Genomic DNA, 68,875 nt, shown 5'->3' on the forward strand with positions numbered 1-68,875 from the left:
GGATGTCGGCACGAATGACCTAATTGCCCTTCTATACAAAGCACGATAAAATAACAAAGTTGACATCTACCGAAAAAACCGGCAGAGTTTTCCTTGTAACTGGCTCAATACCAAAGCATTTACACCTATCAGCATAAGTATATATACATTCCAATAGTTCAATTCTAAGTCTAGGGCAAAACATCAGAGCGGTTACTAAGAATTTACAAAGGAGTTAATCCTTTTACAAAACAAAGTCCTACATCAGAAAGGAAAGCGTGAAAGGTGGAAAACGGCCCGGTGGTGGATCAATGTGCACGCCTACAGCCTGGGGGCGCAAAACATTAAAAAGGGTGAGTGGACCCAAAAACAAAGTTTAGAAAATAGCATAAGAACATACTAACCCCACTGTAAAAACAGTTATACAAACCAAATTATTCTCTTTATTTCTGAAATCAATGCACTTATATAATTTTACATGTATATAAATATATGTCAAGCATACTCATATCATTTTTAAACTCTTAAAAGCACTGAAATCAATTTAAAACTACCACCTAGGTGTACCCTTTATTTCCATCAATTCCTTATATCCGTCAATTCTTTGCATCACCATGGGTGACACATACTCGCAGGTCTCAGTGACACAAGGACAGTCCGAGCCGCAACTCGCAGGATTCAGGGGACCATAGTCCACCTGATCCGCATTACTCGCTCCACACGAGTTCGAGTACCAAAGAACTCGTGGGGCAACTGTCAAGCATGCTAACTAAACCGAAGGCAACCAATACAATCCGAAGACAACATTTAATCTGAAGGCAACTTATTTACCGAAGGCAACATCTGTATATCTGAGTACCTAAGGTGGCTTAGGAAAATATAAAGTTTCTGAAGAAAATCTGTTGAATAACTGAATTTCTATAAACTCTAAAATTTTGCTGCCATTTATCTGATAATTAACTAGAATTTCTTTTCTTATATCTGTTAAAGGGTATTCCACTCAGCAGCATGCAAACTAAAATATTCAAAAACATAAAACAGCTTATAACATTAATCTTTGAATAAAATTTATTCAAGATCAAATACTGTAACAGAAACTGAACTGCTTAAATTCATTTATAAAAACAAAGAGTCCACTCACTGGTAGTCCGTGCTCGCTGGACCTCTTGAAGGTCCCTCCTGCGGGTCAACTGGTGCCCAGGTGCCTGATTCAATGCCATAATATTCTATTAATACAATATAGTATTAATTTAAAAATCTTGACCCCCGGCTCCTAGAAGTACGTGCGTCAGATTAAAGTTGTTCCTAGGCCGATAAAAGCTTTCCTTCCACTTGGAATAGTTTAGCAGTATCTTGGGACTCAAAAAAGCGCTAAATTGCCAAAAAGTCAACCCAGGTCCATGACCTCGCAATTATGATCCGGTAGCCTCTAGAAGTTCCAAGATACTTAGGACACATGTCCCCAGGGTTTGGTCTTGATCGGACGGTCGGATTGATCACAATCGTACAATCGCACAATTTCTAAACCCTAGCCCTAGGATTGGCGATTTCCAAGTATCCGGGACTCCGATTCACGATCCGTCAAATCTTACACGATTCTGAAATTTTCTAGAGTAACAGATCTGAAAATGATTACGATCCAACGGTTCAACCATATTGAACCCGAAAATCGCACAATATGTAAAATCTGTTCGAGACTCACACGGTATCCAAATTGAGATCCGTGAATTCCTACGCGCTCATGACAACCTAAGGATCTCATCGAGATACAGTGCCACTTCACTACCCTCGCCCACACGCCGCCACACGCGCCGGCAGCGCTGGGTGTCTAAAGCGATTACGCATAGACTCCAAACTCCTACCCTAGGTATAACACCATATTTGGAGCCACTTTTGTTCTTGGACCTACCCCAAAAACTGATCGGAAGTGGCCGGAATCAAGATCCCAAAATTGGCCAAATTTCCAATTCGAAAATCAATTACCTACCCTGAAAATCGATTGAATCCTACCCAACCATCAGCTAGATCATGGGAAATAGGTAGAAATCCATACCTTACTCGTCAAATTTGGAGGAGAGATGAGGGAGAACGAGCGGTTTGAAAATCTGTGAAAACCATCTCTTTTTGGACTTTTTTCGGCGATAACAGCTACGGTCGAGCGGCAGGGAAGGGCGGGCTGAGTGGCAGAGCTGACGTCGGTTCTTCCTGGACTGGTCCGGCAGTATGTGGTGGTCGGTGATGGTGGTCCACAGAGAGGGGGGTTTGGCGTCGGGGCTGGAAAATTGTCGAAATGAGAGAGAGAGAGAGAGAGAGAGAGAGAGAGAGAGAGAGAGAGAGAGAATGAGGTTTTGTAAATAAAAAAAATCTGATTTTTCAAATTACCGTTTTACCCCTCGTAGTATTTTAACCGTATTTTCTTCGTTAAAGCTCCGAGTCGAGTCCATTTCATGTCTACGGACTCATTTCATCGTGCTCTACGCAACGGTGTGTGTGGAATTGTCAAATTTCTTGTCGGTCAAAAAGTCAACCTTTCGTTAATAAATTATTCCATGGGCAAAATTGTCTTTTCCTCTAAATAAATTACTAATTAAATATTAATTTAAGTTTGGGTTATTACAGATGGCATAAGTGTATATTTTTGAAATGTTCTCATGTAAAACCTTTCTACATTCGTAGTTTAGTGATGAAATTTGGCTATGTGGAAGCTGGGATTGAATTTCACTCCCCTCGTCAAAGACGACAGTTGGCTACAAGGATATGTAAATTTAATTGATTATGTAGTTCTTTTAATGTACTTAGTTTTTGAAATTGGCAACAGAAACATGTGCAGCACATTGATTGGGAGTTGTATCTCATCCAGAAGCAACAATAAGAATTTGAGGCTGTAGAAATATTGGAGTGGACAACCACAAATTTATTTTTCATGGTATGTCAAAGGCCTTAACCGAGTGTATTTAATTATGACACATTATATCCATACTTACTTTCTGGAGATGTTTACAACTTTTATTTTCTATTTCAAAAAATCACATCCATACTTGTTTTGTGGATGATAAAAGAAAAAAAGAGCATATCATGTGGAAAATTAGAAACAATTTACTTAAAGTTGTTAATGGCGAGCTTCTGGCGTGTGGGATGAGTTGACACATTGTGTATAAGGCGTATGTCCCTTATATGTTGACAACGCATAAGCATTGGGTGGCCCTAATGATTGATCTAGTTAATTGTGAAATCAAAGTGTACGATTCAATGGTTGTACTTATTCCAGATGAGATCTTAAAGCAAGAATTTGACCCGCTTTCAACTTCGCTTCCAAATATTTTAAACACTATAGAATTTTATGAAGAATGTGTTTACACAAACGATTGTAGCTGAGATTGGTAGTGTCTGTAGCCAATAGAACATGTGAGTATTCCACAACAGTCTAATGAGTGAGCACAACTTGTTAATTTAGTTTTATTACTTTAAACTGTCAATTACGCTCGAATGTATTACTTGAATTGATTGGGTTCTTCATTTGCTTCAGAGGCGATTGTGGCATGTTCGTGTTGAAATACATTGAGTTTTTGAGTGCTGGGATTCCTTTAACTAGTTGCACTTCGCATAACATGCCATTTTTCCAATTGAAATTTGTTGCAGAGATATTACGGGGAGATGCTTACAAATAGTTATTAGTTGAACATTTGTTATGGTTTTTTTTTTTTTTTTTGTGGTCTGAAACATTTTGTGATGGTTGAGATTGTATTGTTTGCTTAAAGGGCTCTCAAAAGGATCTGACAAGTACTTATCCACTTCATTGGATATCTCAACGAATTGTTCATCATTCCTTCTTTGCACAAATTGTGGCATTAGTTGAAATGTGGCATCTACATTTTCACCAATTTGTGAAACCTCATCCTTATCAATTTGGCTCACAACATCATCCCCAACCCCTTTATACTCATTATATAAATCATTCAAACACTTTACAAACTCATCTTGTTTTCTAACATTCGCCCCAAGATTGCCAAAGCTTATTTGGAGCATTTGAAGCTTCATCCCTAGATATAATACATTGCCCAAAAATATAAACTTATTCACAACCTCAAAGCTCCCCCAATATTTGTCAAATTTCAGCTTCATTGAAGATGCTACCTGTTGCATTGTAGGATTTCTAGGATCCTTCATTTTTGTTTCTATTAGAACTTGTAACCCAACCAATTCTAGGAAAATTATTGTGGAGTTTTGATTGCACTAAACTTCAATGTAACATCATAAAACTTTTTGAGAAAATGTGCAAAAGCTAATGCCTTCTCCCAATCATCATAATTTGGAGGTCCCACTCTCTTAACCATCACTTTCTTAACATTCTCTTCCTCTGGAAAGTAAGCTTGAAATACTTCATAACCATAGAACATCCTCTTAAAGACTTGCCTATACTTGAATGCACCTTCAAGCATTTTGTAGGTTGCATTCCACCTTGTAGGCACATCTATTGGCACATTTGTCATCTTATCCATCTTACATGCAATGTCAAACTCTATAAACTTGTCCAACCTCGCCGGAGAAGAGTGAATAAACTTCACAGAATTTCTTATACCCTCAATTGAGGCACTAAGCTCCTTCAACCCATCCTTAATAATTAAGTTAAGAATGTGACAAGCACACCTCAAGTGCAAGTACTTCTCATCCAACATTAAGGTATTCATTGCCTTTAGGGTTTGTGCCATATATTCAACTGCCCCATCATTGACGGAAGCATTATCAACGGTAATTGTGAACACCTTGTGTACACCCCAATCCGTCAAACATGCATCTAGGGTTTTCCCTATGTCAATGCTCTTGTGACTAGTAATCATTGTGAAGCTAATTATTCTTTTTCGCAAGTTCCAATCACTATCCATAAAGTGAACTGTCATAACCTTGTAATTTGTGTTTTAGATCGATGTCCAAGTATCGATTGTAATACTAACTCTTTGCTCACTAATCACACATTATTTTTGCATTTTCAATCATGTATAACTCCCACATCCCCTCGGCAACCTTTTTCTTACTTGGTACCTTCAATCGAGATTGCACCTCATACATCATTTCCTTAAAACCCAAACCCTCAACGACTCTAAAAGGATGCTCATCCTTAATGATGAACCTCACAATCTTTAACTCATGCTTTTTTTTATTTATTAAATGTGTGAGGGACCAATCCACTACCTATTGTACCCGAAGTCAAGGAAAGTTGATTTACATCACCTTGTTAATAGAGAGGAAAGAGCTTGCATCTCCTCTCTATGTGAGTTTAAACCCATTGTCCTATTTTTTTAAGGGTCCGTCAGCGTCTCCAATTTGCAATAATTGCAACCCCCTATAATCTTCTCTACCCGATTACCATCATTCTTTATTTGTTTTGTGCAATGTAATCACACCTTCAATTTTCGGGTTTTCCTCCTATCTCACACAATAATCCCCTCGTGTGTGGGATGTTGTGTTTGAGTTGGAGATTGTGTTTCGGGTGTTTCGATTTGTGTTTAGGGATTAGAGGCATTAGGTATGTTAGAGTGGCTAGACTCCTTCTATTAAACACAACACAACAAGAACAACATAGAAGTACATTAATATATTAAAACATAATCAAATTAAAACACAAAACAACAAATTAAACTAAAAAAACAGAAACCAAATCAATTGAAAATCATAATTCCCAATTCCATTCCCAATTCAAAGCCCTAATTGAAACCCTTAAAATTAGCCTAAATAATGTAAACAAAATAAAATAAAAGGTCCAAAGCAAAATCAATTCAATTGAACTATTTAATTAACCCTAAACAGCCTAAATTCCGGTTGAAGAAAAATGTGAACCTCCCAACATAATTTCACCACCGCTAATTAATTAATGGGGTTATATTATTTTAGGTTCGATCCATTCGAGACGTAGTGTCTCATAATTACAATCTCTTGCTTCAAGGGAACACCCTTTGATTCCATCAAAAAGAAACAAAACGTGTGTATTTGGTTTTGTGGCTACACCTAAGTCAAACCTCAGGGTGCCTATGTATCCCCTGCGAGAATCAAGCCACTCGTAGTTCAAAGAATCGCAATGAATAAATGACTCTTTGCGAGGGAAATTTGATTTGAATTGTATTGAGAAGCATTTGAGTGAATTTAGTTTGAATAAACTAGGGATTCGATATGGAATTGTGTTTTGGACGGTTGCATCTAGATTGAATCTCTAGATAGCCTACGTACCCTTTCAAAGGGATCAAACCAACATAGTTCGGATTTAAGATTTGGAAATTAGCGGGTAAGTGTGGCCCACTAATTAAGAATTTGTGTTTGAGAGATTTGAATTGAAATTTGCATGTGTAGATGACCCATGCAAATTTCAATTCAAATCTTTTGTTTTAAGAAATGGACTTTAGAAACACACCCAAATCCCATTTACAAAACAAAAAGGCTTTTAACTTCTTTTAAATTACAAAATAGCTATTGATTTCTCAAAACAAACCCAACCCCAAAACCTCATATAAAAAAAACCCAAAACACTCAATAGGGCATCAAAGTAATTTAATAATCAAAATTAAATTCAATAGGTTCAGCTGTCATTTTTTAGGTTTTTTGTGGGTAATGTTTATAAAAATTAAATGGTGTAGGGTTTATTTATAGTTCTAGTGCTAAGAATGTGTATATGACTAAATATCTCATATAAAAAAGGAGGTTGTGTCGCACAGCCCCTCTTCCCTATCTTGAATGGTTCTCTTTGACTAAAAATTGAATAAAAGAAAAGGAGATGGGCAATAGTAAAAGTACAGCTATAGTAAACAAAAAGAAGAGGAGTTGGCAAGACAAAAACCGAAAGCTTTCTCTTTGGTTTCTGAAGCAAAAGGACAGATTGTTTTCTCCACCAAATAAAGAAATCTCAAGGCCTTCGATCTGGCAGCGTAGTCTGTACATACAAAAAGAGAAGACAAAAATTCAAAAACATAGAAGCAAAGAAAAGGAAAAAAGAAGAAGAAAATGGAGTTTATGGGCATAGGTTACCACGTGAAAAGTAAGAGGATTTTTCCCCCTTGTGTGTAGCTGGTGATGAGCAAGAAAAGGGGTAGTGGAACTCTACTTCCTGCCAGAAAGTCTCAAAGGTTTTCTTTGGTTATTGACCTTGGGAAAGTTACAGCACATAAAGGACAATAAGAGAATTTGTCTCTTTTGGTTCCAAGTCACTTGCGAAGCTGAATCCCAAAAGCATCCATTTAACTGAAGCGTCTTCTATTGCTATTGATGTTGTTGTCCATGCAAAAAAAAAAAAGCCAAGTTAGTTCAATCAATAAATATATATATAAAAAAAAGAACTAAAGAAAGGCATGGGGATGCTACCACGTGAAGGACAAAACAAGAGAAATAATTAGAGATATTTAGTCATATACCCATTCTTAGCATTAAAACTATAAATAAACCCTATACCATTTAATTTTTATAAATATATCCAAAAAATGACAGCTGGACGTATTGAATTTAATTTTAATTATTAAATTATTTTAATGCCCTATTGAGTGTTTCGGGGTTTTTATGAGGTTTTGGGGTTTGGTTTGTTTTAAGAAATCAATAGCAATTTTGTTTAAAAGAAGTTAAAAGTTTTTTTTGTTATATTGTAAATGGGCTTTGAATGCGTTTCTAAAGTCCATTTCATATATGATTTTTTTTATAATTTAGGCTCTTATATTGGGTATAATAGTGAATCTCCATTTTTTTTCCATTACTCTTTTTTTGTGTTCCCCCTTGTTTACTTTTTTTTTTTTTTTTTTTTTTTTTTTTTTTCTGTGTTGACTTGCTGGCGGCAAGTGCCCATAGGGAGGCAATTCAGTTGCCGTGAGACCCTTTTATTTTTAGATGCTCCCTACAGAGGTTTTTACACGCCCTCCTTCCTTGATTTTGATTCCATGGTGGGTTCACCACCATATCCTCCTCAACTCTCCATGATTTGAGACATCCCCTACATTTGGAAGCATTTAACCAGAGTTGACTGTTGGAAATATGATGATTGAAATCATCATGGAAGACAATCTTCCTTGTTGGTTGTGAAATGAAAACATCTATGGAATTATTTTAACGGAGCCAAGCCTTGGAGAGAGATTCCTAACTTTTTTTATGATGATTGAAATCATCATAGCCAAAATCTTTGTGGGGTGCAGATCGTATCCTCAGGAATACTTGCGCGGAGCCGTCCCTTAGAGAGATTCTTGACCTTTTTTATGATGATAGAAATCATCATCACCAGGAACCCTCAGGTTGATCGAAACCTAAAGTCTTGAGCAAACAAGAAAATTATGCCATGAAACTATGATTTTACCTTGAGATGACTTTTGCTTTCTTTGGCGTGCTTGCTCTCTTTCTTTTCTTCCTGCAGCTATTCACTCCTCTGCTTCTTTTTCTTTCTACGGCTGTTCTCTTATCTGCTCCTCTTCTTTTTCTTTTTTTCTTAAACGCAGGTGTGTCTCTTTTATAGGCCATGAGTCTTGAGGAGTTTGAGATTGAGTAAACTATCACTCCTTGGCCTTAGTTTTTGATAAAAACACTCTAAGTACAACCCTTGCATCAAAAGAACTTTTATTCCTTTACATGCTTGATGAATTATTTTTGTGGTCGCTCACTTTTAATAAATTTCCAAGTAGACAGCCATCCCTTTTATTTAATGAAAAAAAATATCATTTGAACAACTCCGTCAAATTAAAATAAAAAATAGCCCAACATAATTAAATTATACTTTAAAACAGAATCTATTCAATTAACGTTTTAAAACATATCCAATCAATTCACATTTTAAAACATATCCAATTAATTCACATTAACCCTAAACCCTCAGTACTGATCAATTCACAATTTTATTAACCCTAAAACGTATCCTAAACATAATTAACAAATTATTTATAAACATAATGAACAAAACATAATTGCTAGATTAAACCCCAATTCAAAGTTCAAAGTTTCAAAGTTCAATTTCAAAAATTGGGTAAAAAATTTACTTGAAGATGAGGAGATAACGATGCAGAGACGATGATGAGCGACTGAGAGAGGCAACGAGGTTGATGAGTTTCTTTCCAGAAGGAAGAGACGACACACACAGAGACTGAGATGAGAGACTAGAGAGAGACTGAGACGAGGCAGCGAGGTGGACTAAGAGATTGAGAGTGGGGACGATGATGAGTGACTGAGAGAGGCAGTGACATTGTCTTAGAGAGAGGTGGCGACATTGGTTGATTGAGAGAGAGAGAAGCGACGAGGTCTATGGTGTTTTCGCGAAGGGTTTGAAAGAGATGGGTGAGATTGAAAAGTTGAGAGAGAGAGAGAGAGAGAGAGAGAGAGAGAGAGAGAGAGAGAGAGAGATGAGATGTGCGAGTGATTGATCTGACAGCTAGGATTGATCGAAACAAAGAAATCCTAGTTGTTAGAATCATCTAATGGCTGTTAGTGAATATAAAATATTTATAAATAGGCTAAGCTTACCATATTTTTATACCACATTGTGTACCACCTTTTTAATAGAGATGAAGCCCACCAATACAATGGGGCTCACCTCTATTAGAGAGGTGGTACATAATGTGGTATAAAAATTTGGTAAGCCTAGCATTTTCCTTTATAAATATTTAATTAAATTATTTGCAGTATATCACAAAATTGAGATTTTCATAACCGCATCGACAACCGCACAGTGCAGTCAGTTCAAAAAACAGCAAATTGTGGTCGATTTTGCTGTGATGACGGTTTGATTGTGGTGAATAATCGGTCGGTAACTGCGGTTTTGTTGTATATCGGTCTAAAATGTCAGCCCTAGAGAGAAGAGGAGAGGGAGAAGAACAATGGCTTCCTCCCCCTCAAAGTGAAAACGGCGCTAAGAGCGTTTTCGGAAAGAGAGGGGGCTTAAGGTTTTGTTTCCTCGCCATTTGTAACAAGATGAGATGAGATGAGAGTAAATTACTTAAAACAATAAGAAAATTAAAGCAAAAGTAATAATCAATTGAAAGTAATTTTTTTGTAGCGAAAACCAAAATTTACTTATTATTTTTAGCTTTTAAGGTAAATATTAAAAAAATTATATTCATTTTTTCTACTCTTGATGCTGGTTAAATTTGTGCAAAATGTTATGAATGAATTCCTATTTACCAAAGTTACTTTTGTGGATAATGTTTCTCAATTAGTAAATAAGATCCTAAAGAAAATGAAAAAAGATTGATAAAGAAAAAAGGACAAATAGGAAAATAGTATAGGATATAGAGAGATTACGAGACGCGAGATTAAGTAAATTTAGATTTTAGCCAAAAAAAAACTTTCACTTTTGGAAAAGGCAAAAGATTTTTCAAAAAAAACAGAAAAACCTCTTAACTTTCAAATCAAAGATAAGCAAATGTAAATGATTCCTTAGGAAATTCAAAAATAAATAAGGGTAATTTTGTCCATTTTGGCTTCTTTTAAAAAATTTCTCTTCTTTGGCCTTTTTCCAAAGTCTCCCATGTAATGTACTGATCTCTTGGACCACAGGAGTTCAAGAGATTGTAGTCACCCACCGTTGAATATTAATTCAATGGTTCAAAGAAATTTCTTAAAATGAATGCAAAAATAAATGAATCGTTAAATTTATATTCAATGGTAAGTGACTACAAATAACTTGAACCCCTGTAGAAGACTAGTAGATTATATTCGAGAAGGTTACGGAAAGCGGGTAAGTGCTGGAGCGTTCGGTCAGAGCGTGGAACAATTTTAAAGACGTGTCCGATTCGGTAAATTCCCATCCCAAAGCAACGCGGTGGTTGTAACCAAAAAAAGCAACGCGGTGGTGGATTTTGATACCTCTGCAGCGGAGGCAGACGAAGAAGGAGACAGAAACTGAGAAATTGAGAGAGAAGACAGAGATGGCTGTGAACCCTCAACTGTTCCCTAATGGCATGCCTGTTCCTTTTGTGAACGAGATGTTCGTTCTCGCCCGAGACGGCGTCGAGTTCGAGGTCGATAAGATTCCTGGGTTCGTTCTCACTTCTCAATTCCCTTCTCCTCAATCATCTTCATCATCATTCAATTTGCCATATTCTCTTACAAGTTTGATTTAATTGATGCCTCTCTTTCTCTTTGAAACATGGCCTTGCGCTTTAATTTGATTTTGCCAACACTAATTCATTCATTCATTCTGCTCTTTCAGTACCCAATTTGAATAAATAAAAATTATGGGGCATTGATTTGAAATTTGATTGAATGTATACCCAAAATCGTAGCTTGATTGATTTGTGTTGGGAGGGTGCAAGAATAAAAATGAGTAAATTGTTAAATATAATCCCATTTCCTGTTCTATTCGAGTGGGAAGATAGCAGTGTAGCAATTGCATAATTTGGTGTTGAATTGTGCATTGCCTTCGACTTTCAGATCTGATGGTGGTCGTCTTAAAGCAAAGGGGACAATCTACTTGTCAAATATACGCATGGTCTTTGTTTCAAACAAGCCTGTTGGAAACTTTATTGCGTTTGATATGCCCCTGGTATGTGATACTTAGTTTTACGTCAACATTGCTTTCCTTCCATCGTTATTTTGCTTTTTCTTTGAGAGGTTCACTTGTAACTGAGTCAACTCGCAAAGTTTCTTTGCACCTAATGATTCTTCTGTAACCCTTTTTCTGTGATTGTGGGGTTTCCATGACTTGTGGTTTTGATTTCCTGCATAGTGAATGTATCTTGACCAAAGCTTCTGACTTTTATTTTGATGCCAAAATATGTTAACAAAGGAAGTTTTAACATTTATTGTTCTCTGGTGTAAGTCTCTGGACTTTTGTTCTTATTTTAATTGTGATTTTAACTGTGGAAGGTGGTCTCAAGAAGAGATTGGGATATTTTTCCTACAATAGATTTAGCATGTACACAGGGGAAATGTTCAGGGTAAAAAAAAATAGCTTTTAGGTTAAGATTAGAGTATTGTGAGCTACATTCAGACTTTGTATATGTCAAATACTTGTATTTGATGTTCCTTCTGAGTTCTTCTTTCCCTTTTATTATAAGTGTGATGATTTCTCTGCAATATATGTTACTTTGGGCTATTTAATATAGTTTGTAAAATCCTTGATACGATCTTATGGTTGGATCTCAAGTGCTCTCTTGTGGATCTTAGGTAGGATCCTGATTTTGAAAACCCGGCATCTAACTTCCATTATCTAACAAAGAGTAATTCAAAATTATAATATATTTAATCAACCTTTTATGTCACAATTTTGTCACAAACCTACAGCCAGCCATGATCCACCACTACAACAATCCTAATTTTCCCAGTGAATCACTTTTATCCCACAGCAGTAATTTGCCACTATTTCTAATGACCGTTGGATATTATCCTATCCAACAGTTGCTGGGTTTCAGGTGCTCACTGGTTCCTAATTCTAGGGGCTCAGGTGAGTGCTATTATTATTATGTGTAAGGCTAAAAAGTGCTGTTGTCTGTGATGATCGGCTTCCTTGTTTGAAGTTTGTAAGGATTCTTTTGTCTTGGTGCAGTTTTGGCACAAATTTGATGTCTTTTTCTGTCGCTCTTTTATATCCATTTATTTGCATCTCACTGACCTTTGTGTTGATTCATTCTTCAGCTTTATGTCCATGGTGAAAAGTTCAATCAACCAATTTTTTTCTGCAACAACATTTCTGGTCAAGTGGAGCCTGTAAGTATATCGGTTAGAGGATTTCAATTATTGTACATAAACCCTTTTATGATTTTGGAGATCTTATTTGTCTTGATGACTAATTTTAGGTAGTTCCAGAAAATCAGCATGGGGCTCTTTATTCCACTCACTCCTTCAAGATTTTGTTCAAAGAAGGGGGTTGTGGAACGTTTGTTCCGCTTTTTTTCAACTTGATCTCCTCAGTGAGACAATATAATCAACATCAACACCCCAATGCAGGACCACAGCCACATGTTGATCCTTTACAGGCAGCGCAAACTCCTGTTGATGAGATGATGAGACATGCGTAAGTGACATATTTTGCACATAATTGCCATGTGTGCTTGTAGTCAAATGGATTTAGAGAAGGATTGCTGGTTAAACTATGATTTTTTATTTTGCAGGTATGTCGATCCTAATGATCCAACGAGGATCTTCTTGCAGCAGCCTACTCCAGAGTCTCAGCTGAGGCGGCGCACATACCAGTCACAGCCCGCAGGACAGTAAATGTAGTTTTAATTATAAATAAACGTACATGTTATAAGAACCTCCAAAAGCGTGCTGTGTAACTGAATTATAGAAGACTGTTTCTACTTGTATATTCACTGAGATGTCTATTTGCTCTTTTATTGTGAAGAAGAATCCGTTGAATCTTTCACTGTGGATGAATTACATTTTGGCCTTGAATATGTGATTCAGAATATGGTGCAAGCCATACATGGCATGGCAAGATTTTATGCGTCACAAGTGTAAAATATACAATTTTCAAAGCCTCAACCGTTCAATTAGGAAGACAGACGCAGGGAGCTCCTTTTGAGCCACAACTGGTAAGCAGTCATGTAGAAAGAGTCATAGCCCTTGGGAGTCTCATGCCAAACAAAATGCCTACGAACTTCACACAAATTATGGTACATGCTCATGTACTTTCGTCTTGTTATCGACAATAATGTCCTCTTCAACAAGGCAACATCGCCATTGTTGACAATAACTGAAAACTTGCTCCAGTCTAATACATTGGCAAATGGAAGCTCGTAGTGGTTGGAAATTATAACAGGAACGCACCCATAATGTACGGCATCGCTCACCCTGGCAGTGTTGACCTCATAGCCTTTAACATGGAGGCAAAACTTGCTCCTCCTAAACCCCTCCTCATAAGGGTAAGATGGTTGCCCTGGGAATATATCCATGTATGTGTCATTGCCCCATAAATCTACCAGCTGCTGCCGGATATTAGAGTTTTGAATTCGCCCCGCAAAGTACACAAGCTTATCCCTGCATCCGGAAAAATATCATACGCTATGTTATGTTGTTAAACTGTCAATCTAAACAATCCAAAAATCAAATATATCAACAAAAATGTTGGATTACAAATACAAATCTCAATTGAGGAAAGTGAGTGATTTAAGAGTTACCTGGCATGTGGGGGGTTGAGGGCATGCTGAGGAGGGCGAGGCCAAACTTGGGGCAAGGCAACATCTTTGTGGGTAACGTAGAATCTTTGGAAGTAGCTGGAGGAGCAAGTGAGCTGAATGGCATTGTTGCGCAACCCAACATGTTTGGAGGAGGCCTCTCGACAAACAGAGTGACAGCAGGCATAGAAATGGTCAGAGCCTAGAGAGGCATTCCAGAAGGGAAAATCTTGGCTGATGCTGGTGGTGTATCGGGCAACAAAATCTGCAATGGATGGCTCAGAATGGACACGTGGGTCGTTTCTGAGGAGATTGACTGAGAAGGGTAGGAAGAAGAGATTGGCTTTTTCTGGGTTGGTGGTGATGAGGGAGCTGCTAAGAAGAGACAGCTTGAACATGTGCTCGCTGAAGTAGTTTCCGAGTTTTGGGTCGAATGGGTTTGGGTGGGGAAGGAAAATGGAAGCAGAGGAAGCAAAAGAAGAAGAAGCATAATTGGTGGGATAAACATAAATCTTGAAGCTTTGGATCATGTCTTCAAAGTCAGCAGCAAAGAGCTGCCAGTTGTGGTAAGGACCTGAATCTACAGGAAGAGTGATGTGTGGTGTGGGAGGAGAAGCTGAGAGACGACCCAAATTGGAAGGGCTGCCTTGTTCTTCTGACGAATGGAGGAGAAAGATGGCAAACCATGAAGCTGAAGAGACTGCCAGCAGCAGCAGCCCGGTCAGGAGCAGCCGGCGTTTGAGTTTAGGCATTTTGTTCAGAAATAAGCACGCAGGCTTCATCTTTGGTTCTTGTCTGTCGATCCAGACTTGCTAGAGACGCTCGCCGACGGGTCACAAACCGACGATAAATAATGCAAAGGATGATAAAAAAAAATAACATAAAATCCACCTAAAATTACAAAACAGGCCATTTATTTGTTTTTAATTGACACCTTCAAAGATTTGGTTTACACATGAATTTATTAACTTAAATATGAATCTCTAATTAACTGAAATCTACAATATTGAAATCCTAATAAATACATTTCTATATGAAATTATTCAACCATTTTTTGGTATTTCGTTGAGCAACCCGAAGTTGGCATACAATATAGAGGAAAGAAAGCAAATTTTGATACACGAAAGTAAGAATATATTCCAATAAGAATTTTATGGTGAGATGATTAAGGATTTCTAATTTCACTAATTGTGTTGGTGCTCAAAATGGCCCGGCCAATATTGAGTCCAACTTAGTGATTAGATGTGCTGGGTCTTCAGCAGGGAAGAGGGCTGAGGCCCTTGGTGGAATAGGTTGGCGAGAAACCTGCAGAAGATAAAATAGGAGAAGCGATCGTTAAGCTTCGGACACCAGTGTGGTGCCGGCCGAAGGTTCTCCGATGCCTAAGTCAGTTACAGGTAGTAATTCTGGCAGAGTAACAGTAAAAGTGGGAGAGTCGTTACCCTTTTTACCTGGGTACTGTTTCCTATTTATAGGGAAGTGAAAGTGGGGGCTTTGCACAAAGTTCCAATGTGGGACTTTGTGCAAGTCGTTGTGGTGGCGACACGTGTCCTGAAGATTAGGTTTGGCAGCTGGGAGCTTCGGCAGGTGTCTGGCACCTCGAAAGTGTGTCTTCCTTCGGCACGGGAGAAGGCGTGGATGCCTTGGTGCTAGTCGCTTTTATGCTGGGTCTGCTCGGTTCATTATGGTGTAAACAAATTGAATCGCATGTATGAGAAATATGTAACTCACTAACAAATCTAATGAATGGTCATTACTCGAAAAGCTCCGGATAGGAATGAATATTGAATAATTTACCAAGAAAAACAAATCATATAGAAAATAAAAATGTAATAACTCCTTAACGAGGACCAAACATGCTAAGTGAATTGTTAAATTGTAAAATGGAGAAGGCTTATTATCACAAAACGTCCCTAACGTTTGCGAAACTATTACATTGCATCCTTAAAGTTTTTTTGTATCACTCATGGTCCCTAACGTTAATATCGGTGCTCTTAAATAGTCCCTCCGTTAAAAAAACTGTTAAATCCAGGGATATAATAGTCAAATCAATCCAAAATTATATTTAAAAAAATATTTTTTATTTCCTCCCTTCTCTCTTTCTTTTCTTCTTCTTCTGTCTCTCTGCCCGTTCTTTTCTTCTCTTCTTCTCTCTCCCTGTTTCTCTTTTTTTTTTTCTTCTTTTTCTCCTTTTCTCTCTTTCTTCCTCTTTTCTTCTTCTTTTCCTTCACATGGCTGTTTCTTTTTCTTCCTCTTTCCTTCTTTGTTCCTCATTTCATCTTCTCTCCAAAAGCAACTAGATTCATCCTCTCAGAAGGAATGCTGGGTTTGATGAAGTGAAGCTGGGCTGCTGGGTTTGTTTGCTGTCAACTTAGCATAGAAACTACCAACTACCAACTCACTCATCTGAATCTGATCATAGGAGTTTGACGAGCTGCATGCAACTCAATCGAATTTCAGTTTTGACTAGTGGTGCTGGAAATTGGGTCTACTACTATTTTCAACGAGAGGCAGAAGACTGGATTTTTGGGTTGCTTTTCAGTTTCGAGGCTGCTATTGGAAAAGTGGAGGCTCTCTCCCATGATACCCGTTTACAAAATCTCAACAGGAACAAAGCTTGTGCTAAAAACATAGAAATCCAACTCATCTCAAGGGAGAGTAGTCTCACTGTCAAATTCTCTACGAATCAACGCGTTGTTATAAGAAGATGAATCTGGTTGCTTTTGGAGAGAAGAAGAAATGAGGAAAAAAGAAGAATAGAGGAAGAAAAAGAAACAGCCAAGCAAAGGAAAAGAAGAAGAAAAGAGGAGGAAATAGAGAAAAAGAAGAAAAAAAGAGAAACAGAGAGAGAGAGAAGAATAGAAGAAAAGAACGGGAGGAGAGAAAGAAGAAGAAGAAAAGAAAGAGAGAAGGGAAGGAAATAAAAAATATTTTTTTATATAATTTTGGATTGATTTGACGATTATATCCCTGAATTTAACAGTTTTTTTGATGGAGGGACTATTTAAGAGCACCTATATTAACGTTAGGGACCATGAGTGATGCAAAAAAACTTTAAGGATGCAATGTGATAGTTTCGTAAACGTCAGGGACGTTTTGTGATAATAAGCCAAATGGAGAAAGATAACAAGAAGTGAGAAAGGGAGATGGAAGAAGGAAAGAAGACAAATGAGCAAATAAACAAGCAAATTTCACACTCCATGCCAAAAAGAAGAAACATATCAGAAAAAGAAAAAAAAGAAAAAAAGAAAAAAAGATATAAATTGCACCAAAATAATTGAGTTGTAATAGGAAATGCCTAATTTTCTTATTATTTACTAAAACTTGTTTATTTATATTGGCGTTTGACTTCATCACGATGAACCAATGAAGAGGGGCGTTTGGAGGGTGTGGGGCTTCAGGTTGGGCCACATCACCATATTTTCTGATTATTTATGTTGAAAGCTGAAGAAGGAAGATGAAACCAGCTTACCCATTCTGAAGAAGAGTGACAGGAGAGTGGAATTTGCAGAGAATATACAAGCTTTCGTTGTTGGGTTACAACAATTGACGTAAGAAAAAAAGCATGGCCAGTTGGGTAAGGAGCCCGCAGCCTCATCCCCATCTCCATCCTCATCAATCTTTCAACAAGCGGCTTCTAATTCAACCGCAAAGTCGTACTTTCAGGCTTTCAAATTCCCATCGCCATCTTCGGAGGAGAATTTACTGTAACTATGATGACGATGCCACTAAGAAACAATCACAACCGCAAGCTCCACAGCCAAGTGGGATTAAGCTCTACTCTGAGATTGAGAGGTTATGTTTTGTTATGCCCCTTTCTTTCAGCTCTGTTATGATGGCTGATGCAATTGTTTGTTTGCCCTCTTGTTAAATCTACCCTCCAATTCAAAGCTTGTTCTTTTATCTACGTACAGATTACTTACAGAGACTGTAAGGCAATCCCAAGGTCGCTGGGCTGGTTCAAGCGACTGGACTCAAGTGGAGGTGTAATTTCATTTCATTCTCTTATAGCTTTTCAGATGATCACGCGTTTACTTTTTTTTTTTTTTTTAATGCACAAAGCTTTTCTGGATAAGTTGACCAATAACAGGATTTCAAATTTTGTTCTCGTATGTTTATTTGCTGTGATGAATTATGTCTTGGGAATCATTTACGGGTTGTTTATTTAGTTAAAAGTAGATTATGCAGGTGAATTCTAGATGCAAATTGGCTTTAGGTTGAAACTTGATCGAATTTGCATATTCTTTTTGTTAAGTTACAAAATCAAGATTTATAATATTCAAAACAATACAAACAAACAATATATGTCAAACACCCCACACAAATTATGCTGTCATTAGTAAGGACTGCAGCAGCCTGAGAGTTAATCTTAGTGGACATTGAACATGAAAGACGACTAGACCAACCAGGTAGTGGCTGTGAGTGTTAATCCAAGAAACTTTCTCGAGCATTTCATGAAAGTCTGACTTGAAAGCCGGCTAACAATGTTTCAAGGAATAAGGAGTATATATTGGACAGTGTCTAAACAAAAGCAGCCACTCTCTCTCTCTCTCTCTCTCTCTCTCTCTCTCTCTCTCTCTCTCTCTCTCTCTCTGTGAAGGATTCGTAACCGCACTAAACCAATCTATCATTATCTATCTCAGGGGGCATGGGTTCTCAAACCAAAATCCTCAGAACCCAAGGCCGTTGTACATTTTATTGGTGGCATATTTGTTGGAGCTGCCCCTCAACTTACCTACCGCATGTTTCTTGAGCGCCTCTCAGAAAGGTGAGATTCAATTCAAACTTTGGTTGTCTAATAATGAGCTTGTATAGTGGATCATGCTAGTATAGCTATGTATGTATGTATACTTTGGATCCCTATGTTACATGATTCAATCTGATTTCTTTAAAGGTCCAGAGCATTGTGGTTGTTATAGAAAGTTGTGTTTGGTCCTAGTCTATCTACTATTGGTAGATTATGATGGAATTTTCTGCTTTTAAGAAAGAAGAAAAATATGATTCAGCCTTTTCTGTGCTGTAGGGGTATTTTGGTGATTGCAACACCATATGCTAGTGGATTTGATCACTTCTTCATTGCAGATGAAGTCCAATTCAAATTTGATCGGTGTTATCGGTTTCTTAAAGAGACGGTGTGTTTCTATTTATTATTTTCAGAATCTGTTTGTTTGTTATTCTGCTTAATTTTCTTCCCTAGGTAAACAAAACCTAAGATTCTTGATTATACAGGTTCAAGATCTTCCTACTTTCGGCATTGGCCATTCTTTGGGATCTGTCATCCACCTTCTGATCGGTATTGCCTTTTAGTTTTTCCCTAACAAACTGTTCTTACGGGTGCAAATGATTGGGGTTTTAGAAATTCACTACGTTAGTGACTCCGGTCAGGTTCAAGATATGCTGTTCAAAGAAATGGGAATGTGTTGATGGCATTCAATAACAAGGTATTTGACCTCCTGAATTCATTATTATACATGTCAGAACTTGGTGAGAAGAGAAGAAATTGAGATAACTAGAGGTGGAATCCTCTCTTTTAAAATTTAGAGGTGCAGCATTTCAGCTCTTAATTCTATAGAAAGAAATTTAGCAGCACATCCTTTATATTCCCCCGTGTTTTTGCCTAGTTTCCTTGTGTGACCAAGTGGATAGAAATTTTCAAGATTATTTCTTTTTTAACTTTTACATTTTTCTTCCAATTTATTTATTTAGGCAGAAACCAGTTGAATTGTACACATTCTTTTCTTATCTCATGCCCTCAACACATGCATCATATTTACTTCATGGAAAAGGAACAAAAAATAAGAAGTAAAACTTACACACAGACACCCGCAGAATCACTCTACATATGGTTTGTCAAACTATTTCTGTAGAACATTTGAGATTGAAATTTTTTGTTCTTCCTTGATTTAACAGGAGGCAAGCTCAGCTGTTCCTCTGTTCTCACCTGTTCTTGTTCCAGTGGCTCAAGGCCTCGGACCAATTTTATCACAGATTGCATCATCACCAACAGTCCGCTTTGGGGTGGGAGTTCTATTATTAATGTCTTATATATGTGCGCGTCTTATATATCTGTATATTTTAGTTATGATCATCTCACAAGTAAGTACATTTATTCATTTCTAGCGATTAATATGTTTAGTAACAACTGTCTCATCAATTCTTATGAAAATGCTTGCAGGCAGAAATGACTTTGAAGCAATTTGAAAACCTCAGCCCTCCCATCATGAAGCAAGTTCTTCCTTTAGTTGAGCAGCTCCCTCCCTTGTATATGGACTTAGTTAAGGGAAGAGAAGATTTTGTTCCAAAACCTGAAGAAACTCGGCGACTTGTAAGCAAACCTATAACCATTTACAAGTTAATTCTATGCCTCCCTTAATCAAATCATTGTACTTTTTTTATTATAAGAATTCAAATTTGAGTTGAGGTTTACAACTTACATTTTCCATTTATTGACATTTTCTTCAGATAAAATCGTACTATGGTATTTCCAGGAATCTTCTGGTGAAGTTTCAGGATGATACAATTGATGAGACTTCAATATTAGCACAGTTGCTAAGTTCAGATTCAGCCATCAGTTCTATGCTAGACATGTCAATTCGCTTATTGCCTGGAGATCACGGGCTTCCTTTGCAACAGGTGATTTTTGTGCCAACCATTTAGTGGGGAATATATTTCCATAGCTTTTACTTATGGAAATGTATGCTTAGAATCCCTGAGTGCAGTTCCAATTTGTCCATCTCTGTCAAAGAGACAAGCAATTTAGATAATATTTCTATCATGCAGGCTCTCCCAGACGTGCCTCCAGCAATGGCAGATGCAGTAAATCGTGGAAGTGAAATTTTGGCCAATCTCACCGTGGGGACACCATGGGAGACAGTTGCTAAAGAAGTAGGCAACTCATTAGGCGTGGATTCAAAGATCCTTCGTGCAGAAATATCTAAAGACATAGGCCTGCTTGTGGATGTGGTTGTATCTTGGATAGCTTCCAACACAGGTCCAAAGCTTTTGAAGCCGTGAAGAGTTGGACAAACAATAGCATACACATGAGAGACAGCAATTGTTATCTCACTTAGACAAGGATATGATATTTAACAGGACAATGAAAGGAATTGATTTGGAAACAAAGTCTTGTTCATATTCAGTTTTATCTTCATTTCATGTAATTTCAGAGACGCCCAATTATAGAAGTAATCAAACATGTTTTTACACACCAAAGCCTTTGTTTAAATGCAGATGTACATCATTGTGGTTTGTAATGTTTAACAGAAACAAGCAGCATTTCGAAACAAGGAGAAGACTGTTCCATTTGATTCATAAATATCTTTGTATCTAATGTCTACAGCATTCGACATGAATGGATATGCAGTGTTCGCACCATTATTTGTTTCCCACAATCTGAACCATATAAATATGAGACCAGTTTATAAACTTTATATGACAGCTCATTTGTCAGATATTTACATCAACAGGCAGAACGTACTATCTGACTTCATAACGAACTAAACAAAAAGATGCCACAATGAGAAGGTCAACCCTCCTGCCATCCTGCGTCTAATCTTCATGATACAGATAGAGGCCAAGGCCAAACCGAGCACATGCTCTGCAGAAAGCTATTTCCTCCGCTGCGGTAACTGGATCGGCATTGCGGCCATCACTGGGTGATACTGTTCCAGTTGACTCACGGTGTGCCTGAAATTGGTGTGTCAGAACATCTGTAAGAAATTAGGACTGTAATAAAACATCATTCATGTTCAACTCCATCGGCCTACGGTCAAGTCGCAAATAGCCAAAGTAACACTGGATTGACTTCTTTTTTCTTTAATTATGTCACTCGTGTCTTGTTAACTGAAAGATCGAACTTGGGGCACCTTAGAGCATATGAGATTTACAATTGAACTTGTAGAGATAAAGGATATGAAAAGAATCCATGGCAGTTAAATCACATTAAACATGGTCAAAACCCCACTTCCCAAAAAAAAGCATCCAAGGAGTAATTGAACACCAAGTTACCTCACTGCCTTTAGTTTTCAACTGGAAGAGACAGACAAATTCTAATTATTTACTTCAGTTCATTCAGTTGCCTTGTTTCAATAGTGTATTGTCCAGGGTAAAAGGCTTTGTGCCCCTTTAGATATCATCTACTCGCCTGCAAAAACATTTTCTATCCCACCCAAGTCTATCTTAGAAACCATTATGAAAATGCTATAAAGCACATCAGCAAACAAAATTGACTAGAGGAAAGAGGTTCTGTTAATAATCCTCTTTACACTATCATCATCTTCTATGTCTTACTATTCACAAATAAGATCCCCACAACTTGTGTGGAAGCTAGAGTATCTAGTCAATTGGCTACTCTCAAGACTGCAATCACAACTTCCCATAAAGACATAATTCAGCGATTTCCAGCCCTTTGCATATCATACACCTAAGGTAGTACAAAAGGCAATCACCACACCTAACTCCCAGAATACCAGGATCATCATCAGAATAACCTTAGGTTTCAATAGACTGTCTCCCTAACCAAAGGAGGTCCCTAGATGCTTTAGCACTTAAGGAAAATTCATGGAGATCCCTCAGAATTAAATACAGAATACTCTGAAAGAGATCAACAGATTCCCAAGTTCTTATGCCATCTCTTTTTCATCATGTTTAGCATCTTTCATAACCTTGGATTCAACTGAAATCATTATTCAGACATGTGTACAAAATTAAAGTTTATAGATCATAACCTTCAAAACCAACACGTTCCCCTCTTAGTGGAGTATAAAAGAACCAACTAATACTAAGGGAATTTTTCATAAGATTAAACATAAGACCCAAAAGTGCCAGTCAACCACCGCCGAAACCACTCACAACAAGAGACAGAAAACAGATGTAATCAAGTAACAACTAAGGTGGAATGAGTATTGTTGAACAGCATTATTAGTTAATAGACATGATATAAGGTAATATAGAAATACACCACTCTAAATGGAAGAAGAGCAATACCTCTCCATCAGATCCACGTATAGTGACACGGTATACCACAGTCACACTTCCATTGTCAGAAAATATTACATCACGGATTTCTCCACACCATCCTGCCAAAAGAGTGTTAACAAGTAATAACATATGGAGAATTATAAACATTTAAAGGGTGGAGGAAATTAAAATAAGTTTACTGTCGGAAATCCACTCTAAATGGCAAGAGAGTAGTTGGCGAAGTTCCTGCTAATAGATTTGAAATGGGTTGGTAACCTTAAGACTCTGCCTCAAACTCATAACACATTGGGGTTTGCAAACCAAACGAATTTGAATTGAGTACAATTCTGAATGCAATAACTACATAATGACTCACTAGTCACCACTAGAGGGCCCAAGCATTTGTATGTGCACATAATATGACATGTCCTTGCCAAAATGCATGAGAAAAATGAAGATGCAGATATCTAATTGCTTGTTGAAAGCAGACATGGATGGATGTATAAGTTGATGAATAGGCTATGGTACTATAGAACACATAATAACAGTTGAAAACACACGAACTACTACGCATTGGTTATAGAAGGGCGTAATAGATGGACTAATATTGTCTGAAAATAATAATAAAAAAAGGTTGGATTTTTTACAACAATAAAATTGAAATGATAATAACAAGAAGAAATTGTGATGGTCAAATTGAGAAGCTGAGGTGAAGAGAGGACACACCAGGAGCGTAGAAGCTCAACATCCGGTTCGCATGGTACCTACCCAATACAAAAATACACAAACTTTACATGAGATTTGATTGGGAACAGAGAAAATCAACAAAAACAGAAAATGAAAACTACCAGGGGATGAAGGTGGAGTGATGGTGAGGAGGTGCTTGGATGATGTTATCAGGGATTCTCTTGTTGAGGTCTCTGAGGATTTCAGCGAGAGGGCGGGTGATGCAGGAAGAGTTGGAAGACGAAAACGACTTGTCTAACGGCACCACATAGTTGGAATTGGGCACTCCCCCTGCCTTCTTGCCGCCATCGCTGCTACTGCTGCTCTTGCATGTGATCATACAAACCCCTCCCGCTCTCCTCCCAGCCCAGATTCCAGCTCCGACCAGTCGGGTCCGGAGCCGGACCTCACCGGCCAGAGAGAAAACGGGTACGGACTTTGGGAGCAAGGCATTGCTGCTATTGGTCTGCAAAGCCATTAGAAAGTCCACGAGCAACAACAACAACAGCAACACAGAAAGTCTCTCTTTCAAAGATACAAAATCTGGGATGGACTGGTAGATGCAAAGATGATCGATCGATGGTTCAAATTCTAACAAAATTGCGAGACGTGTCTGCAAAGATCACACCTTTTTTTTTCTGAGTATTTTTCGTTGGCTTTGTGTTCTCATTTACTTACTAGTCTTCCTGTCTGAAACTCTCTGACAGTGACAGACCTACTACAATACCCGACCCGACCCGCACATGGATCCAGATCCTAAACCCCTCTTAATCTCAAATTGTTTTTTGGTTGTTGTGAAAGGACGAACAGAGGTAGTTTTTCTAAAAAGGGAATAAACTTACTGCAGCCGTTGTGTCATATCTACCAGCATTGGATAGTTGAATCGTCCATATCTTATAAAGAGTACTGTTATTTTTATCCACGTGTTCTATTTTTTCACCAATCTTATATTCCCATTCACCATATAATAAATGTCACATGAATTTATACTTCAATTTCAATTTGTCATCTTAAAGAAAATCATTAAAAAAATCCATGATTTGTCATCTGATTTTAATTTTTCATAGATTTTAAGGGTATTTTAGTATTTCTATTTTCAAGGATATTTTAAAAATGGAAAAATCATTATATTTTTTTAATATTTTAAATAATTAAAATTGAAAAAAAAAAATCACCTTCCCCCTCCCCTGTGCTCCACTGGCGGCTCCAACCAACCTCGCTCATCTTGAAATCCATTCCCCCTTCCTTTTTCTATTTTTTAATGAGCATTCCCCCTTCCTTATTCACAACCCCTTCCTCCTCTATCTACCATGAAACACATATCATCAGCCCACCCAAACCGAGTCCACCTTTTTTTTTGTGTGGGTATTTTTCCATTTCCATTCTCAATGAATACCATTAAAAAAAATTAATACATGCTCAGAGAGAGAGAGAGAGAGAGAGAGAGAGAGAGAGAGAGAGAGATGGACTACAGGGGGGAAGAGGGACCTGTGCGATGTGTTTTGAAGACAGGTGGGGTTGGTGTGGGGGAGAAAGGGAGAGATGTCATTTTTTTCTCTCTTTTCTTTTCTTGAAAATGGAAAGAATAAAATATCCTTAAAAATGGATGGAAAACTGAATAGTGTTAAAGTCAGATGACAAATCATGAATTTTGAAAAATTAAGACATTTCTGTTAAATTTTTCTTTAAGGTGACAAATTGAAACTAAGGTATAAGTCTATGTGACATTTTGTACAAAAATCTCTTTAAAAAAACACAAACATATCTTTCCACCCACTATTATTCCTAAAATACCATTTACATATTTGCAATTATAATAAAAATAAAAATAATAAATTTCTTCAACCCGGATTTGGTTTAGTTGGTTTGATTGGGCCCCAATTGTATTTATAAACCATCATTGTTTTGTCCCTGCAAATAATATTTGCGGTACCTTAAAAGTATAAATGGTTCTATATATAAATGGTTCTATACCTACCCCGAACTAAATAAGCAGCAATTTAGTTGGACATTTATTTTCAATATAAAAATATGTTTTTGCGAAAAGAAAAAAAAATTGTTGATTGGACGAGGTTCAACTACTCTACTAGAAAGGGGATCAAGCATCAAACTGCTACTTTTGTTTTTCAAGTCTCTACAGAAGATATCATTTTCGATTAGGGATGACAGGACTAAATTTTTTATTATTTGTACCAAATACTGAAATAAGCTTCAAATTTGCAGAAAGTAAATTTGAATGGTTCTTTAAAGACGGCCTCTTATTTGAGGATGCAAGAAAATTTTCTCTTTGTTCTGCGCTGGAGTAATTTTAATGGTAATCCGTTAGAAACTTGTTCACGAATGCTCAGGCTCCGCTGCTCAAGTCAAGATGCTTTTTTTGCACGACAAACTGAAGTTAACGTGAGGTCGACAGCGCTTTTTTAATTGACACCAAAAGTCAGTCGACTAATGAGAGTGAAGATCCTTGATCAGTTGATCAGGTCAAGTGGACTTTTGTGCAGCAATCTACAACAAAGAGGAACTGAATCTTCTTTCTTACCTCATCAATAAATACTTGGTACAATTTTATAGGAAAAAAAAACATTGTTTTTTATCCAATCTCCAAACCCATATTTCGCCTCTATTTAACAGTTTATCAAGAATGTTTGTGCAAATAATCTCACGGGAGAATATTCGCTTCTGGATCCTTCAACCTTCGATCTTCCTTCTCTCTCTTCCTCGATTCCTGTAAAAAAGATTGGAGTAAATAGACCACACCCGGGGGGTGTTGGCCAAAGGCCCTCCGATGCCTAAGTTAGTTCGAGTGTTTGTAGGAAAACAATAGCTAAGCAAAGGGTACGGAGTTGTATATAGGGTGTAAACCGGGTGGCCGGAGCCGTGTGTGGTGGCCGGAGCCGTGTGGAGAAAATATGGAGAGTGGAGAGGGAGAGAGAGCTTCGGGTATTTTTCTCGGGTATAAGGAGTAGGTTTAGATGTACCTTGAATGATGAATGAGGTTGTCCATTTATAGGAGCCTCGGGGCTAGGGTTTCGTAGGAATCGAGTTGGGCCTGATAATATCTGAATTAAATATATATTATCTCTTAAGAAGATAATATCTGAATTAAATGATATTATCTTCTCTTTATTAGGATAATATCTTAATTAATGATATTATCTCTTTAAATAAAGATAATATCATATTAATTAAGATATTTATCCCAATTAATTAATTAACCAGATAAACTGGTTTAATTAATTAATTTAAGAGATAATCTTCTTTTCCACGTGGCGTGCCCTGATTGGAGACGAAAATATATGCTCCCACAAATGCCCCCAGCTTCTGCATGGCGCTTGTGTGGCATGTAGGAGATGAAATTATTTTTTTCGGGCTCTCCAACTGTGTCTGGGCTTTATTATGTGAGTTGGACTCCTTCGCAGATCGGATTCCCAATTGGTGTAGGCTTCTGACTGTTGTTGGAGTTGGATTCCCAGTAGGAATGAGCTTGTGATTCCTTCTTGACCCGGGTTGTCCAACCTATATAAATACAGGGCTTCTCTTCACTCTTTCTCATATCGCAAACTTAACTTCTCTACCTTCTGGCTTGAGAAAGATTTTGGAGAATTTGTACTGCTTGTTGAAGAGAGGAGTTGCCGTGCATCCCAAGTAAGTCGAGCTCGTAAAATATATATGTATATATATTTTTTTCAATTTTTGGCAGCAAGGAGATGGTCCAGCATGACTTGCAATTCGTGAGAAATAGTGGCCAAATAGCTGGGGAATTCATGCTGGAATCAGATGAGGCATATGCTGGTCTTGGAGCTGCCTGGCCTGGCATGGCTAAGGTCCGCCGTGCTTTGAACATTCCCCGAAAGTTTCGTGAGTGGCATTGGCTGTTGAGCGAGTATCGGGAGGAAGACGGTGGTCTGCCCCCTGTCGAGGATGTCGAGAGATGGAAGCAGAATGGTCCGGACCCTGATGATCTATCTGCTGAATAGGATGAGTGCTTTGCTGAACCCCCACCAAAAAGGAAGGCCGATGTCAAGTCTTCGAGAACTCCAGCTACTTCTTTACGGGTGAGGAATGTGTCTCCATTGAGGAAAAAGCCAAGAGATGCTGATTTTCCTCTCCGAAGTTCGGGTCGTTTACACCAGTCGAAGAGTGGAGGTCGATGTGTGAGGTTTGCTCATCCATCCAACCATCATGATCCAACTGTTGAGTCACAAGCAGTTAAGCGTGGGGTTGGTTCATCGTCGTCAATTCCTTTGGAAGTAAGGTTGGCAGAGGCTAAGAAAGCAAGAGAGTCATCTGCTCGGGAAAAAGGTTCTTCTGCAACATCAGCGGCTGATTTAAGGGTGGACAAGCCTAGCCCTACAGGGGATGCGGGCGTGTCTGATCTGCTCAAGACGCACTTTCTATCGAGTCCATCTGCTTGCGCTGAGTTGGTTGATCAAGTCCGTCAGGCTGGTGATCTTGGTACTTTTTCAAGTCTTTCCTTGGAAAAACAAAGAGAAGCAACACTTCATCTGCTTCAAAAAGGAGTAGTTTTTGCTGCGGAGACCATTCAGAACTCGTCGTCTGCTGTTGCTGTTGCCCCCTCTTCTGCTCAGCTTAGTGAGTTGGAGAAGAAGAATGCTGAGCTGGCTAGCAAGCTATCTGCCGAGCAGACTCGTTATGAGAAGAAGACGTCTGATTTGCGGGCGATGATATCTGAGCTGAAGAGTTCCCTTACTGAGAAGGATTCCGAGCTCAGCTCTTCTGCTGTTGACTTGGCAAGTCGAAAAGAGGCTTATTTCAGCCTTGAGCGCAAGAATGCTGACATCTCTCATAGTTATGACAAGCTTTTGGCTAGGTTTCACGCCCATCATAAGTCTGCTGAAGAATCCAAGTCCGAAGCTGTCATGGACGCGTACAAGTTAGGCTACTTGGACTGCACAATTGGATATGATCCCTTCTATGCCATTGGAGATGAAGACATCGAGATTCTCTATCCTCACTTGCCCCCTGTGCAAAGTGAGGAGGTTAATGCTGCGAAATACCAAATGAGCTGAAGAGCAGGTGGCTGAAGAGGCAGTAGCTGAAGAAGATGGAGCAGAGGATGATGCAGCTGATGAGGCGGTGGCAGACGTCATAGATCATGCATGTGGAGCTGCTGAGAGCGTGGCTGATCAGGTGGACGCTGAAGAGGCTGCAGATCAGGGGTCTCCTGCTGGCGTTTCGGAGTAGACGAAGACTTCTTTATTTCTTTTCAGCTTTTGTAGTCTGCTTTTTGTTTAGAATAATTGGTCTTGTTTTGACCATCTTCTTTTTGTTTGAACTTGGCCGGTTGGTCACTTTACTATGGAAATTTCAGTCTTTATTTTTTCAACTTCAATTTGCACATTGTCTTGTGAACTGCTTGAGTAACCGGTTAGTGTCTTGCTGTGTATTTCCCTTGGGATTTTGGCAAAAGCCAGGGTCCCCCTTGAGGGACTCCGGGCGTATTCTGCATTTTTCCAGAAAACGCTTTAAGACGCTTCTGGTCGTTGCCCTGCGTCTCCCTTAGGACGCTGCTTATGGACAACTGTCTGACTATCCTGCCCCCCTTAGGAAACGGATAGGAACCTGGATACCTCCCTTAGGAAATTCCTGGCGCACCCTGCAACCCCCTTAGGATGCTGCTTTGTGGGCTGCGTCTCCCGAAGGACGCTTTTGGTCGTCGCCCTGCGTCTCCCTTAGGACGCTTTTTATGGACAACTTTTTGACTATCCTGCCTCCCTTAGGAAACGGATAGGAACCTGGATATTTCCCGCAGAGAGCATGGTGACCCCCTTTTAAGAAATTCCTGGCGCACCCTGCGTCTCCCTTAGGACGCTTTTTTAGCGGGCTACGTCTCCAAACGGACGCGTTTTGTCGTCACCCTGCGTCTCCCTTAGGACGCTCCTTATGGGTAACTGTGTGACTATCCTGCCTCCCTTAGGAAACGGATAGGAACCTGGATATCTCCCTTAGGAAATTCCTGGCGCACCCTGCGTCTCCCTTAGGACGCTTTTTTTAGCGGGCTACGTCTCCAAACGGACGCCTTTTGTCGTCACCCTGCGTCTCCCTTAGGACGCTCCTTATGGGTAACTGTTTAGCTATCCTGCCCCCCTTAGGAAACGGATAGGAACCTGGATATTTCCCGCAGAAAGCATGGTGACCCCCTTTTAAGAAACTCCTGGCGCGCCCTGCGTCTCCCTTAGGACGCTGTTTTGCAGGCTGCGTCTCCCGAAGGACGCTTCTGGTCGTCGCCCTGCGTCTCCCTTAGGACGCTTTTTATGGGCAACTGTTTGGCTATCCTGCCCCCCTTAGGAAACGGATAGGAACCTGGATACCTCCCTTAGGAAATTCCTGGCGCACCCTGCGTCTCCCTTAGGACGCTTCTTTGCGGGCTGCGTCTCCCGAAGGACGCTTCTAATAGTCGCCCTGCGTCTCCCGAAGGACGCTACTTATGGGCAACTGTCTTTTGTTGTGGCACATTCTGAAATTTGCAGTAGTTGCTTCTTTTCTTCAGAAATGTGCAATACTCAGTCATCTGCTGGGGACTGAGCAGGTAGGAGGAAGCGTCATGGATTGTATCTTTGGAGGTGGTAGGCGTTCCATTGTCGCGGAATCTCCTTCCCTTCCATAGTGTCAAGCGTATAGCTTCCTCTGCCCCCGGACCGGCTGATCATGTAAGGGCCTTCCCAATTGGGTTTCATCTTTTTAGATCCTTGTCTTTGTGCAGTGATGAAGGCCTTTCTTAGCACAAGGTCGCCTGGTTGAAACTGTCTGATCTTGGCTCTTTTGTCGTAGTAAGACTTCAACTGCTGTTGATAGGAGGCGACTCGGACAATGGCCTTCTCGCGCTTGCCTTCAAGTAAGTCAAGGTTGAGTCTCATCTGCTCGGAGTTCTGCTCAATACTGCCCACTTCGATTCCTATAGAGGGGACAGTGATGTGAGGAGGAATGATCGCTTCAGTTCCATAGGCGAGGGAAAATGGGGTTTCGCCAGTTGATCTTCGCATGGTGGTGCGATAAGCCCATAGTACGCCAGGGAGCTCATCTACCCATTTTCCTTCGGCGCCTTCTAATCTCTTCTTTAGACAGTCCAATATTATTTTATTGGATGCCTCGGCCTGGCCGTTGCCTTGAGGATATCTCGGGGTAGATAGATGCTGCTTGATGCCATACTTTTTGAAGAAGGCAGTGATCTGCTTGCCGATGAATTGTGAGCCATTGTCGGTGACTAGTGATTGTGGGCAGCCAAACCGGCAGATAATGTTTCTCCAGATAAATCGTTCCACATCATCTTCTTTAGTAGAGGATAGAGCTTCGGCCTCGATCCATTTAGTAAAGTAATCAGTGGCGACGATCATCATTTCTTTCTTGGCAGGTGCCGTTGGCATGGGGCCTACTAAGTCGATGGCCCATTGCATGAAAGGCCACGGACTGTTCTGCAGATGGTAGATTTCGGCAGGCAGATTAGGAACTGGTTTGTACCGTTGGCAGCGATCACATCTTTTGACATATTCGGTGGAGTCGTGGCGCATAGTAGGCCAGAAATAGCCTACGTTTAGAGCCTTCTAGGCGAGTGACCTGCCCCCAGAGTGGTTGCCACACTCGCCGTCATGAATTTTGCAGAGGACCTCAAGTGTTTGAGGGTACTTTATGCAAGTGAGATGAGGGCCGGAGTATGATCTGCGAATGAGCTTGTCGCCTTGCATGTAATATCTCGCAGGCTTTCTGTTGGACCTTCCTAGCTTCGGACTTATCCGTCGGCAGATTTCCATTTACTAAGTAGTCGATGATGGAGTCTTGCCAGCTGGGGTCTTCATCGATCTGCATTGAGTCGATTGGCTCCATTTCTTCGATGCTTGGTCGATCAAGGTGTTCGACTGGGATGGAGCGTCTGAACTGGGTGTCCAGCGCTGATCCTAGGCTTGCCAACGCATCTGCATGAGTGTTCTCTGCCCGTGGAACTTGTTGGATGGTGAAAGTAGGAAATTCTTTCAAAAGTCCTTGGACTTTGTCGAGGTACTGGATCATTCTTGGATGCTTTGCCATGTACTCGCCTGAGGCTTGATTCGTGATTAACTGGGAGTCTGAATAGATGGCTAATCTCTTGATCGTCAGTTCTTTTGCTAGGCGCAGTCCTGCGAGCAATGCCTCATATTCTGCCTCATTGTTTGAAGCAGAAAAGCCTAGTGTGATGGCTTGTTCCAACAAGGTTCCGTCTGGGGTGATTATGACGACGCCTGCCCCTGCTCCTTTGTGATTTGATGCTCCGTCTACATGCAATTGCCACATGTCGTTAGGTAGGTTTGAATCAGTGGGGGAAGTGTCGTCTGCTTTTTCCTTGCTTTTTGTGACCATCTTCTCTTCTTCGGCTGTCGGAGTAAACTCTACAACAAAATCTGCTAAAGCTTGGGCTTTTATAGCAGTCTTCGGCTGGTAGAGGAGGTCGTATTGACTGAGTTCGATAGCCCATTTCATGAGTCGCTGAGAAGCGTCGGGGCTGTGGAGGATCGATCTCAAAGGAAATTCTGTCATGACAATTATCCGGTGTGCTTGGTAGTAGGGCCTTAGTTTTCTTGCGGAAACTACAAGCGAAAAAATGAGCTTCTCCATTTTTGGATAGCGAGTCTCTGCATCAAGGAGAGCTTTTGAAGTGTAGAATACCGGATGTTGTGCCCCCAGCTCTTCTCGGATGAGAGCTGAGCTGACAGCTGAGTCGGACACCGCCAGGTAGATGTACAAGTCTTCGCCTGGTATCGGTTTTGAGAGTAAGGGAGGTGAAGTGAGGTAGGTTTTCAAGTTTTGAAAAGCTACTTCGCACTCATCATCCCACTTGTCCCTGTGTCCTTTCTTCAAGGCTTTAAAAAATGGCCTGCACTTGTCGGTAGATCTTGAGAGGAATCGGTTGAGAGCTGCCGCCCTACCCGTTAGACTTTGTATCTCCTTTGTTGTGGCAGGTGACTTCATGTTGAGTATAGCCTTGATTTGATTTGGATGTGCCTCAATTCCTCTTTGGGTGACTAAGTATCCCAGGAATCGGCCGGACGAGACTCCAAACGTGCATTTGCTCGGGTTCAACTTCATATTGTATTTTCGGAGTAGGCTGAATGCCTCGGCAAGGTTCTTGATGTGGTCTGCTCGCTCGGGAGCTTTGACTAGCATGTCGTCTACGTAGACCTCCATAGTCTTGCCGATTTGCTCCTTGAAAATTTTGTTCACCAGCCTTTGGTAGGTTGCTCCGGCGTTCTTTAGCCCAAAGGGCATGACTTTGTAGCAGTATGTACCTCTTTCGATGATGAAAGAGGTTTTAGCTTTGTCATCTTCATGCATCATGATTTGGTTGTAGCCGGAGTAGGCGTCCATGAAGCTTAGCAGTTGGTTGCCGGAAGTTGAATCGACGAGCTGATCAATTCTAGGCAGTGGAAAGTTATCTTTAGGGCATGCCTTGTTGAGGTCGGTGTAGTCGACGCACACTCTCCACAGACCTTTATCTTTCTTTGCCACTAGAACAACGTTCGCCAGCCATTCTGCGTAGGAGATTTCTTGAATGAAACCAGCAGCTAGAAGCTTATCGATCTCGGCTTCAATGATAGCAACCCGCTCGGGGGCGAAGTTGCGTCTCTTCTGCGCTACAGGTTTGATGGCTGGGTTGACGTGTAGGCGATGGCAGATGATCTGGGGATCGATGCCAGGCATGTCGGATGGCGACCATGCAAATACGTCTTTGTTGTTCCGGAGGAAGGCTGCAAGCTCTATCTTTTCCTCATGGCTTAGGCGCGAGCCGATCCGCGCTTTTCTCTCTGGCTTGTCAGGATCAAGGGGTACTAGCTCGACGTCCTCTTCGGGCTTCCATCCTTCTTCAGGAGAGACCTCCGGACGGATTCCCTCGACTTGGTCCTGATTCTTTGATTGCTATTGGGGAGTAGCTATTCCCTTTTCTTTCTGGTCTGCTCGGCCGTAAGAAACGGGATCTGCTTTCTCCTCTGCTTGTTCTACTCCCTTTAGATCTGCCTGATTCACAGGGAGGAACTGTGTTTGCTTGCCTTTCTTCAGCCCTTGAGCTGAGCATTTCCTCGCCATTGTCTGATCGCTGTTGATCTGGCTGATACCGCCCCCAGGAACTGGGTAACGAATCTTCTGATGTGTGGCGGAGGTGATGGCATTGATCTTGCCGATCCATGGTCGGCCTAAAATGCCATTGTAGGGTGATACTTCATCAATGACCATGAACGTTTGCGAGCTGATTACAGGTGGAGAGTAGACGTCGAGATCTATCGTGCCCACGGTAACTGTCGTTGCGCCATTGAAACCAGTCAGCGACTTGGCTGATTTATTGATTTTTGCCTCTAAGCCCATCTGTTGGATGACTGCCAATTGTAGGATGTTGGCTGCACTGCCCTCATCTGCATGGACTCGGTCGACCATGGCCTGAGCGATTTGAATGCTGATGACAAGGGCGTCATTGTGTGGTAGATCAAGGCCGATTAAGTCTTTCTTTTGAAAGCCGATCACGGGATCGTCTTCTGCCAGTGAGAGGCTAGTTGAGACTTGGGAGATCATAGTAGCCTGTTTGATCTTCCTCTTCTTTTCTTTGTTGGTCAGTTCGGACTCCTCGGAGTCGGCTAGGATTGTGTTAATCCTTATGACCTTCTAGGGTGGCTCCTTGGCGGTATCGCGGTCTTCTATCTGCTGGATGGCCTGCCTCGCGATGAACTCCGTGCAATGACCTTCTCTCACGAGTTCTTCGAGATGCGCTTTCCAAGCAAAGCAATTATTCGTATTGTGCCCATGTGTCGCATGGAAGGCACAATATTTTCTGGTATCCCTCTTGTCCGGATCTCCTTTCAAGGGTGAAGGTCTTTTTACCCAAGGTTTGTCCTTCACTTGGGCCAAAATTTGGTGTATGGGAATAGAGAACTTGGTGTAGTTCTCTTTCGTCGTGGCCTCTCTTGTGGACGTGGCCTGCCTTTGTCTTTGTCCCTGCTGCCAAGCCTGTCGCCTCTTTGTTCTGCCTGCTTGGCCAGTCGATCTTCCTGCTCAGTGGACTTCTTCGCGGCGATTCGATCGTCATCCCAGAGTGCGTAGCGTTCTGCGGTCGCGAAGACCTCTGCCAGAGTCTGGCTGGGAGTGATAGTCAGCTCGCGATATAAGTCATGTTCTGCTGGAAGACCTTTCTTGAATGCGGAGGATGCGATTTGGTCATCGCACCCTACGATGTTGGCCTTTTCTGCTTTGAACCTCTTGATGTAATCTCGAAGGGATTCCTCGGGCTTCTTGCGCAGGTTGAACAGATGGTCGGGGTTCTTCTTGATCGTCCGATAAGAAGTGTATTCTTTAGTGAAGACGTAAGTAAGCTCCTTGAAGCTGTTGATCGACCCGGATGGCAGGGTATGGAACCAATCCTGAGCTGCTCCTCGCAAAGTCATTGCAAACACCTTGCACATTAACGCGTCTTCAGCTTTGTAGAGGATCATAAGGCTCTTGAAATGCTTCAGATGACTTTCGGGGTCGGAATCGCCTTTGAAGCATGTAAAAGAGGGCGTTGAGAATCGTTTCGGAGGAGCAGCCTGCTCAATTTTGACTGTGAAAGGTGAGGAGTTTGCTCGGTCTACCTCAATGCGTAGTGCATCTTCGAAATTTCCGCCAATCTTTAAGTCTCGAAGTCGGTTATTCACAAGCTTCTCAACGTCTTCTGCACGCATGGCTAGTCGGTCACGTTGATGATCTTCGCGATTTAGACGATGCTGATTGACTTCCTCATTGGCTTGCGAGGGTCGACCTTCTCGGTTGGCTGTCTAGGCGGAGTGTTGGTGGACTGCGCTTGTGAGGGATTTCCAGTAGTTTGGCGACGAGAATTGGTTCTTCGAGAGCGAGTAGCAGAGCGCCTTTCTTCACGGTCCTCATTGTGATGATTGTCGAGTTGACCTCCCTGGGGGCCTATCCTTTCGCGAATGTTTCTCTGCGAGCGAGCAGCAGAGCGCCTTTCTTCTCGATCCTCGTCTCGATGGCCATCAAGTTGACCTCCCTGGGAGCCTAGCCTTTCATGAACGTCTTCCTGCTGGCCCAGGCGAGCGTGGATGTCAGGTCTTGGGCCTAGCCTGTCGCGCACGTTGGTCCTTAAATTCAATCTGGAAGGAAAACTTCGTCTGCTCTGAGTGTGGCTTGCGGATGCTTGCGACATGTCCGCGAGCTGATCTCGTTGTTGCGCATTTCCTTGTCCGTTTACTCCTGCTCGACCTGCTTGGTTCCCGTCGAACTGCCTATCGGCGCGTTCGTGTGTCCTTCTCTCTTCGCCCTGTTGTCCAAGGCCAAGGTTTTGAGCCAAGTTTATTTGGTTGAGGAGCTGCCTCATCAAATTGTTTTGGTCGTCCATTCTCTGAGTTAGCTGGTCAACTCTCAGATTAAGGTCTACTTGACTTCGTGGATCGGGAGGAGAGAAATGTGTGGAGCCCAATTGCACACGGGCTAGGGTTTCATTGGATGTGTACGTGGGAGCATGCGTCGAGCGTGGAGGCAATGGAGGGAGTGGTTGAAGTTGCTCCAAGATTGGGCCAAAGTCGGCGGTGGTGCTATGAAGGTGGCTAGGTCCGGCCACGGGGCCTTGAGATGGTACGCGGCGGCGGAGGCCGGTGCGGTAGTCCTCGCTGCGAGTCCGGCAGGTGGCACAGTGGTTTCAGTCACATGGGGTGGCTGCTGAGGGTTCATGGCGGCGAGAGGTGGTGGGGCCGCCATGTCGATCGTGGGATCGTGGGAGGAGTAGCTTTGGGCCGTCACGGATTGAGCCATAGCGGCGGTTTTGCTCCTCGTGCGCTTGCTTCCAACCATGGTTGTTTGGAAGGCTTCGGTGGATTGGAAAATAGGAGGAACGGATTCCTTGAGCACGCGTTGAGTATAACTCGTGCTCTCAATGAAAGCACCAAATGTTTGTGCAAATAATCTCACGGGAGAATATTCGCTTCTGGATCCTTCAACCTTCGATCTTCCTTCTCTCTCTTCCTCGATTCCTGTAAAAAAGATTGGAGTAAATAGACCACACCCGGGGGGTGTTGGCCAAAGGCCCTCCGATGCCTAAGTTAGTTCGAGTGTTTGTAGGAAAACAATAGCTAAGCAAAGGGTACGGAGTTGTATGTAGGGTGTAAACCGGGTGGCCGGAGCCGTGTGTGGTGGCCGGAGCCGTGTGGAGAAAATATGGAGAGTGGAGAGGGAGAGAGAGCTTCGGGTATTTTTCTCGGGTATAAGGAGTAGGTTTAGATGTACCTTGAATGATGAATGAGGTTGTCTATTTATAGGAGCCTCGGGGCTAGGGTTTCGTAGGAATCGAGTTGGTCCTGATAATATCTGAATTAAATATATATTATCTCTTAAGAAGATAATATCTGAATTAAATGATATTATCTTCTCTTTATTAGGATAATATCTTAATTAATGATATTATCTCTTTAAATAAAGATAATATCATATTAATTAAGATATTTATCCCAATTAATTAATTAACCAGATAAACTGGTTTAATTAATTAATTTAAGAGATAATCTTCTTTTCCACGTGGCGTGCCCTGATTGGAGACGAAAATATATGTTCCCACAAAGAACTCCCCAAAAAAGAAGAAAATACAACAGAAGACACATACAAGAATGCATACATAAATGTGGATATGTGCAAAATGAAAAATGAAATCACATTGAGCAATGCACATGTGCAAAAACGGAATGAATCTGGAAGGATATGAATGTATCAATATCAATTCATTTTCCAAAAAGATCCAGTTTAACATATAACATTTCTGCCCATGAAGTTTCATCTGTCAATCTATGTCTACGAGTTACAACCAAAACCTAGCCCTTAAATTTCTTCAAGGGAAAGACTAAATCAAAATGTTCGATATATACAGATCCATGATCAAAAGCATCACATAAACACAAGAGTACCAGACGTCTCCAAGTAAGTAATGTTGGTGAAGGATCGCATTCCCATCATATGGGAACCCGCCATGCTACCTGTTGTCGCTCAGAAGAGTCTAAGTCAAACAAAATTACAGGATGCTTGTTCAGATAAGACTAGTAAACAGATTACAATCCAAAACCACTTAGTCCAGTAGCCACCTTTTCCAGCTTTCTATCAAAAATCTGCTGCACTTCACTCCAGAGTCTTTCCACATCCATCACATAATCCCTGTGCTCTTCCTCTACCATTAAATCCTGCAGCCGCTGCCTCAATCTCTCCAATGCACCATCCAACCCACAAAAGTCCTTAAAAACCAGAGCTTCAGTTGTCTTGAGTTGCAGAAGATTCTTAAGTGCAACAAGCGCCTGCTTATTTGCAAATGAAGAAAAACTGATTATCATTACTGGCATTACAGAATCACCTACGTTCTAGTCTAACCAATCAGCAAAGCAAGTGCAGTAAGCACATCAAAATATAACTAGAATGACTCGGGCATGTCATAAAGATGATAATTGAAATTCAGCAACAACAACAAAATGCAATTACACTAATGCTTAAAAAAAGACCTTCTCTTGCAGATCAAGGTCAGCGGATGATGTTAGATCAACCACAGACTTCAAGAAAATGCGACTACTGAAAAAGGGTAGCTCATCCTTCTCCCTATTTTCCAATTGACACTCAGCAAGATCACCCAGAAGGAACACAGCTTTTCTACGAAGTCTGATATCAATGCTTGATTCACTCATAATGTTCTACAAACAGAAATGACCGGTTTAGAAAAATAGACCACTCATTAAAATGCTTTGCTTTATTCATTTTAATTAGTCACCTGAAGGAGTAAATGCCCAGCTTCCTCATAGAACAACTCTTGGCCAGCTACATTGTTTCGGATTAAGGCCGAAACAGCATACAACGCTTTTGTGGCTTCTTCAGCATAGTCAGATTTCACCATCTTCATTAACTTGGACAGTGCCCCAAGTTCCAGAACCTGATGTGCTTGCAATTTAGTCAAACAAGTCTTCTTAACTCCAACACCCGAAAGTAAAACCTCTACGCACACAAAACATTCAAAAAATTCAAAAAAGTTCATGCATATTGCAGAGCATACCTGCTTCTGAACAATTGGGTTATTTTGACTGGCCTTCCCAAGCACCCATGCAGCCATTTTCCTTGTATCTGCATCAGAATGATCAAGCTCTCGAGTAACCACAACAAGCCCCCCAAGTTTGTTCAAATCTGCAAGACCCCAAGTCAACCATTTCACTCACTTCAATTTACAACCATACAAGACACAAAATCCAAATCACAAATCGCACCTACCATTTGCATTATCAATTGGCTCCACAAGTATCAGAAGCTCCTCCAGCGCGCGGTGCCGATCTTCCAGAGACAAAGACGAATTGCTCAAGTCATTTATCGCAACCTGCATCAACTGCGCATCAGACGGCGTCTTCAGCTCGTCCATGAGCTGCTTTATCTCGACCTGACGGTTGCTCAGGTCGGTAGGAGACAATTTCTCAACATCTCGCGCCGTTTCTTTCAATTGAACAGGATCGGAGTGACCTATGGCCCACTGTAACATTCCTTCGAGCGAGGAGAATCCGCCGTCGGCGTCCAGGTCGGTAACGGCGGTGTCGTCGTCCCGAGCCTTAGTCTGAGTCTGAGTCTGAGCAAGAGCCTCCTCTTCTGCAGTGGACCAATATACCCCACCCGACCTGTTAATATTTCGCTCTGCCCTCACCGCCATAACCATCACCATCACCACTAGCATCCATGAGCTCACGCGCTCCATCTCTTTCTTCTTCTTCTTCAGTGGACTCTGAAACAGACCTTGCTCCTCTCTTGCCCTTTTTAGTCTTAAAAAATAATTATACACATCATCGCGTACAACGTGCATCGTTGATCTTGGATCGGACGGTTCTTTGAAGTTTGATTGCGTGGCAATTCTTTTGTGCCTTTTAGTAAAACGGTGCATTTTGAAAACAAAACGACGCCGTAGCAGCCGACTAGGAGCGCAATTAACCAACAGTAAAGTGTGCCTGTGGCATAGTTAGGTTTTCAACCTCCTCCGAGCTCCGACTAAAATACACAGAGGATAGAGAATAGGGAAAAGGTTTAGGGTTTAAGACCAGGCAAATAGCGAAGTAGCGAAGAGCAGCGAACCAAGACAGAGAGAGAGAGAGAGAGAGAGATGGTGAGGCTCACTGCAGACTTGGTATGGAAAAGCCCCCATTTTTTCAATGCCCTTAAGGAGCGAGAGTTAGATCTTCGAGGTATTTTCTTTTCCCTCTTCCGCCATTCCCAATTCTCAATTCCTAACCCTACATTGATTGTGTTGGGGTTTATAATTCAAAACTTTTTCCCCTCTTTGTTCTCAGGTAATAAGATAGCTGTAATCGAAAACTTGGGAGCTACAGAGGTCAGCAATTTACTCAACTGAATTTGTTATCGTCTCAAACCGTAGTTTATTTTATGTAGATGGTTGGTTATTTATGTGAAGCTGCTTCAAGTTACTGAATTTAGTTAAGTGATATATGTTTTCCCTTTAATCTGAACAGGACCAATTTGACACCATTGATTTGTCTGACAATGAAATTGTCAAGCTGGAGAATTTACCCTATCTTAATCGTTTGGGTACTTTGATTATCAATAACAATCGAATTACCCGTATCAATCCCAACATTGGAGGTAACTGAAATACTTTTTTCACCTCACTCTCATGCCCAGAATGTTATCTTGTGTTAGTAATTTTATATGTTTTTTGTGTGGTAAATATTAAGTGTTGAGTTGTATGTATTGCAGAGTTCTTGCCAAAGTTACACACCTTAATACTTACCAACAACAGGCTGGTCAACTTGGTAGAGATTGATCCTCTTGCATCCCTTCCGAAGTTGCAGTTTCTTAGCCTGCTGGATAACAACATCACAAAGAAACCCAATTACAGGCTGTATGTGATCCACAAGTTAAAGTCGCTTCGGGTTCTAGATTTTAAGAAGGTGAAAAACAAGGTGAGTCATTTTAAGTTGTCAAACTCATGTTTTTTGTTTTGTGGCATGATGCTTCTTTTCTCTATGTTAGTACCAATTATGAGCTGGTATAACATACTTATGGAACGCCCACTACTTTGTGTCTTAAAGTTGTTTATGGTTGATTATCTTTTGCAATTCCTACTATCATTTATCCTAAACCTTAAGATGTCAGCCAGACTTGTAGTTTAGGTTACTGAAAAGTAAGTTTCTGTAATGTCTGCTCACCCAAACTTTGGACTACACACTATTATTCTTATTTTGTACCTTCAAAAAGTTTTGCTCCTTTCAAATGATTGATCTGTTGAATCAAAGGCTCCTGCTTATTTTCGACCTAGTTTCACCAAAAAGGTGGAAATATGGAATGCTCCCCCAGGAAAGGTCCTGGGTTCGAGTCCTAAAAAAAAGGTGGAAATATGGAAATCTGTTCTGACTATAAGATTTAGCTAGTTCCTTTTGTATCTATTTACCCGGATTGATTATTCTTTGGTCCTGTTCCATCAATCATAGGAGAGATTGGAAGCACAAACTTTGTTCTCATCTAAAGAAGTTGAAGAAGAGACTAAAAAGGTATCTGCAAAAACTTTCGTGCCAACTGAGGTTCCAAATGTTTCAGACGTTGCCGAGGAACAACAGACACCAAAAGTAGTTGCCCCCACTCCCGAGCAAATTATGGCTATCAAGGTAATCATAGCTATCAAGTTTTTACCTAGTTGCATCAATCATAATATTCTGTGACCAGGTGCTGGAAAACCATGTCTTTCTCACCTTGTGGCTGTTAATGAATGAATAAAAATCTTATTTAAATTTACAAGGGAGAGGCAAAGTTCACCATTCAATTACTTTTATAATCAAGCAGTGATGGTTTTACTTAAGAAACAAATTGTTTTGAATAGGCTTGGACTCAATGAAAATGAACAATTTGTTTTTCTTTTGAGAGAACCAGATTTTGGTTTGGGATGAACTCCTGTAAAGTGGTACATTGCATGTCCATACTAAATTTTCTGCTCTTCACTGATTAATCAAATCCTACTAGTAAATGTTGTTTGTATTTTGGAGTGATATCTCATACACATTACATCAGTAGTCGCTTCAAGTAAAATTAGATATTTCAAGATATCCAATGGTGGAAATTCACAGAAAATTTTATTTCTTCTGGAAAAGTAGAAAATTTTATCTTTTGTGATATATTTATTGTTTTATTTCTGGGGTTATTCCCCTATTTTATGGCTAATATGTGGGGTCATCTTAGGTTTTCTGTTGTTTCATGTATTGTTTCATCCTTGTCCAGGCTGCCATAGTGAATTCCCAGACTCTTGAAGAAGTTGCAAGACTTGAACAGGTGCTTTTCTTAACCAGGGAAATTACTCATTGTTTTCATGAATGTTTATTTCTTATTGTTTGTACATTGACATTATACTCGTTTTGCATGAGCAGGCACTGAAGTCAGGTCAGCTTCCTGCGGATTTGAAAATCTTGGATGATGATACCGAGACAAATAGTGTTAAAGTAAATGATGATAAAATGGACGTCAATAGTGAAAATGAGGCTAATGCACCAAAAGATGTGGATGAACAGAAGAAAGATGAAGCAGAACCCATGGAACAGGTACCAATGTGCTTCCTATGACTTTTGAACTGTCTTATCTTAATCTTTATTCTTTTCTTCATCTCAGTGATATTGTGGAAAGGTCCTTGTTTTCTCTAGGTAAGAAGGTGCATGCAAGTTTGATGGTAGTAGTGTTGTGATTCCAAATATTGCACCTGTAAAAAGGGAACCCTCTTTTAGAAGGAAGAGGGACTGTGTTGGATTACAAAATTGTCATAAAGTAAGAGCATCGGGACTGGGGAGAAGTAAATAGGATACAGTTATTTTGAGCCTTTATCTGCTGATTTCTTCAGTTGAATTCATTTCACCTTAAACATACAATTATAGCTCCCATCAGTTTTGTAGGCTTAGGTTGTGTGCTGATTCTGTGATATGTTAGATTGTGTAAAAGGTTACAGATGACTCCATTTCAAGATGGATCTTTGTTGTAAATTAGTAGTAAATCAGCATTTGTTATGCAATATTCTGTTGTCTGTATGATCCTAAATGCCGTCTGTCAAGGAAAAGTGTTTGCACCTCCATGACCCCCCACCCCCTCCATTCATTGCAAGTAGGTTGGTTAGTTCATATGATATGATATTTTGTTGGTATTTATTGGTTGATTTTTTTTCTTCTCCCTTGCAGGAGTAGAAGAATTGGTTCATATTCCGGTAGCATAAAGCTTGTCCTATTTGAATCCGTTGGTGGCGACCGGCGTATTTTATGATTGGGAAATGCTGCTATTTCTGGAACTGTGTTCGATATATCAGGAACTTCTGCCTTTTAGGCATGAGAACAACTATTTTGCCGTAGTCAACTAATGCAAGTTTTTCCCTTTCTAACATTTGTCTGGGAGGAGAGTGGGAGCCCGTGTTTGATTCAGATCTATGTATTCTATGATACAAGTTTTACTTCGAGATTCAAGTAGATTGCACCATTTTTAGTCCTGTTTGGGCCATTATAGTTAATTATAAACTGTTTAATGTTATATATTCGTTTTTCTATCTCAATTTTTCTTTAATTATCAAAATACAAACAGAAAAATGAAAAACATCATCAACTGGGTAAACATTGGCCTTTTTTCCATTTAGATGCAAAAACCTTTTTCCTGTTGATATAAATAAAAAGCTTGATCAGATTAAAAAGGAAGAAGGAAAAGGGTTGATTTTCTTGGTTTGGATTCTTTACTTGGATGGGTTTGCTGTTGCTCTTAAATTGAACTCCTACAGATATCGTCTTATGATAACCACGGAATAAATATCCTTGTGTGATGGGGGAAGATCGTACATGTTCAACCTAGTGCTGCCCATATTATATTCGTCACTTGCATTTCAAGTCATTTCCTCTTGCAATGATCCCTTTTTGTTTCCCTGGTCAGTTGTTTCTTCATCAAGCTGTCTTGGAAAGAAGTGAAAACAGGAAATTCTTTGCTCCAGTGCCGGGGAAATTCTGTTTGTGCACATTGTGTGGTCTTGTGGAGAACAAGATGCAAAAACCAGAGCAGCCAAACAAAAATTTGTAAACAAATAAAGCTGTTGCTGCCCTTTCATCTTATAACTGTAATTATGATAGCCCAATTGGCATTGGCTCTACTATGTCTTGTTGCAGCATGGATGCCACTTGTGTGCTTGAGTCTTCTAAAGGGATGGCCTTGGTCACGGACCTTATGTTCATGGCGCCTAACATTTCCCACTCTTTCCTTCAGCAGCCACAGGCACAGAGAGATATCATCCGAGTCTGTCAGCCGTCCTCGGCTCACAGCCACCACCTTCAGTGGCCAGTGCTGCACTCACCCACATCACGAACAAGAATGTTCTGAATTGAACGAGGATGATGTGAAGGTATTGGTTTCTCACATCGACGAGACCGATGGCGGTCCACCATGGAAGCTCATGATGGAGCGCTCTACCCCTACCTTGACATACCAAGCTTGGTACAGGGATCCACAGGTAATATAAACCCAATTATCATGTCCATTATTCACCACGAATGTGTCTTTCTTTGTAACATTGTTTTCAAATTTCAGTTGGGCCCTACGCAGTACCGTACAAGAACCGTATTCGAAAATGCATCACCTGAGTTGCTGCGGAACTTCTTCTGGGATGATGAATTTAGACCCCAGTGGGATAACACGCTCATTCACTTCCAAACTCTCAGAGTTTGCCCCAAAACTGGTTCCATGACTGTCCACTGGATTAGAAAGGTACAACCACATCTGATTTTACACAGAATTTGCTAGAACTATTGTGTTTTTCTCCCAACCCAGATTTTTTTAATTGCAATTAGGGTTTTTCTCCCTAAATGCCACAGCTGCCATTGTTCTGCAGTGATCGAGAATATGTCATAACCCGTCGCATTTGGGAATCTGATTCTGGATATTACTGCCTAACAAAGGTTTGATTTTGTCTCAAATTTTTCAAGCTTTCTTTCTATAGGTCCTGTCCTGTGACAAAATGCCATCTGCTGATTATATGTTTTCTTATATACAAGGGAACACCATATCCACCCCTACCAAGGTCTAAAAGACCAAGACGAGTAGATCATTATTTTTCGAGTTGGCATATAAAATCAGGTACGTATTTTAGATTTTGGTATGGTTCTGTTTACCCAGTAGAAATCTCTTTTTTGAGTGACAGACAGATACAGAAACAACTATTTCAGTGAAGCCTAGGAATGGAGAGCAGCATAAAATGGCATCAGAAGTGCTTCTGTTTCATCATGAAGATATAGGGCTCCCGAGGGAGGTTGTGAAGATGGGTGTTAGGGCAGGAATGTGGAGCCTGGTAAAGAGACTGCATCTGGGCCTGCAGACTTACCAAATGGCAAAGGAAAATGATGGGTCTCCTTCGAATTATGCACTTATGGCAAACATAACCACAAGGATTAAAAATTAGATGATTCCTTCCCACCATTGTTTTGAGTGGCAGAAAATCACATGTGCAAAAAGTGTAGTAAAATAATAGAGAGCTCCCTCAGAACTTGTAAAATCTTCAACATGACATTGATTTAGACAAGGCTGAAACTTATATATATTTGGCGTTCAATCATTGGGAGCTGCATCAAATCAAAGACACTCTTTTTCAAACTCCCAGTAAAACATTTTCTTTGGTCAATCAACTTTTTCAACGCAAACGTGATGCACAAAATGAAAAGCATGAATGAAAACGAAAGGGTACCAAAAAAAAAAAAACACATCGAATCAAAGATATATGCACATACATGTCAGAATTTGTTCGCATAGGGGAAAATGAAACGAAAGAATGGCTGAAAAGAATAGACAAGCCACGGAGAATATCAACGAACGGAGAAATCAAGCAAACAAAGGGGGTTTGGAGAAGATGTCCCCTTCAAGTTCAGCCATTAGACGGCGGCTGCGGGATTGAATGTTATCGAATGAAAATGAAGGCCCCTTTATAGCCTAAACATCGTAACCGTGATGAACTCTAGACCTAACCCGGGTTGTTTTGTTGTGTCATTTTTGTGGGCTTGTGGTTTTTGTTGGGTCAATTTTGTTGTGGGCTTCTTCTTTGGTTCTTTTTTTTTTAAAAACTAACTTTTTTGCACGCACTTCTACGCATGCGAGAGGTTTTTTTTTTTAATTATTTATAATTTTTAATTTATTTCAGAATTAAAAAAGATAATGGGTAGTTGTGTTCCATAAAAATAGAATCTATTATCTAATTTTTCTTTTAATTTAAATTTTTTAATATGAAAAAATGTGAATTTACCATATTATCCTCATTTAATAATTTCAATTTTTAATATTTACATTAACCAAGGGCATTTTCTGGTATTTTGAATGTTTCACCATTCTCTTCCTTTTGCTTTATATATATAGATAAATAAAATAAAATGAATGAAATGATGGTGTGTTTACTAATCAAGAATTGAATTTTACCTATAGAAGAGCATTTACTTTACATCAAGGAATTGAAAAGTAAGTGAGGCCCACACAAAATTAGGAATTGAATTCCTGATTTTGGAGGAATTCAATTCTTTGGTAGAATGTAGTAGGGGTGGGCATTGGAACTGATGAATCGATCAATCGAACTGAACTGAACTGGACACGAAAAAATCGTGTTGACCAAAAAGTCAAAATCAACTCAAAAAACTGAACTGAACCGATTCTAACCGAATCCCATTTCTATTCTATACCCCAACAAACCGAACCGGGCCGAACCAAATCTGCCGAATTAAAAAAATATATAATTTTAATGTTAATTTAAATCCAATGCTATATTTTTAATCTCATAACTAATATTTACCCAAATTCAATTTCAAAACATCTCTCTTTTCTAGCCTTAATATTTCTTTTTGTATGAAATTGAATAATTTGTTAATTTTCAAGCCAAAAAAATAATATTTCATTTGAAATTTGTATTAAAAAATAATTTGAAAAAATAATAATAATAATCCGATTCAACCCAAATCGGACAGTTTTATAATTTTTTGTTAAAATCGGACCTAACTGAATCGGGTAAATAATACCAAATTCGGTTTCAATTTGAGGCAAAAATCGGTCCAAACCGAACCGTGCCCGCCCCTAGAATGTAGTATTTTAATTCCTAGAGAACTAACCCATTAGGAATTTATCTTTTTTACCTATTATATCCTCACACAATTTTAAAATTTCCAAATTTGTCATCTACTTTAACCTAACAATGAGGACATTTTAGTAATCATTACCACTCCTACCCTAATTCCATATGATTTAGTAAACAATTTCAATAGAAATTTGGAATCTAACTCCCCTTAATCCACATTGTTTAGTAAACAACCTCAACAGGAATCTAGAATTTAATTCTCCTCAATCCAACTCCTCCTCAATTCAATTCCTCATAATCCAATTACGGATTAGTAAACATGCCATAAAAGTATTCAAAATGATGTTCCTCACATCACACGAACTCATAAGATAATCTATTTCATGTTTAATTATGTGACGGTGTGTTTGGCGAGTACATCTTAGTGAAAACTCAGAATACACTTCAATGAATTGTGATTAAAATATAACTTAATAGAGAATAATGAACTTGTCAATCTAACAAACACAACCGCTCATAGAATACAAGTTCAAACGGTAGGAAAATCATTTTTTTTTATTTGATTCATTCTTTCAATGTTTTTAAACTTTTATCGAGATAAAAAAGGTGAATGCAATATACAGGGAAGATAACCAAAATATATTATTTTTAAAAATAGGAGAAGATAGGGAACTTGGAAACAAAAGGCAACATATTAACATTGAAGTAAGAAAAGTGATGTAGAATCAAGGTCTAAAAACATCGGTTGTCCAAAAACACGAAAATTTTGATGAAAATTTTGGAAAATACCGAAACAAATATGCATCCACTGAACAAAAATTACTTCTAACAATTTGAATCCCTTCTATCTATATTGACCTTGGATAAATTGTACCAGAGGGATTGGCAAATCCAAATTTATGCAAATATTCAATCCATACATACATTGCATATAAAAGCTCCAAAAGGTATTCATAGGACAAAGAAAAAAGGGTTTATATGACAATAACCCTAGAATAGAACACTTTAGAAGATGACCACAAGTAGATAAAGTAGTACTAGTTAAAACATGATTATTCAGCCCGGCTATCTCACTGATGAGCCACAATGCTACTAGTAAATTGTTTTGACATGACACAACTGTAAGTCATAAGAAAACCACCAATAACAACTTAACCAAAAGCACTACTCCATAGACCAGAATCGTTCATGGGGTTCTCACAACATGGGTGCATATGTTCACAAGGTCTCGATCCAAAGGAAGCAGCTCTTAGCATCATGTCCTCGTTCTGGATGATCGATGTGCCCAGCCTCTTTTGCGATCCAGATGAAATCACCAGGTCAAGCTTTTCAGGATCAGATAACAATGTAATGTCCTTCAAGAGATAAAAGATGATAAAGGGACTGGTTATGGTAAAAGAATATAATGTTACAAGATGAAAAGAGGAAATAGAAACCTGGATCAAGCCTGCGAAATTTCGTGAGCATTGCTCAGGAGCAGCGGCAGCAACCACGACTCCGAGCGCACTGGTGCATGCTTTTCGCACCCCACCTTCCTGCACCAGTATTGGGGAAGAGTTGATTGATTGCTATTCAGAGTCATCATAAACTTCTCCATCGTCAGAAAACTCGTCAAATGACCTCATATCAAGCTGGTAGCGAAGAATTCCTCCAATGCCACCAAAACCACGGCAGAACTGAGACCCCTCCTGTGATTTGTTGGTGACAAACTCAAGAGTACAACCAAACCGCCTGTACTCATTAGCAAACCACTCCAACAGTGCCATCTTGTCCTGAACCTCTAATTCAGCGTTGGTAGAATCCCGGAAATTGCTCTGATTGTTTTCCTGGTCCTTGTTGAAATGTTTAACTAAAATCTCACCAGTAGTGGTATTTTTTAGCACATACCTATTGATGTCCAAACTTTCCCACACAATAAGAATCTCAACAGCACCCATCTCCAGAGCTTTTAGTGTGTCATCCACACCAAAAACATACTTTCCTGTGTCCTGGCTAATCTCCTCAAAGTATTTGCCTATCAAGCGCTTTTCCTGTATAAACTTCACGTTGGACAGGATCTCGGATGACAGCTCAATAGCCTGATTGAAACCATTCTCACCTCCATAAGAAACATCCACCACATTCAGTATTTTGGCTTGCAGACGGGGATCAAACATATCTGACTGACTAAGCTCAGTCTTGAAGTCAGCTGACCCAGCCAATATTAATCCTGAAACATTGGGCTGGCTGGTGGCAGGATTAATATAGAACTGTGTGGCAAGCTCTGCTGTCTTCCTAACATAGTTGTGGCGCTTCTCCATTCGAAGACGAGCAAAACGTAGAGCTGACTGCCCTCCTCTTCCGTGTTTCTTTGGGAGGTCCACACTAAATTTATGAAGCACTTCCCTAGTGTTGCCACTTAATGTCCCAAAAAGTGTCCCATTACCATCCATGACAATGAAACCAAATTTGTCATCAGATTCTAAGAGTTCATTCAGAGCTTCAATATGAAACTTGTTGTCACAGAGGTAAAGAGACGCATTGATCGGCCTGAAAGGCTCAAAATCAATTGTGACCTTTTTTTCCTTCCCATCATCAGTTACAATTGTTCCCGTGTACAGCACCAGCCCATTAGGAGGAACCTTGTTGTACAGCTTGAGCCTCTGCTGAGCAGATGTAATTGCACCAAGAACAGACTGACGATTCACCCTGCTCTTGATGTTTGAAGCAGTTCCAAATTCATCACCAAGCATCTTAGTAACACGAGAGATTTGATCCCGCGGAGGCATGATGAGAGAAATCATGCTGGTTCCATTACCCCTTGCAGCTTCAAGAGCCTTGATCAGTTTCTTAATCTTCCATATCTCGATGTTCTTATCAGTCTCATGACCATCTGCCATTCTGAGGAATCACAGCAACAGCTGAAACAACAATTAATGGCCTGCAAGATACTATACATTTAGCGCAAAGGTTTCGAAAACAATGAAACCAGAGGAAATAAAGCCAACAGAAATAAGATAGGAAAAGAAAAAAAAAAGAAAAAAGGGACACGCAATTCACATAGATTTGGAGAAGAAGATAGAGAACCATGCAATTCACATTAAAAGGAGAAAGAAAGCAGACTACATAAACATGTTACCAGTAATTCTGAGAGTCATACAATCTAACTCGTAATTTTATAACATATCAGAAGGCCTCCACACCTATAAACTTCATACAATTTATCCAAAACAAGCCATAGCATTTATGTCAAAAACAAAAGTTTAGAAAGGGACAAATCAAATGATTTCATCTACGGCTATTATGTGTCTGAGATGCATACACATGTCCAAAACCACACATCCCTCCACACTAATTAAGGACATCTAGCTAAAAAGGATAAGTATGTGAAATCAAACGAAGAGAAAGAACAATTATATGGCAAAGCTAACAAACAATCCAAATACAAATTCAGCAGGAGACAAAATAATAGTCAAAAAAAGCAATCATATGTGTGGATCCGCAAGACTATCTCAATAATCATATGTGTGAATCCGCAAGAACTATCTTATAAATAAATGAACGCCTATTGACTGCATAAATTTAAAGGAAATTGTCAATCAAGCCATGAATTCTCACACGAAATACATAAAACGCAAATTCGCTGAATCAGGTAAATTCGACAGAAAACAACCAGCAGATCCAAAACAATCGAGAGAAGAAATCGCATAAGCCTGAAAACGAAAAACCAAAAAAGAAGAGAAAATTGAAGATGATAAAAAGGGGAAAGGACCACCTGATGGGAAAGCACGCAGCCGTGATAGTCGAGAGTCGAGAGAAGTTATCAGCGGACGATATTTTTTTATATTAAGGGAGAGGAAAGATGAAGGCGGCTCTCTTAATATATAGCAAGTCCCCTGGTGCTGGAGCCGATGGGCCTAACCCTAACCCAGGTTTTGAACCGTGGTTGGATTAAATCAACTCCTCCGGTCCACCACCCATTTGGAATTTTGGAATTTTGGAATTTTGGAATTCTATAACCGACGTTACTTCCTCGCGGGGAATTTTCACTCGCTACACGACCAACTACTGGACTGGACTGGACTACACGCTACACCAAGTAGTCATATGTTCAACTTTCAACGCTTTGGGTGGGGGTGCTCTCCGTGTAGACACGTCACCAGTTTTCAACCAGGACTTCTCTTGGGCTTCATTTGCCAACTAAACCCGGCTTGAGTTTAATGGGTTTTCTTTTTCGTTTTTTGTTGGATAATGGGGCTTTTTATTTATTTAGGAGTGATGGAAGTTGCAGAGGAAGAATGAGGGCCCATGAGCCCATGCGGTTTTCCTCGAATTCCATACGTGCATGATGAGACTAGAGTTTGATATTTCATTGTATAAATTTGTAGCAACATTGTTAGTTGTTATGCCCACTTGCATTTAAGTTCGAATTTATCTCCTGATAAATTATATTAATTTAGATTATCACTTGTATTTAAAAAAATTATTTTAGGTAGTACATGTAGTGGCAACTAGTAACAAGACTTACCTAAGCCTATCTGATTTTTTTTTTGGGGGTGAATTTCACTTTACTACTCGCAAGTTTTTCGAATGTTATACTTTAATACCTAAAGTTTTTTTCCTGTCAACTTTGTACCCAAAACTTGATTTTTCTACCACTTTCATACATCCGTTAATTAAACAGTCAAATCTTCTGTAAAACGATGACGTGATAATTAATGGGTCCATGTGTACTCACCGTATTGTGGCACATGGATTAAAAAAATCATCAATAAATAAAATAATGAAAAACAAAAAATTTAAATAATGAATATGTATTTAATTTATTTATTAATTAAAATAATAAAATTTTCTATCTCCTTCATCTTGTCACCACCCTCCTCTCTCTTTCTCTCTCTCTCTCTCTCTCTTCTCTCATTTTCTCCTGATTCATGCCATGCCTGTAACAACCTGGTCCTTAAATAATTTTTAATTATTAATTTATTAGAGGAAAAGACAATTATACCCTTAGAATATTTTAATGGGATTAAAGTTGACTTTTTGACCGAAAAGAAATTTGAAAATTTCGATTGCGCTGTTGCATAAAGTGTGACGAAACGAGTCCGTAGACATGTAGTGGGCTCAAATCTAAGCTGTATCGAGGGAGATACAATCAAAATACTTTGAAGGGCAAAATGGTAATTTATCAATCAAATTTTAAAACCTCTCTCTCTCCTCCCCTACATACACAGACCTCTCCCTCACATCTCTCCCCCTCTCTCGGCCCGACCCCTTCTCTCTCTTCAAACCACCATCTTCGGCCATGGCAGCGCACGAGACTGGTGCCAAAAGCACTGGCCCGACCCTGCCGTCAAGCCCCAGCCCTTCCCCGATGCCAGCCACCGTCGGTTTCGCCAGAAAAAGCCCGAGAACGAACGATTTTTCATGAAATTTCACCGGCCTCGATCTCTCTCCTCCGGTCGCCATTTCCGGCAAGCAAGGTATGAAATCTCATCTACTCTTCAAGTTCTAGCTGAAGGTTGGGTAGGATTTGATCAATTTCTAGTGTTGATAGCTCGATTCTGGATTCAAAGTTAGGCCGGATTTCGGGTTGAGATTCCGACCATTTTCCAGGGTATGTCTAAGAACAAAAGTGGCTCCAATGGATGTTCTGAACCTGGGGTATGAAGCTTGGCCCTTGATTTTGAGATTTTTCCTGCGATCGTTATTGCTTTGGACACCCACGCATAGCCAGTGCGTGTGGCGGCACATGGGCACTGTAGCAAAGAGACATTGTATGCCGATGCGATCCCTTAGTTGTCACGAGCGCTTAGGTGTGCTTGGATTCCGATTCGGATATCGTTAGAGTCTCGAACGGATTTCGTCTATTGTGCGATTTCTGGGTTTGATAGGTTTGGACCGTTGGATCGAACTCAAATTTATGTATGTTGTCTCCTGTATTTCTAGGATCGTGTAGGATTCGACGGATAGTGAATCGGAGTCCCAGATAATCCGAAATCGTGAACCTTAGAGTTAATTAACCGTGATCATCCGATTGTGCGATCTTGATTAATCCAACCGTCTGATTCGGACCAAACTTGCAAGATAGGGTTATTTAAATGTAAAGAACCTATAGGAACTCTTGTATTGATATTTGGAGGTCGTGGACCCCACGGGGTCCCAGGTTGACCAATATGGAAATTTATCGCTTATTGGGTCTTGGATTTTCTTAGACCGTACCAACCATCCGAAAGGTTTAAATAAGCATAGGATTGGTCCTAAAACTCGTACATGTATTCTATTACGGATTTTTATGGTTATGGAATAAACATAGATATGTTTATATGTAGATTCTAAATTGTGCATAGTTCTATTATTTGCTAATTGGTAGTGTATTATAGTATTTGATGGAATCTCTAGGAGAAGTGATTGTTTATTTAGTTATTTAAACACTTATTTAACTATTTGTCTAATTACTCATTGCAACTAAGATTATTATTATAGTACCGGGATGGCTTGCTAATCGAAGTTCAACGTGATTGATAAACTAATTAAATACTTAAGTGCATGTCGATGTTTAATCCATATACTCAGTAGTTGAAAATGACGAATCATGGATCTTGGTTTTATTAGAATATGGTATATATATTTTAAGTGTAGTTGAGAATCGATTTGTGGGAATTTTGATATAAAAGTCGGAAAACGTATTTGTGGAATAAAGGATAAATTTGTGATAAATTTTAGATATGGTTTTTCAAACCCACCACAGGAGTAACCCCTAGTTGCCTTTGGAAACGGATTTGTCATTTATGACAATGCCCCACGAGTTTCGAGGACGCCTGAACCGTGTGGTGCGAGGAATGCGGCTCAGGCTAACTAATGGTCCCCTAAGGCTTGCTAGGATGCGGCTCGGTTAACTTTGTGTTTCCGAGACCTGCGAGGACGCGCCTCGATTGACTTTGTGTTTTCGAGACCTGCGAGGACGCGGCTCGGTTAACTTTGTGTCTTCGATACCTGCGAGGACGCGGCTCGGTTAACCTTGTGTTTTCAAGGCTTGCGAGGATGGAATTGACAAACTAACATTGGAATTGACGGATTATTATTGGAATTGACGGATATATGGAATTGACGGAATGGATGGGTACGTCCGAGTGGAGAGTTTTCTAAGATAAAGAATTTTATATAAATTACAACCAATGTCCTAAGCTATGAGTTTGTCTTATAAATTAAAGAGTAAAACCTATATTTCAGGAAGCTGTTGTCGCTGACATTAAGATTTCACTTGATCAATGTTATTTTAATACTTTTCTTGTTTTCCTACTTTTCGATAAAAGTTAACTATATATATATATATAATTGGGTTTTATGTAAGTTTTAAATAAAGGAAGGGATAAAGGCGTCTTTGGCAGTTGATCATTCTTGAAAATAAAAATAAAGAAACAAAAAGTAAAATGATCAACTGCCAAAGACGCCTTTATCCCTTCCTTTAAAACTTACATAAAACCCAATTATATATACATACGTATGTATATATATATATATATATATATTAATCTAAGCTAGTAATATATAATTGAGTTATGAATTAGAGGAAGCTCAGTGAGTGGCTTGCTTATGCTCTGAGCATTAACTATTATGGGAATTGAGCTAATTGAGAAGTATATATTTTAGAACTACGTGTGGCTTGATCCCTGGTATGGGGTACATAGGTAACCTAGAATTATTAGGTGCAGCCACGAGGTCAAGTGATTATAGAAACGCTGTTCAGTTAAGTTTATTTGAAATCTGTTAACGTACTTTTGTTGAACTAAAGGTTTGGGCCAATCTCAGTTGGCAGAACAAATTATCTAATCTTAAGAGGCTTGATGTAATGATAGGGTGGCAAGGTTTGTTTCATGCCTTTGATATTCTAAAGTTTAAATGTTTATTATCTCAAAGATTTATATTAGAAACTGAGGACTTTATTTTGTGCTCGAAAACTGGTTGAGGTCGTGAGAGGTTGATTGACAAGTTCCAATATTTGAGGAAAGTTTATAAATTCTTTATAATCATCCTCATTTGTGAGCCTATTATGATATTGTTTGCATTAAGTGGCGATTATGGTATATATATAAATATGTCAGTCCCAGTTTATTTGTACTTATTCTTTTTTTTTTGCTTAGTTTTTCATGAATAAATCGTGTTAGTACCGTTGGATGTTGATATGGGACGTATGTTGATTGTATGAATTCCATTGTTGGTACATGCTGAATGGATGGGGATACATACATTGTGTTTTATACATGTAGAAGAATTTGGGAAATGATCAAAATACAGGGGAGACTCTGCCGAATTTTCGGCAGAAGTCAAACTTGTAATTAAATTGGATTTTAGTTAGAAGGGCAATTTAGTCATTTGTGCCCGACACCCTCCAGGTTTCGAACACGCAAAGGGTTCTACTTGAATTCCAAAGTGGAATTTGGGTCAGGTCTTGTCAATGCTCGTCACCCCTCTCTCTCTACCCCACCATCATACCTCTCTCTCTCTTCCCCAGCAACACCTCACGGCCAAATACCCAAGCCCCCTACCTCAACATTCCCAGTCAAACCAAACCCAATACCGTTGCCTTGCCACCATTAATGACGATAGAGAACTCAAAGAATTTACAAAGAAAGCAGTGAAAATTTGTGGGGTGGAGTTCGGGTCGAAGCTAAATTGGATTGGATGGGTTTGGTGGATGTCTTTGTGGAGTTGAGGTGGAGGTGGTTGTTGAAGAAAGAGAGGAGGGAAGATAGGAGGAGGCAGAGAGAATAGGAGGGGGTGCGGGTTGAGTTTGTGGCTGTTGAAGAGAGAGAGAGAGAGAGAGAGAGAGAGAGAGAGAGAGAGAGAGGCGGGTGAGGGTTTTTTTTCCTTAATTATATATTTTTTCAATCCACATGGCATAATATGGGTGAGGCCACGGGGACCCATTAATTTTCATGTTAATTTATTAATAGAAGAATTGACTGTCAGACTAACGGATGTATGACAATAGTAGGAAAATCAAATTTTGGGTACGAAGTTGACACCAAAAAAAAAAAAAAAAAAAAAAACTTTAGATATTAAAGTCTAAATTTCGGTAAACTTGCGGGTAGTAAAGTGAAATTTACCCTTTTTTGTTGGGAAAACATAATTCAAATTGAAAGAAGCATGATTTCAAGTATTCATCCACAACCCAAACTTCAAAATCATTTGACTTGGCCATGGTCAACAAGTGGTATTAGTCATACATTTTTATCTTAATCGAGTAGTCGATTATTAGTGTCGTTGATATTTAAGAAACAAAATATAAGTTTTCAATGGCTCAATGGATTATTAGTGACTTTGATATTTAAGTAACGTATTTGCTTTTGCTTGAGCATATTTCTTAGGTTTTTACAAAATAATTTCATACAAAATTTTGGATTAACTGGGTCGACAAAAAACAATAGACAATTTTATTTGTAATTAAAGTAGAGTGCTGGTAAACGAACCCTAAAATTAACTGAGTACACCCTATAATCTAAGTATACCATAATATTTTAATGAAAATATAAAATTAACTAAGTACTCCTTATTTAACTACCAAAAATATCCATGATTTTTTCTTAATACACACCCTATTTAGACTTTCGTATGACTATTTGTTGGAAGTTAAACCAAGCCCACTTTAATATTTTTAATTATTGTTGTAAAACCTATAGACCTTTTTTTTAAAAAAAATTTTGGGCAAAGAGATTATCATTAAGATAAAGGCAACCAAACAGTACATACATGAAGCCATTGGGAAGGCAGGAACACGTACTTCAACCAAACAGCCAGGAGAAGAGAAAACAACAGACTAGAGAAAAAAAAACAAGCAAAGAAGCTCAGTTAAACGGCCAGCCACTAGGACGCCACCAAAGGGTGCATGTCAGCCTTTAACCGGCAACAACCTACAATCTAGTAGGACAAGGTAATCCATCCACCTGCAAAACAAAAACCAGGGAAGATGGGGTATGTGAATCTAGACTTCCTTGCTCATCCTCCTCCATGCATTCGCCGCAATTGAATCGACTATTCCATTTAACCAACGAGGGATCCACCGCCAATTATAGAAGTTGAACTGGTTACAACATCTTGTAACAATAGAAATGACAGGATAGATAGACCACACGCTTCTACCAATTCCGTCGTTGACATTTTGAACCAGCTCATTTGAGTTTGTCTCAATGATGATGTGGGTGGCACCCAAATCAACAGCCAAAGAAATTCATTTTAACGCATAATGAGCCTCAACCTCAAGCATAGAGGCTGACAGTCTAAAGCATTCATAACCTCTCAAAAAAATTTCATCTTCATCTCGAATCACACCACCCAAACTAGATTTCATGCAGACTTTACCCCAACTTGCATCAACGTTAAACTTGCATCATCCATGGGGAAAATGAGACCAAGTATTCTCAGATGTTACATTAGAGGGAGCAGGCACCATCGACAGAGTAGTTACAGGGCTTGACGCAAAGTGGAATGCCCCAATTTGTCTAATTCTCACTACAAATTGATTTGGGCATACACACTTACTTTCAAAAATTGCATCACACCGGCCGCACCAGATAATCCAACATGTATACACAATCAGCGCAAGAGTCCCCATCCTTTCTAGCTTATTTTGATTTTGATTCCCCAACACACTGAGTAGCCACTCTTCCATAGAGGTTATGCTTTAACGGTCAACTCTGTAATTTAATGCCACCAAACCAAACATATTTCGCCCAATTACACAAAAAGAACATATGCTCCTTTGATTCCGGCCACTCGTGATACGAAGGGCATAAAGGGCTGGCTCCCAAGTGCCTCCTAAATAAGCCTTCCTTCGTCGACAAACAGCCTCTAACAATCCTCCATAGAAAATTCTTGAGTTTGGGAATCAAGTTGGACTTCCATATAATCTTCCATAGCTCTGGACAATTTTCCCTTGAGCTAGATGGCCGATCATGATATTGGGAAGGTGGAGCATCAGTCATAAATTATATCCAGACTTTACTGAGTATATCTCATTCCGGTTAAGAGGCCAAATAAGTCTAACTCCTTCATCTCCATTTCCAAGTGGAAGAGAAAGAATCATTCTACCATCATGTTCATATATCATGTCTTATGCTTTCAATGTTCCAATCCTTGGCGATTGGATTAACAATTGTGGTGATAAAAGTTTCAAATTCACATCATGGCCAGGACTGGGGTGAAGAATTGGGTCCTGATTGCAAGGTAACCATTTATCAACCCAAAGCCTAACTCGGTTGGCATCAAGAATCAGCCAGCGAGCTATAATACTTCGAAAAATTAAAGGTGGACTTTCGTATTTCAGTGAAAATAGTATTATAGTGAAGAATGATTATTGGTATTTTATCAAGTGATTTTGGATTGAGACTATTGGATTCAGTGTGTTTAATTTCAAGTTGCACAAAAATGAGACCATTATGATTCTTAAGTAGGCCAAAAAAAAAAAAAAGATTATGAAATGTACAGGGCATCAACCCACCATTCTCCCATTCTTTCCCTCTTGCCTCAAGTTTTCAAATCCACAATCATTTTGGAGATGAGTTGGTATAGGTGAGTCATTGGCCTAAGGGTGAGTTGTCCACCTATTAGGAGTGAATCACCCAGTCCAAGCTAAAGATAATGATGATTACTCTAGGATATTATTTTTGGGGGGAAGGAGATGGAACTTGGGTGTGGAAGAGAAGGAAGCATAGGAGGAAGAAAGGAAAAATCTTCTTAGGAATTGGATCAAAAGTGTAGATTCAACGAATCCGAGAACTTCCGAATAGTAAATTGGTACTTTAGCTAGCTGGACATGAGGTAGGGTTTCTTGATTTCCTGATGATTGGACTATGTCACTTTTAATCTTGGTGCTTATATATAGTACTGTAAATATGAATATTATTGTTGTTTTGCTCGGTGAATATTATTTGATGTTCGATGAAATACTAATTGATATTATGTGAATATTATTATTGATGTTTCTCCATGGAAATTATTTGGTGTTGAGTAAATATTATTATTCATTTGATTAAACTTGAAATATTATTGTTATTATCTGTATAATTATTTCGCGGAGATAAATGACGTTTGAGCTTCATTACGTATGCACCATAAATACGGTTGTGTTTTGGATTTGTGTTTGGGTCGAGGTATATCTAAGGGTGGGAGAAGGCCTTAGATATATTTGGAAAAAAAAAAAAAAAGTGGAATATGTTCAGGTGACGAGAGTAGGGTTTGAATATATTGAGGTGATGGGAACAGGGCCTCTAATGAAAAGTGAAAGTTGAGACATTTGTAAACAAAAGAAAATTTTGGTAAGGGATGGATGGGCACTAGTTTATATTTTAGGGTATACGGAGCCACAATAGTTAAATGTATGGTATGAGACATGCAAGTTTGGTGCCGTAAAATACGAATTAGTGAGATTAGAGGGGAGTGACTTCCTGGCATCACCGCATATGCAAATTTATTTATCTGGTATGGTTGCATAACTTATGTATCTTGTGTTGTTTGATGCATGACACTCTGATTAACTGTGATAGCTGACCTTGAGGTGTTTGATGGTACTCTACTGGTCATTAGAATGCTCATACCTTAATAAATTGTGTAGGATTCAAGGCGAAGTTTAAGGAAGCGAGTTTCAACCAAGCTACTAGGCCTTTATTGTTGAATTGTGTAATTAGTATTTGTAAGTAGTCAACCGTTTGTTAAGGATCTTAGTGTGTATTTAACTACGAGTTACTGTGTCTCTGATTCTGTGTTGTTAAGTAAATTTGCATTATTTGTGACTTTATTTCTCATCATATCATGGTTGTAGGATTTTATTTTTATGACTATGGTATGACTCACACCCTGATTCGGGAATATTCCTTATTCTCAAATTTGGTCGTGACACAAGTACCCTTCAAAATAACTTCCCTCCCCTCCAAGATGCTCGACCAGGCCCAAGCTCCTTCCAACTTATCCAGTGTACCTTCTTTGAATCACCCGTTTGCCCTCACCAGAAGTTAGCAAGAACACTATCAATTTCCTTGCATAGACCTCCCAGGGAAAAGGAACATTGCCATAAGATACATAGGGATAGCCTGCGCCACAGACTAAATTAACACTTCTCTGCCAGCCTAACAAAGGAGTCTGATGCCACCCTTGCACTTTGCTCAGAATTCTATCTTTCACAAAACATAGGACATCGTTTTTTGATCTGCCCCTCATGGTTGGGAAACCTAAATACTTCCCCAGGTCCATCGTAGTGTTAACTCCCAGAATGGCTTGCAGCTGGGCACGTATAGGCATAGGAGTGTTAGGACTAAAGAACATGTTTGAGTTCTCAAAATTCACCAATTGTCAAACACTGAAGAATTCTCTCTATTACTTTACAATTTTGATCCAAAGCCTTGAGGAAGAAAAGGGAATCATCCGCAAAGAAAAGATGTGATAAGGTTGGACCCTCCCTATTGAATTTTATTCCTTAAAGAAGGCCTATCCTCACAACACAGTTTATCATTGTTAACAACATATCAGTTATAATAATAAATAGATATGGGGAAATGGGATCCCTCTGTCTCAGGCCTCTTAAGGGTTTAAAACTATTACCCGTCTTGCAGTTGATAAGAACCACAAATTCTACCGAAATGATGCAGCTCATAACCATTTGGACCCAAGCACTAGCAAAACCCATCTTTTCCAGGACAGCTCTCAGAAAATCCCACTTGATTATGTCATACGCCTTATTCATATCCACCTTCAACCCCATTTCAAATATTTTTGTCTTCCTTCGGATCTTCAAAGAATGGAAAATTTCGTGGGCAATCACGATGTTGTCTTGGATTTGACAATTTTGAATAAACGCGCATTGCTGTGGAGAGATAACGTCAGGTAAAAGCGACTGCAACCAATTCGCAAGAAGCTTGGAGATGATTTTGTAAGAGAAATTGCATAATGCAATGGGTCTAAAGTGGGTCACCAACTCCAGCTGTAGTGTAACATCCCATCCCAAAATTTAATTTAATTTTCAAAATTCTGAAGTGAAATGAGGACTTTAACCTTAAGGTTCCTTTGTGGTTTAGAGTTGATTTTGTGCTCGGGGACAGTTTTGCAAATTTTCTTGTTCTGTTCCACAGTGCTCGAGCTTACGAGTTGTTAGACAGGAGGCACGCCCAATTCCGAGTTGAAACAAAGAAGGAAAGGTCTAGAAACAAAAGGACATAATGGAAATTTTCAAATTTAATACTACTACAATACATGCTACAGTAACCGAGGCTGCTTTTTATTTTCTCCTTATTCTTTCTTCATTTTGTCCCTTTTTTATCCATCTCCGGCCACTTTGTGGTCGGGGTCTGAGACCAAAAGTTGCTCCTCTTATTAGTCTGAACGAGTTGGTTTAGGTATTGGCATGTGGTTTGGAGATTTTTCGTCGTCGGATTTAACGAAAAATCTCTCAAGCCACCCACCGTTGTCAATGGTGCATGGGCCATTGTGTTCTAAAATGTTCCCCACATCGTCCTGAGCATGAGGTATGCTCAGATTTGAAGTTGGTTACCGTTTGACTATCAAACGGATATTGTACCTATTATATGATATCCGGGTTTGATAAGTTTGGACCGTTCAATCGGTTCCAATTTCAATTATGTTGTTCTATGTACCTCTAGGATCGTGTAGGAACTTACGAAGTGATAATCGGAGTCCCGGATACCCCGAGTCAATGATTCTAAGGTTAGGCGAACCAATCGTCCTCTGATCCATTTTTTAAAACAGGCCTCCTAATGTTATAATTTAACATCAAAGCCAAGTAAATTTACAAAACCTACCACTGACTCAACACGACTTCAACCTCTGTCTCTCTTGATCATTGAACTACCAATAATTTTTTGCTCAGAGACTGTGAGTGGAGCAAAGAACACTTTAAAATCAAAGCTAACCAAACTCTCCCCTCAAGCGAAGCTCTAGCAACTCCTTTCACTAAGAAAATGCCAATGGCTTCTCACCTCACTCTCTCAAATTTCAAAAAGGCAACGAATGATTTGTTGGTTGCTGAGGAAAATTTCAATGAAGCAATGAACACTGCTCTCTCATACAACAAATTTTTCATCAAATCTAAAAAGGACACTCAATATGAAAGAGATGGACACTATTAGCTCGAGAGAATCTTTCTTTCAAATCATTCCATATGTCAGACACAACATCGTTATAAATAATGCTTGCACCAATATCAGGGGAGATGGATTTGAGGAGCCAGCTCTTGACCAGATTGTTACAACGTGTCCACTGTTGGAGAGTTGTGGAAGAATCACACAGAGGCTTCTTGAGGGTGTCATCGACGAAACCTTCTTTGTTCTTGGTGTTGAGCGCCATGAGCATGGAGCGACCCCATGTTGGATAATTTTCGTCATTCAAGAGTTGTGTGACAAGGACAACCCCTGGTTGATCAGAGTGATGAAGGTAGAGAGGATCATTAGGATCATCATACTTGGGTTGCTTAGACTTGGCTGAGGCTTGAAAATCATATTTGGGTTGCTCAGGCTTGGCTAAGACTTGAGGTGATTCGCTGTCGTTGATCGCCATGGAGGTTAACGAGAGGACAGGCTAGGGTTTAAGTTTGTGTAGGATTATTGGTAACCTTAGGCTGATGATACCATGATAGAATTGGTAATTCGTATATGTTCATATATTTCAGAATGAGGTACATAATGTGAAACCCCGTATTTATAAAATTATATTGTTTGAAGATTTCATATTTTGCCATTTAATTTATATATTATATTATATATGTGTGTATTACATAAATATCCTATTCTATTATATATGGATATGCTTAGTCATTGTTAGTGTAGCTACATGTAGTCATTGCTATTATGGATATGCTTAGTCATTGTTAGTGTAGTATGTGTCAAAGAAAAACAAATGCTTAGTAAGCATAGCTATATACTAGCCCTGTCAATTCACCAAGAAAGGTTGTATAGGATTGGAGGAATTGGGAACTACCTTATCTGCAAAGCTAGAACCCCACATGAATATAACTTGGATGGTAAGTATTTGTAAACCGCCAAACACCATCCAATATGGAGTCACTGCCGACACAGTCTCTATATATATAGGACATTATGTGCATAGCAAATGAACAAAGAGAGAGAGAGAGAGAGAGAGAGAGAGAGAGAGAGAGAGAGAGAGAGAGAGATGATGAAATTCTTGGATGAGATATAGGGCTTAGCTTGTATTTCTTAAATTGGAGCAATGCTTTGGAATTGAGGTAGGGGTTTCTTGGTGACCTTTTACAAAGATTGATCTGATTAAATTTCATGAGCAATATATTATGCATGATATTATAATTTGATTAATATTGACATGTTCATATGTTATCGGTGATGGCTAGAATTTTTAGGTTGGTAAATAAATTATGGAAAATAGGGTAATGGGAAGGTTCTTTTGTGTAGTTGAGTCTGACCCTTGTAGGGACCAAGTCCAGGCGAGCCCATGTGCACAGTAGACTAGGAAATCGGAGGTATAATTGTCAATTGGGTGATTTGGGCTTAGAGATCAATGGTATAGACAAGATGACCAGCAAAAAGGGGAATTATGGGATAACTGAGATGGGTGTTAGTTTATATAATGGGGCATTCAGAATCACAGTGGTAAAATGCATGGTATGGGACATGTGGATTTACATGCCCTATTCTATAAATTAACGGGTTGGGTAGAATTGAAGAGCATTCATGCATTATTATTATTATTAACGTGATATTTCCCTGTGTGATTGCATGTCACTTAATTTAGTTATATCAATCTACTGTGGTAAGGTCTCATGTCCCTACTAAGCGGTGGTTGCTCACCCCTCACCTGTTTAACTTTTCAGATGAATTAGTGGGCAAGACGAGGACTAAATCAATTGAGGCTGAATTAGATGAGAGTAGTAGAGCTTTATTTATTTCTTGTAAAGTTGTAAGATTTCGAAGCTATTTGTATAAGAGAAGTTTATTTTAAATCCATGTTTCGAATTCTTTTTTTTTTTTTTTTTTACTTTTTATTTTCTCACGCACCGGGCGCAGCGTTTTCACCTACCCCCGAGTCTGGGGCGCAACACATAACCTTTATACAAATGCAATAGCCAATTAAGATACTGAAAACTAGCCTAAATGAGCTATTCCATAATGTACACATCTATATAAAAGGAATGAAATAAACTAAATATTTGTACATATCAATGATCAATATTCATAGTCAATCACTTTGATTTAGTTGGGATTTTATGCTCCTCAGCATACTATGTTTTTAAAATTATATTTCCTTTTATTCAATAATGAATAAAATCCACATTTTTCATCTACTTTCACATTTTTGAAGAGAAAAAACAAAGTCAGATATCGAGCAAACTTTCCTGGAAACTTTTTCCGCCAAAAAAATAGAGTCAAAACAAAATCAAATCAATTCTAACAAGAAATTGTCACTGTCTCAATTGCAAAAAACATTAATGTTCATCCAAAACTACACTAAAAACAACAAATCCGTAGCAATTACACATTTCTGCAAAATAATAATAATAATCATAATCAAATAATCATAATCAAATAAACAAACACTACTTGCTTGTTGTACATATTAAAGTAGATGTTGAATAGGCACCAGAGGCCAAACAACTCCCCAAGCTCAAGCTTTTTAAACGTGCTGCTAGACTCAGAGGTCTTCTCGCTACCTGCGTTTTAAAGGCACGGAAGTGTATGGCCTGAGCTTGAAATTAGAAGAAGATGAAGAGAGAGACCAGGATTGGCGAGGTAGAGAAACAGAGAGGGTACCATTCATAAGAGGCGTGAGATTGTTAGGCTTCGAAGATGTTGATGCACGTACAGGATCTAATCGAGGATTTCAAGTTGCACTCAATTGTCTCTAAGGCTTCGGAACCGAATAGCAGAAAGACAAAACGAAACAGGGAGATCAAGATAAACAAAAGAAATTTTCATTTCATTTAAATATAAGCCCTTGCATTTCCTTTTTCTTTCTTCCTTTGAACAGTGATCCTTCTTTACAATGGGAGACTAGCTACAACATCCAGAAACTGCCCTAACCTAAGCCTTAACGGCTAAAACAATGAGAGCCGGCTACAACAACCAGAACTGCCCTAACCTAAGCCTTAAGTGGCACCTACAATATACTTTTGTTTCTATTTATGTCTTCTCTTCTCCTTCATCCTCCTCTAACTCTTGGTACTCAGTTGCATTCATAGCCACCATATTGAGTTTCATTTTCTTTACTTTTTCCTTCATGTGGCTTGGCTCCAAAGCATCCTCGATCTTCTTTTTTTTGTGTCAAAACAAACTGTGTGACTCACAAAACTTATGTCCCATTTTGCTTTCTTGGCAAGTTCGGGATTAATTGGTTGGGAGGTGTTTGTGGCTTGGTTCTTTGATTTTAAATTGGTATTTTGCTTCAAAATTTTTATTAATTGTTTATGAAACTATTATTCTATCGCCTTTACTTTCCTAGTACATATATTAATATTTTATTGTGCGGATTTGAGTTGAGTTAATTTTAAATATTTAGTGATAATTTTATGTTTGTTTTATATATGTGTTAAATCGTTTGAAATTGGAAACATTGTTGGCTTTGGAAATATTGATGTCTTCAGACATACAGTTGCCTTTGGAATGTCTTCGGACATACAGTTTCCTTTGGAATGTCTTCGGACATACAGTTTCCTTTGGAATGTCATTGGACATACGGTTGCCTTCGGATTGTCTTCGAACACCTTAGTTGCTTTGGATTTGTTTAGGCACATATCACTTGCCACACAAGTATTAGGGACGCCCGAACTGTATGGTGCTAGGATTTACTTTCTCAGGTTGAGTATATCTCCCTGTGCCAGAATTGCATTCTCAAATGACCATTTGTCCCCGAGTCCTGCTAGGTGATGGATTATTTGCGTTCTCAGGTTGAGTATATCTCCCTGAGTCTTGCTAGGGGAACTGATGGTTTGCGTTCTCAGGTTGAGTATATTTCCCTGAGTCTTGATAGAAAATTGACAGATTATTTGCGTTCTCAGGTTGGCCACGTGTCCCTGAGTTCCGCTAGAACTCAACACATATGTGTAGTTGGCCGTTCCACATGTGTAGCATTTGGAATTTACGGATTATGTTTGAAGTACATCTATATGGAAAATACTGCAGTACCAACGTGTGGTACAATTAACATGATATTCTTCGTCACCCTGCTCATATTATCTGCACAGGTTAGGCCATGATCCTTAGCCACCTGCCCGACTTGTCAACACATGTGGTTAGCTAGTTTCCCCTTGCCCTGTTGCCTTCAAATTTGATGATAGTCCCATATACTCATTTGTGGGTGATTGTACTATGTGAATGGTTGCATATATGGCTTTTATGTCAAATGTATAGTTATGTAGGTGTTTGGATGTACAATGATAAACTAATTGAACAGTTAGGAAGATAATTTCATAGCATGATATTCAATTATATATATAGTTTGTTGAAATCAAGGTAAATAATAATTCTAAATTTTATTGTTGGTTTCACTTTGAACATTTATGTATTATCTTGATCGTGATTTATGGTAGAAAGAATTACATGTGACTTGATCCCTTAATAAGGGTACGTATACAACCTACGCTAACCTAGGTGCAGCCGAAAGTTTATGACATGTCTGTCATGTTTAGTTTCAAGGGAAATAATTATATTTGCTGCGCATGTAGATTTTTGGGTTTTGAGCCAATTTCAAGGGAGGCTCTGTTGATTTTTTAGGGTAGACATCAAGTGTTAAAGTTGTTTCAGAATTTGGGTAAAAAGGATATTTAAATAATTTGGGCCAAAAATTGCCCTAACCTAAACCTTAAGCGGCTATTGCAATAGGAGCCAGCTACAACAGCCATAACTGCCCTAACCTAAGCCTTAAACGGCGCCTACAATATAATTTTATTTCTTTTTTGTCTTCTCTTCTCCTTCATCTTCCTCTTATTCTTGGTACTCAGCTGCATTCATAGCCACCATCTTGAGTTTCATTTTCTTTACTTTGTCCTTTATGTGGCTTGTCTCCAAAGCATCCTCGATCTTCTTGTTTTTTGTATCAAAACAAACTATGCGACTCACAGAACTTGTGTCCCATTTTGCTTTCTTAGCAAGTTCGGGACTAATTGGTTGGGAATTATTTGTGGCTGGGTTATTTGATTTTAAATTGGTATTTTGCTTCAAGATTTTTATTAATTGTTTATAGAACTATTATTCTATTGCCTTTACTTTCCCAATACATATATTTATGTTTTATTATGCAGATTAGGGTTGAGTTAATTTGAAATGTTTGGTGATATGTTTATATTTATTTTTATATATATGTTGAATCATTTGAAATTGGAAATATTGTTGCCTTCGAAAATATTGATGTCTTCGGACATACAATTGCCTTTGGAATGTCTTCGGACATGCAATTTCCTTCGGAATGTCATCGAACATATCGTTGCCTTTGGACATATAGTTGGCTTCGGATTGTCTTCGAACACCTCAGTTGCCTTTGGATTTGTTTAGGCACATATGACTTGCCACACGAGTATTAGGGACGCCCGAACTGTATAGTACCGGGATTTGCGTTCTCATGTTGAGTATATCTCCCTGTGCTAGGTCTCAATTGACCATTTGTCCCTGAGTCCTGCTAGGTGATGGATTATTTGCGTTCTCAAGTTGAGTATATCTCCCTGAGTCTTGCTAGGGGAATTGACAGTTTGCGTTCTCAGGTTGAGTATATCTCCCTGAGTCTTGTTAGGGGAATTGATGGATTATTTGCGTTCTCAAGTTGGCCACGTGTCCCTGAGTTCTGCGAGGATGCGACACACATGTGGAGTTGACTGTTCCACATGTGTAGCACTTGGAATTGACGAATTCTGTTTGGGATACATCTATGTGGAAAATAGTGCAGTACCAATGTGTGGTACAATTAACATGATATTCTTCGCCACTATGTTCATATTATCTGTACAAGTTAGGCTAGGATCCTTAGCCACCTGCCTGACTTGTCAACACATGTGGTCTGCTAGTTTCCCATTCCCCTGTTGCTTTCGAATTTGATTATATTCCCGTATACTCCTTGGTATGTGATTGTACTATGTGAATGGTTGCAAGTATGGCTTTCGGGTAAAAAGTATTGTTATGTAAGTGTTTAGATGTACAATGATAAACTAATTGAACAGTTATGTCGATAATTTCATAGCATGATATTCAATTATATAGCTTGTTGAAATTAAGGTAAAGAATGATTCTAAATTTTATTATTGATTTCACTTTGAATATTTATGTATTATCTTGATTGTGATTTATAGTAGAAAAAATTATGTGTGGCTAGATCCCTTAATAAGGGTACGTATGCAACCTAGGCTAACCTAGGTGCAGCCGAAAGTTTATAATTTGTGTGTCATGTCAGTTATACCTTATGCTTGCTAAACGCTTGGGAAATAATTATGTTTGCTGCGCATGTTGATTTTTGGTTTTGAGCCAGTTTCAAGGGAGGCTCTGTCAATTTTTTTGGGTAGAAGTCAAACCCTAAAGTTGTTTTAGAATTATGACAAAAAGGGTATTTTAGTAATTTGGGGCGACATATGCCTCGTGTCAGATAAGGAGCGGGTTCGTCATGGATTCCAAGGGGGAATTCAGTGCTGGTCCTTTCATGTAGGGTTTTAGGAATCAAAGCAATCTCATTTTGTTTATCCACCCTATAAGACCTTTACCTGCAAAGAAACTCTACATAATTTTATAGACATCCTCACCCACAATACTCCAGAATTTTTGGTATATAAAAAAAAAAAAAAAACCTGAGAAGCTGTCGCGTCCAAGGGCTTTGAGGGCACCCATTTGGAAAGCAATAATAACCTTAATTTCGTCAAACATGACAGGTTCACAGAGTTGCTCATTCATTTTGTCAGAGATAACGGGTTCACAAAAACAAAGGCATCAGCCAAAGGCTTCCATTAGATTGAAAGAGTTGCTGAAAAGGGGATTCAATTGAGGCTCTGACTTGGGTATCATGGGGTTCAGGATTCTTGTGATTCTGTTCCTCATTCTTCTCTAAGAAGTACTATTGTGGA

General features: G+C 39.4%; 9 protein-coding genes across 10 annotated transcripts; 4 read left to right on the plus strand and 5 right to left on the minus strand.

Moving 5' to 3' along the window:
- Positions 1–10,660: 10,660 nt before the first annotated feature.
- LOC117615038 lies at positions 10,661–13,305 on the plus strand. The gene is made up of 5 exons (XM_034344015.1): positions 10,661–10,966; positions 11,362–11,473; positions 12,565–12,636; positions 12,726–12,943; positions 13,041–13,305. The coding sequence occupies exons 1-5, from the start codon at positions 10,857–10,859 to the stop codon at positions 13,141–13,143; spliced, it is 615 nt and encodes a 204-aa protein (XP_034199906.1). The 5' UTR covers positions 10,661–10,856; the 3' UTR covers positions 13,144–13,305.
- LOC117615037 (probable glycosyltransferase At5g03795) lies at positions 13,228–15,000 on the minus strand. The gene is made up of 2 exons (XM_034344014.1): positions 14,049–15,000; positions 13,228–13,908 (listed from the first exon to the last, which is right to left on the minus strand). The coding sequence occupies exons 1-2, from the start codon at positions 14,825–14,827 to the stop codon at positions 13,422–13,424; spliced, it is 1,266 nt and encodes a 421-aa protein (XP_034199905.1). The 5' UTR covers positions 14,828–15,000; the 3' UTR covers positions 13,228–13,421.
- A 2,396-nt stretch (positions 15,001–17,396) lies between these two features.
- LOC117629211 lies at positions 17,397–21,270 on the plus strand. The gene is made up of 10 exons (XM_034361728.1): positions 17,397–17,840; positions 17,960–18,029; positions 18,689–18,813; positions 19,069–19,177; positions 19,275–19,338; positions 19,431–19,486; positions 19,956–20,063; positions 20,221–20,370; positions 20,508–20,678; positions 20,826–21,270. Exons 1-10 carry the CDS (start codon positions 17,611–17,613, stop codon positions 21,057–21,059), a joined length of 1,317 nt encoding a protein of 438 aa, XP_034217619.1. The 5' UTR covers positions 17,397–17,610; the 3' UTR covers positions 21,060–21,270.
- A 50-nt stretch (positions 21,271–21,320) lies between these two features.
- LOC117629218 (DNA repair RAD52-like protein 2, chloroplastic) lies at positions 21,321–24,401 on the minus strand. The gene is made up of 4 exons (XM_034361741.1): positions 23,852–24,401; positions 23,730–23,767; positions 23,031–23,122; positions 21,321–21,731 (listed from the first exon to the last, which is right to left on the minus strand). Exons 1-4 carry the CDS (start codon positions 24,205–24,207, stop codon positions 21,594–21,596), a joined length of 624 nt encoding a protein of 207 aa, XP_034217632.1. The 5' UTR covers positions 24,208–24,401; the 3' UTR covers positions 21,321–21,593.
- A 10,202-nt stretch (positions 24,402–34,603) lies between these two features.
- LOC117616058 lies at positions 34,604–35,425 on the minus strand. Its single transcript, XM_034345262.1, has one exon. The coding sequence runs from the start codon at positions 35,423–35,425 to the stop codon at positions 34,604–34,606; it is 822 nt and encodes a 273-aa protein (XP_034201153.1).
- A 2,008-nt stretch (positions 35,426–37,433) lies between these two features.
- On the minus strand, positions 37,434–39,496 carry LOC117637953 (hsp70 nucleotide exchange factor FES1). The gene is made up of 5 exons (XM_034373012.1): positions 38,988–39,496; positions 38,776–38,903; positions 38,497–38,655; positions 38,234–38,419; positions 37,434–38,032 (listed from the first exon to the last, which is right to left on the minus strand). The coding sequence occupies exons 1-5, from the start codon at positions 39,457–39,459 to the stop codon at positions 37,793–37,795; spliced, it is 1,185 nt and encodes a 394-aa protein (XP_034228903.1). The 5' UTR covers positions 39,460–39,496; the 3' UTR covers positions 37,434–37,792.
- A 231-nt stretch (positions 39,497–39,727) lies between these two features.
- LOC117614789 (U2 small nuclear ribonucleoprotein A') lies at positions 39,728–43,227 on the plus strand. The gene is made up of 8 exons (XM_034343692.1): positions 39,728–39,940; positions 40,046–40,086; positions 40,226–40,355; positions 40,470–40,675; positions 41,204–41,377; positions 41,985–42,035; positions 42,131–42,301; positions 42,926–43,227. The coding sequence occupies exons 1-8, from the start codon at positions 39,859–39,861 to the stop codon at positions 42,929–42,931; spliced, it is 861 nt and encodes a 286-aa protein (XP_034199583.1). The 5' UTR covers positions 39,728–39,858; the 3' UTR covers positions 42,932–43,227.
- A 109-nt stretch (positions 43,228–43,336) lies between these two features.
- Positions 43,337–45,432, plus strand: LOC117614788 (stAR-related lipid transfer protein 7, mitochondrial-like). The gene is made up of 5 exons (XM_034343691.1): positions 43,337–44,229; positions 44,307–44,483; positions 44,591–44,674; positions 44,771–44,852; positions 44,942–45,432. The coding sequence occupies exons 1-5, from the start codon at positions 43,846–43,848 to the stop codon at positions 45,172–45,174; spliced, it is 960 nt and encodes a 319-aa protein (XP_034199582.1). The 5' UTR covers positions 43,337–43,845; the 3' UTR covers positions 45,175–45,432.
- Positions 45,433–47,677: 2,245 nt separating this feature from the next.
- On the minus strand, positions 47,678–50,708 carry LOC117624277 (eukaryotic peptide chain release factor subunit 1-3). Of its 2 annotated transcripts, none has more exons than XM_034355433.1 (3): positions 50,579–50,708; positions 48,261–49,744; positions 47,678–48,179 (listed from the first exon to the last, which is right to left on the minus strand). In XM_034355433.1, the coding sequence occupies exon 2, from the start codon at positions 49,701–49,703 to the stop codon at positions 48,393–48,395; it is 1,311 nt and encodes a 436-aa protein (XP_034211324.1). In that variant the 5' UTR covers positions 49,704–49,744; positions 50,579–50,708; the 3' UTR covers positions 47,678–48,179; positions 48,261–48,392. The 2 variants fall into 2 exon arrangements, with proteins under 2 accessions (XP_034211324.1, XP_034211332.1); XM_034355441.1 differs by having other exon boundaries at positions 48,261–49,704; positions 50,579–50,671.
- Between the last annotated feature and the right edge of the window lie 18,167 nt (positions 50,709–68,875).

This window comes from Prunus dulcis, chromosome 1 (assembly GCF_902201215.1).
Source record: "Prunus dulcis chromosome 1, ALMONDv2, whole genome shotgun sequence".
Lineage (NCBI taxonomy): Eukaryota > Viridiplantae > Streptophyta > Magnoliopsida > Rosales > Rosaceae > Prunus > Prunus dulcis.

What these genes read in the sequence shown, in the direction of transcription:
- LOC117614789 (XM_034343692.1), top strand. Translation starts at nt 39,859, where the DNA reads ATGGTGAGGCTCACTGCAGACTTGGTATGGAAAAGCCCCCATTTTTTC. An exon ending in GCGAGAGTTAGATCTTCGAG is followed by an intron (nt 39,941 to 40,045) that starts GTATTTTCTTTT and finishes CTTTGTTCTCAG; the next exon opens with GTAATAAGATAGCTGTAATC. An exon ending in AAGTTGCAAGACTTGAACAG is followed by an intron (nt 42,036 to 42,130) that starts GTGCTTTTCTTA and finishes TTGCATGAGCAG; the next exon opens with GCACTGAAGTCAGGTCAGCT.
- LOC117637953 (XM_034373012.1), bottom strand. Translation starts at nt 39,459, where the DNA reads ATGGAGCGCGTGAGCTCATGGATGCTAGTGGTGATGGTGATGGTTATG. An exon ending in GCCAATTGATAATGCAAATG is followed by an intron (nt 38,904 to 38,987) that starts GTAGGTGCGATT and finishes GGGGTCTTGCAG; the next exon opens with ATTTGAACAAACTTGGGGGG. An exon ending in CTGGGCATTTACTCCTTCAG is followed by an intron (nt 38,420 to 38,496) that starts GTGACTAATTAA and finishes TTCTGTTTGTAG; the next exon opens with AACATTATGAGTGAATCAAG.
- LOC117629211 (XM_034361728.1), top strand. Translation starts at nt 17,611, where the DNA reads ATGGCCAGTTGGGTAAGGAGCCCGCAGCCTCATCCCCATCTCCATCCT. An exon ending in ATCGGTTTCTTAAAGAGACG is followed by an intron (nt 19,178 to 19,274) that starts GTGTGTTTCTAT and finishes TTGATTATACAG; the next exon opens with GTTCAAGATCTTCCTACTTT. An exon ending in CACCAACAGTCCGCTTTGGG is followed by an intron (nt 20,064 to 20,220) that starts GTGGGAGTTCTA and finishes AAATGCTTGCAG; the next exon opens with GCAGAAATGACTTTGAAGCA.
- LOC117616058 (XM_034345262.1), bottom strand. Translation starts at nt 35,425, where the DNA reads ATGCGTGCAGAAGACGTTGAGAAGCTTGTGAATAACCGACTTCGAGAC.
- LOC117629218 (XM_034361741.1), bottom strand. Translation starts at nt 24,207, where the DNA reads ATGGCTTTGCAGACCAATAGCAGCAATGCCTTGCTCCCAAAGTCCGTA. An exon ending in CACTCCACCTTCATCCCCTG is followed by an intron (nt 23,768 to 23,851) that starts GTAGTTTTCATT and finishes TGTATTGGGTAG; the next exon opens with GTACCATGCGAACCGGATGT. An exon ending in TACGTGGATCTGATGGAGAG is followed by an intron (nt 21,732 to 23,030) that starts GTATTGCTCTTC and finishes CACCAATTTCAG; the next exon opens with GCACACCGTGAGTCAACTGG.
- LOC117615037 (XM_034344014.1), bottom strand. Translation starts at nt 14,827, where the DNA reads ATGAAGCCTGCGTGCTTATTTCTGAACAAAATGCCTAAACTCAAACGC. An exon ending in CTCAACCCCCCACATGCCAG is followed by an intron (nt 13,909 to 14,048) that starts GTAACTCTTAAA and finishes TTCCGGATGCAG; the next exon opens with GGATAAGCTTGTGTACTTTG.
- LOC117615038 (XM_034344015.1), top strand. Translation starts at nt 10,857, where the DNA reads ATGGCTGTGAACCCTCAACTGTTCCCTAATGGCATGCCTGTTCCTTTT. An exon ending in TTGCGTTTGATATGCCCCTG is followed by an intron (nt 11,474 to 12,564) that starts GTATGTGATACT and finishes TTCATTCTTCAG; the next exon opens with CTTTATGTCCATGGTGAAAA. An exon ending in GATGAGATGATGAGACATGC is followed by an intron (nt 12,944 to 13,040) that starts GTAAGTGACATA and finishes TTTATTTTGCAG; the next exon opens with GTATGTCGATCCTAATGATC.
- LOC117614788 (XM_034343691.1), top strand. Translation starts at nt 43,846, where the DNA reads ATGATAGCCCAATTGGCATTGGCTCTACTATGTCTTGTTGCAGCATGG. An exon ending in CTGTCCACTGGATTAGAAAG is followed by an intron (nt 44,484 to 44,590) that starts GTACAACCACAT and finishes TAAATGCCACAG; the next exon opens with CTGCCATTGTTCTGCAGTGA. An exon ending in GAGTTGGCATATAAAATCAG is followed by an intron (nt 44,853 to 44,941) that starts GTACGTATTTTA and finishes CAACTATTTCAG; the next exon opens with TGAAGCCTAGGAATGGAGAG.
- LOC117624277 (XM_034355433.1), bottom strand. Translation starts at nt 49,703, where the DNA reads ATGGCAGATGGTCATGAGACTGATAAGAACATCGAGATATGGAAGATT.